Below are 72,089 nucleotides of genomic sequence, written 5' to 3'. Positions count from 1 at the left end.
CAGAAACTGAGGATGAGGGAGTATCATTGTCCTGCTCCTCTTCTTCTTCTGGTTCCATGGCACCTGGTTGCACCAGGATCTTCTCCTTAGAAGCACCAAAAGACATGTGTCCTATCTTCCAATAGATGACTGCATCACTCTTTCTCAACCATGGTCTCCCGAGTATGGATGGGTAACTTCTGCCTGTATCTTCGATGTCCACTACATAGAAATTGATGGTGTGGTCAACCCATTGACAGTGATGGGCAAATCCTCAATGACTCCCAGGGTGGTGAGTCATCGACCATCTGCTACCTTCATTCGAGTGGAGGAATGCCTTGTGCATTTCAAATTCAATTTCTTCATGATTCGGGGCACCATGATATGACATGCGGCTTCCCCATCAACACACACACTTTTGACATGGCAATTATCTATGATGACATCTACTGTATGTGGGTGCCGATCAATTTCTTCAAAGATAGAAGAGACCTCTCGTACCTTTCCCTTTTTCTTGCTCATCCTTGTTGAGAGAACTTACTGTAGCTCACGTCTCACCTTAGGGCTTAATGCTATTAGTTGAGGGAGCGTGATGCTCAAAGACCGATGAGCAAGGTCCTGAACAACCGAATAGAGTCCTCTTCGATGGGAAAATCAGAGGGCGACCACTTACTCCTGTGAGATCTTTTAATCTTCTCTGTTGGTGGGTCTGCCATCTCAGCATCTGAGGGCTGTGAGAAGGACACCTTTGTCTTGGGATGGCCTGGTCCACGGTTTAGAGAGGGGTCTGAGGTGGTACGACTTCTTTTCCCGAGGTCAAGGATCTCTACATCAGAATCCTCAGAGCCTAATTCACTTAGAAGATTCACCCTTGGAATATTGGGACATTCCGTGCAATAATGACCCTTCTGGTGGCACTCGTAGCACACAACATTGGCAAGTTCTCTTGGAGGGTGATTGGATTGATTTCTGATGCCCACCATCTCAAGCCAAAGATCATTCAGGGCCTTGGCTAGGTCATTGATTCCGGGTTCTTTTGCAAGAGGGGCCTCTTTAGCTGGAGGGGCCGAGCGAGTAGAAAGGAGGGGGGCTCGTGGGCAAGGCTAGGGAAATCTTTGAGGCGGAGGGTGAGAATATATACCTTGTTGAGGGTAAGCATCTAAGGGAGGACCATAAGTTTGAGGTGGAGGCAGTGGATACATCCTTGATGAGGGGTGGGGGTATGCCTCTAAGTTATACCCCCTAGGTTGTTGTTGTAAGAATTGAGGGGGTTGCGGAGGGACAATCATCTTCTTTGAAGCGGAGTCAAACTGAACTTTATCAAACCTTTGAGCAATCTCATGTGCTAGCACCATAGTTTCTGGATTCTCCCATTTAAGCTTGAGGCAGAATTCGTCACTTGCTCTTGCTACAAGGTAGCCCAACACATGTTGAGTCATTGCAGCTCGAAATCCGGCATTGTCCTCCTGCGTGGCAATTAAACGGTCCAGGAGCATGGCCACTCGATCCACATATTGATGCATCATCTCACCTTCTGACTGCTTCAAGTTTTTCACCTACAGGTACACATTCTTCGGCTCCTCTTCTTTGCTGAAATACTCAATCATCGCTGCTGTCAACCTTGGCTAGCTTTGGCGAACATCTTTGGCCTGCTTCTCATACCACACTTGAGCCAAACCCTCTAGAAATGTGGGAAGAACTAGCAGCCATCTGTCTTCAGTAAGAAAGTTGAGAGAAACACAATGGCGCTTGAAGGCCACAAGATACTCATTTGGATTTTCTTCAACCCATCCACAAAACACGGGAATGTTAGCCATGCTTGGAAAATGGAAAAGAGAGAGACGAAATGAGGCTTATCTATGGGCAAACAATGGAAAGAGGTAGCTTGAACTGAAAATCAGGTGAAGATACATCCACAAAGCACACATAGGCAGGGTAGGGTGTGACTGGTGTATTGTGAAATACTACACAGGAAGAATCTTCAGCATAGAATAGCACATAGACAATCTTAAAAGGACCAACCCTCATGATATCACATCCATCTTTACAAGCGAGTGTTAGAGACATGGTGCTGCATGAGGTTGTTCATCAAGGCAAACAAGAATGCCATGACAAATGTCAACAGTTGGAGAGCTTGCACATCACCTTCAGCTTCTTCCAGTTCTTGTAATCGCCATGCTATTTCTTCAAGGGGTGTGCGGTCTAGCATCTTTCTTTTGAGCAATGTCCTTGAGGACCTTTCTGATGATCTTCCGAAGTCGGTAAACTCATATCAAATATGCCCAACACTTAGTTTCATGATGACCACAACCTTTGCATTCCTTACAAATGATCACCCTCCTTCATCGCTTGTAGCTTTGTTGGCGTGGTGCTTCCACTCGTGTCATGCGTGATTGAAGTACAAGCTTCACGTGCCAAGAAATCAGCAACTATATTTTGAGCTCGAGGGATATGCTTAATTTTTACCTCTTCAAATTGTTGGCACAGTTCCAATGCTTGTTGATGTCATGGAACCAAGCCTTTGCTCCACACCTTCCACCTTCCACTAACTTGTTCACACACTAGTTGAGAATCTCCTTGCACCTCAAGTTGCTTGACGTGATGTTCTTGTGCCTTTTGTAGCCCAAAAATGAGTGTCGAGTACTCAGCTTGGTTGCAAGTACTTGCAGGTGCAGACTTGCTATAACAATACTCCTCACCACCCGGTGAAGTGAGCTTCACACCCACGCCAGCAGCCTTGGTCAAAGGTTTGTAAGCTCCATCAAATTGAAGGATCCAAGATGTCATCACACCAAGACTAAAATCCGAACATCCCAAGTTTCTCGGTAGTCCAAGATAGGTAGAAGGAGAGGGTGGGGAGAATTCAATACTTGAGCCAAATGTTCAGCACCAAATAAACTTGCAATCCTTTGTTGATAGTTTATCTTTAGACCAAAAAGAATTACAACTTGAAGCTCAAAATGAGGCACAAAAGGTTGATTAGGTACAAATGGATTCCTTGGTCGAAACATTACCAACCATAGCCGAGCCCTAGAAACCTTTGTAGTGAGATTGAGAATAAACCATTCAAGACGAGCTTATCCACAGGAATTAATAAGCAGATGCGCCAAATCTCCCCCCAAGCTTGGGGAGCATCCCACCCTTTGAAGAAGGACACCCTTTTAATTACCTCTGAAGTAGCAAGTAGCTTGATCACCGTACAATGAGTAGAATTGAAATCAAAGTTCTCCCAACATATCACTAGTTCTTCACCTTGAATCATCCACGATGTATCATCCCACCCGTCGTCTCCTTGAGCAATGCACTGTACAATCAGTTGTTGCAGATCAACATGAAGATCAAGAAAGAGATCTCACCCATTGGTAGCCATAAGGTGCGGAGGACCAAGCACCAAATCCTTAAACTCGTCGAGAAGTGACATAAATATCCACCCTCCTCGTGTGGCGTGCGTCCGTGAAGTGAACTTGGAAAAGTTCCAAATTGGTGATCTAGTAGGAGATGTGAATAGAGCACATGAAATGAAATACTTTTGCGTTTTATAGCAAGAGGAAACTCCCCATGGTTAGAGAGTTACAGTTCCCGAGATTTCAATATATAAGCAAAAATCATTACATTTTCATCACTTCCTACTTGCTAGCCCAATGATAAGTCTCCCTTTTGTGAAGGGGGAGGTCTTGGGTTCAAATCCCACTCTTTAATAAAAAGAGAGGAGAGGAGAGGAGAAGGAGAAGAGAAAGAGAAGAAGAAGAGAAGAGAGGGGGAGGCGGGATCTGTTACAGTTTTGTAGAAACCCAGAAAAACTATCTGCGACTAAAAGATGCAGGAGCCCAAAGAACTATCACGATCTGTCCGTAATGCATGTGGGTGTACACAGTGGATGCATGAATGCATGCGCAGGAGCTCAGATGTTGTAGTTCTGTAGATGCGACCGATACGAGCAAAAGATTTGCCAGCCAGAATACACGTAGGAACTGAGCGATCATAGAGCCACACCCAATCGCAGGAGTAACAGATTTTACACCACTAGCCATGGAGATCTCGAGCCCAGTAGCCACACCAATTCTGTTACCTAGAAAAGAAATTAGGACAAGAGGCTAGACACTAAGCATGGTGACGCTCAAGGGCCAGAGGAAAGGAGAACGTGAGAGCGAAACGTTATCATGGGAGGGGAAAAAAAGGATTAGAAGGGGAGGGAATGAAGAGGGAGACTATGGCACAAGGGGAAAGGGAGAGGGGGAAGAGAAGCATGTACATGATGGGAGGAGGAATGTAAAGATGGTGACATCAAGGAAAGAGGACCATGCTTTATTTGAAAGGAAGTGAAGGGGGAAATCAAAGTACTAGCTAGGTGGCTTTACAAGAATGAGCGTGTCTCATCAAGGAATATCCCCCTCCTTTTATAGCTAAGAGAGGGGGTCTCTCCCAATAAATGCATCCTCCCACATGCATGGTGTGTGTGGAAAAGTCTCCCATGTGGGCTAGGTGGTTACACACTCTCAATTGTGTGCGACAACCCTTTGCCTCATTTTTCCACATAAATCAAGCCCCATATCTCAAGTTTATGATACTCCCTTGGTCTCTTCCCAATTTTATAATACGTTCAAACCTCTAGAAGGACAAGTGGAGGGTTGGCACAAGGAATCTTGCCACCTGATCCTACTTTCCCCATTATTTAACTTGCACTCTTGGACCTTCTATACCTCCCCCACATGGGCCTATCCTACATGGTGGAAATAATCCAATATAATATCCATCTCCACATATTTTATATTACTTCTCCCTTGGACTTTGGGCCATATCTCACTAAATGCAGCCTAGGTGGAGGGGTGGCACATGGAGCAGCCATGCCACATTACATTTTATAATATTACTACCATGGACTATGTACATCACACCTTATGGGTCCTCTTACATGGAAGGGTGGCACATGGTCATGCCCTGCCACCTCAACCGTGGGCCCTATGCACACCATATTTTATTATACTATCTATTGCCACACATTCAAACACACACACATATTAATGCCTTTTTCTTTAGACAAATTTATCCATAACACTACACAGGAGATAGAAGCATCGACTTCATAGTCATCTATAGAATATGCTGATGAAGAAGAGCAAGAATTTCTAGTAACACCCCAAGCAGAGTCACAGTAGCTCAAAGGTCTACTAGGGAAAGTAGACCTCTAGCCAGATTGACATATATTCAAAAAGGCAAAGCAATTCAGGTGGAAACCACCAACTATGCTCTTATGACTACCATCATGGCTACAGAAGAGCCAATGTACTTCGAAGATGTAGTAGACAAGCCAAAATGGCAAACTGCTATGAATGAAGAAATGGATGCTTTGTATAAGAATAATACTTGGGAATTATGCGACCTTCCACCAGGATAGAGGCCATAGCAAACAAATAGGTATACAAAGTGAAGTTCAATCTAGATGGAAGTATTCAGAGATACAAAGCCAGATTAGTTGCAAAAGGATTTGCATAGCAATATGGTCAGTACTATGATGAGACTTATACTCCAGTAGCAAAGATGGACTCCATACGGTTCTTGATATCACTAGCGACACTCAGCAAATGGAATGTGTATCAGCTCGATGTCAAGAATGCATTTCTCAATGGTTATCTAGACGAGGAAGTCTACATGCAACAACCAGCAGGTTATGTTGAACCAGGAAAGGAGAATAAGGTTTGCCATCTCAAGAAAAGACTCTATGGCTTAAAGCAAGCACCCAGAAGTTGGTACAGCAGAATTGACATGTATTTTGCTGATCTGGGATACATGAAATCCAATGCAGATCATACTGTCTAATACAAAGTTCAAGGGGAAGATATTACTATTGCACTTTTGTACGTAGATGATCTGATTGTGATAGGAAGCAAGGATAGCTTCATCAAAAAATTGAAACAAGACTTATCTGCAGAGTTTGACATGAAAGATCTTGGACTTATGCACTATTGTCTTGGAATTGAGTTCTAGAGAGATTCAGATAGCACATTCATGAGTCAGCTCAAGTATGTTGATAGTTTCCTGAAGAAGTCTCATATGGCAGATTGCAAGATTGCAGCCACTCCCATGGAACAGAGTTTGAAACTTACTAAAGATTCGAAAAAGACTATAGTCAATGACAAATACTACAGGCAGCTCATTGAATCTCTTATATATCACTCGGCGAGATATTTGTTATGCAGTAAGCTCACTGGCATAGTTTATGGCAAATCCAAAACAGTCTCACTGGAATGCAGCCAAAAGAGTCTTGAGATACATCAAAGGTACATGACAGTTTGGGATAGTATACAGAGGAAGTCATCCACGGTTGCATGGGATAGTGTGACAGTGACTATGGCGGACATCATGAAACCAGGAGATTGACACAGGGATATGCATTTTTCCTTGTTCAAGGTGCTATATCATGGTTGTCAAACAAATAGCCAACTGTTTCTTTGTCTTCGACTAAAGCAGAATATAGAGCACTTAGTACAGGTGCATGTGAGGCTATATGGCTCAGAAGACTATTGTCAAAAACAGATTATTTTGATGAGTCAAAGCCAACAACAATATACCGTGATAATCAATCAGCTCAAGCATTGGCCAAGAATCCACTATATCACTCCAGAAAAAAACACATTGATGTTAGAGAGCACTTCATCAAAGAAAGAGTGTTACTTGGTGACATCACACTGCAGCATTGTGATAGCAAAGAGAATGTTGCAGACATCTTTACCAAACGACCCAGTAAAGAGCTATTTGAGAAACACCGACTAGCTCTTGGTTTAGCTCTTGGCTTGACACAGAGGAAGGACATTCCCATTAAAGGGGTGTGATGGAATGTAATGCTTGATCCTTCTTCGATTCCCCAGAATCATCATCTTGAGGGAAGGCCTACTTCATGATGTTGATCTTGAGGGAAGGTGTTGAGAGTTCATGCTCAACATCATGTGATCATGTGTGCATAGCACCATCATGTGATCATATGTGCATAGCACTAACCTTATAGAGTGCTATAAAGGAAAGGGTTAGATCCCCTAAGCCTAACCCTAAATGGGTTTGTATATATTCTATTTTTTTAACTAAATCTAGTGTATAGTTAGCCATTTATGGTGTGCTCTCTAGCTGTGCCCTCTCTCCTCATCTCCACTCTTCTCCTCTCCCCTGTTCATATTTTGTCAGGGTTAGGGTTTAGCATATCAAAACTTAACACCTTACAAATAGAAAAACCCAACAACCAGGGTTTAGGGTTCCAAGTGAAACCCAACATCCCATAAATATTCCAACTCATATATAGCAAAACAATCTAGGGTTTAGGGCTCCAAGTTAACTTTTTCCCCCTATTTTCCTTGAATCCATGTTCTCCAATGTCCCTAGAAAAGCATGGCATCACTTTGCATCCCCCAAAGAGCCCCAGAAGCATGAAATCTGACATTAGCTTCAAAAAGTAGGCCCTGGTTGCATGATGTCAGATTTCATGCTTCCAGGGCTCTGTTGGGGCTGAAAAGTTATCATATGATGTTTAAAGAACATTGGGGCACTTGGGTTCAATTAAATTCAAAAACAAATTTGTTCACTTCGAAAATCAAAAATAAAAGTAATCAATTTAAAACCCTAATTTTTCCTACCATAAATATGATTTTATAATCACAAATAAAGTTTTAGGATGTTGATGTAAAATGTTCATTCCAGGATATTTTGTGGATTGACAAAAACGCTAGTTGCAGGGGTAGAAGAAGAGGATCCTCTGGGGGAGGTATGGCTTCAATTTGACAATATATTGACAAAGTGGCCCAAAACATTTTGGTCTTTCATTGGCAGTTATCACTAGATGGAAAATTAAACATTATGAAGTTTAGGGTCCTTAGTGATGGTGAAAATGAAGCCTATCCATCACAATGCAGATCGTGTTGTTATGATAAAGTGCACTATCACTTTATTTTTATTCTCAGACACATGGTCCAGACCGCTCCATAACATCATAGCCATTGTAGGGCTAGTTGGGGTGACTGATCCCCAAGAGATTGATAATGAAATCATTCAACTCTATATGCAATTCAAAGAGGAAATAATAACACTTTAACTTACATGCAATTCAAAGAAAGGAAATAATAACAAAGAAAGAAAGCATTTGAAAATTGTAGTCTTTATTTCATCAGGGTAAGTTTAACAAAGATAAGCCCTTTGGGGCACATTTCACTCTAACCTACGCTTCTATATGCTGGGTTTTGCACCCTCTTTGACTCATCTAAGAAGTTAAATTGAGGTTGCAAAGATAAAGGCAAAATATTATTTTCTTTTTTCATGTTGCATTTGAGGAGATCGGATATCACAATAACAAAGACATATACAACAAATGTTGTAATGAGTGAAACACTTTATTTCAAAGTATTGCATGTACTAAAATTGGATATTGTAATGACAAAGACATAGATTGCAACAAGTGTTGAAGAAAAGGACACTTTATTATATTCGAGGCTGAGAAGCACCCAAGGTGCAATACATGCACCATCTCCAACAATCTCCCAAGGTGGAGTACAAAAAACAACCCTAAGTATTCTTGGGTCTCTTAAGACGTATGATAAACTAGATATCATTTTCACTGTTACCCTACTCCTATGGATAGCAGCCAGCTTAACATCATCGAAGAGATCTACCATGTAGGCATCAACTGCATGAGCAACCCAAGAAGGGAATCTACTAAAATTCGTCGCCAAGGGGCCTCCCCCACCCCTATTGCCCCCCCTCTTTGATACCATCTATTCATGGCACCTTGGTTGATGTACTGCAACACTGCACACACCACCTTTGCAAATCTCTCCTTTGGGATGAGGAGATCAATGGACTTCTGATACTTGTGCATCTCCCATAGTGCCATAGTGCCTGGTTTGAACATATAGCTCCTTTCAGGGGGAGGACTTCTCATTCCTGGACATTGTGGCTGTGGGGACACTATGGTGGCTGTGGCACTGGGACATTAGGGGAGAATTGGGGTCTCCAAAGGGTCCCCAATTAGTGTTTCCTAATTTCAAGGGATTAGTGATGTATTTGAGGTGTACCATTGGGAGTGCTCCTTTTTTTGGGGCAATGCCATGTTGAGGTGGAGGGTGGGCAGACCTACAAACAACCCCTATTGGCTACTCCTCTTACACCGGGGACCACTCAAACCACCCCCCCCTCAACCCATGCTTGACCCTTATCCCATATGCACCTCCCCTAAACAAACCTACAAGTAATTCAAGAGGCGGTGGGCCCTTCTGGGCAAATTTCTGCCCCCTCTCAGCTTGTTACAGGCCTACCCCTCTTCTTCTCTGGTCTAGCTCCATTCTCCCTCCATTTTTCAAACGTGGGAACTCATTTGGCATCTTCTCTGCCCCCTCCTGCTCTGGTCCACTGTGTTTCTCCCTCTCGAGCACCTCCTGTAGCAGCTACTCATTCTCTCTCCATTCCTAGCTATAGCACCTCCTACAACAGCAACTGCTCATCCCCCTCTACTCTTTCTTCCTCCATTCCTAGCTATAGTACCTCCTATAGTGGCTGCTCATCCCCCTCTACTCTTTCTCCCTCCATTCCTAGCTATAACACCTCCTGGAGCAGCTGCTCATTCCCCTCTACTCTTTCTCCCTCCATTCCTAGCTACAACACCTCTTGGAGCTTCTCTCAACCTTCAGTTGCACCCTATGTACCTTCTCTCTCTCTCTCTCTCCCTCTATCGGAGCTGCACTTTCTAGTCCACTATTGCTATTGTGACCTCTGTACAAGCAAGGTGAGGAGACCCTACATGTACTCCATGTCCATTGCATAATCGGACTCAGCAAGAAAATCTGCAAATATCTCTCTTCTGCTGGAACTCCAAAATCCCAACCGATGAGTGAGAAATGGGAGTCAACACTTATCCACTGCCATGTGGTATAAATCTAAGGTTTCAAAACCTTAGAATGAAAAATGCATAATAGAGAGACAAAATCAAATACACAGAGGTCTATAACTCTGAAAATCCTCCACCGAATCGTGCAAGAACTGACAGGTAGGGGTTTTTGGGTGTCCGAAACGCAATGGGACAGACGATTTTGGAAATCGTGCTCTCAATCACTGGGTCCAACACACGGACTGAAAAACGTTTTTGGAAACAGAGCTGTTTGTAAACTCCACCGGAGTGCGAATGATGAGCAACATAGAAGTTTTAGGACCTCCTAAGTCCACCGGAACTGACAGATTTGCAAATGGTTGCTCCAAACTTGAGTTCCAACACCCGGATAGAAAAACGCAAAAACTGACATAGTGAGTCAGAAATCCAATGAAATGATCCCAGATTCAAGAATGAAGGTGTTTCCAAGCTCTTGAAGTGAAGTGGACACCAAAAGCAAGCAATAGTTACCTCTACAAGTCAATACGGAGTCCCTATCATCGAACGGAACATGGAAAAGCTCAAAAAACGACTTTTTCTTTGAAAACACTTAACAGGCTCTCAAAACCACTTCGCAAAACCAAAATGACTTTTCCAAAGGTTCCTCCAAGGTCTCTACACACTCGAATGCAAGTAAAGTCACCCACAAAGCTTCCCACAGAGCTTGTCCTTCCTCCCACAGAGCTGCTAAGCTTCAAGCATTCACGTACGCTCAGCTAGATCACCCGGGCTCTGATATCAGTTGAGAGTGCTCTCAACTGAAGCAAGAATGGAAGAGGGAGAGAGAGAAACATAGAGCTACACAAGTTTTGGTGGGTGTAGAACCACCCTAATCTTCTTTTTCATTCATTTATATATGTGTTTGAGTATTGTACATAACCGGGGTAAAGGCACAGTGACCTTTAACCCCCACATATTTATCTGGCTTTCATGATGGACACATATGGATTACTTATTGAGTACTCATTTGGACATGGTCATATTGCATACTCATTTGGATGTGGCAAGGTTCAACATCTTTCAAATGAACACATATGGATTACTTCTTGAGTACTCGTTTGGACATGGCACATATGGATTATTTATTAAGTACTTGTTTGGACGTGGCACATAATATAGATTACTATTGAGTACTTGTTTGGAAGTGATCACCAATCCCGGATGCCCATTTTCTTGGTTACATCTCGACTATTTATTAAGTACTCGTTTAGACGTGGCACATATGGATTACTATTGAGTACTTGTTTGGACGTAATCACCATTCCTAGATGCCTATTTTATTGGTTACTTCTGGATGTTCTTTGTAATCCTGGATGCTCGTCTTTGTAGTTGTTTGGTACTTCCGGATGCGAAGAGGTTGTTATTTCATTCCCGCTATGATTATGTAAGTTGTGTCTAATCCACACCAGCTTGCCTCTTGTCATACGTGTGTGGCTTATGCTTGTTGTATTTCTAGTTGTTCGGTACTTTCAGATGAGGAGTTTGTTATTTTATTTCCACCTACAATTATGTAAGCTATGTCTAATCCACACCAGCTTGCCTCTTGTCATATGTGCTTGGATTATGCTCATTGTATTTTTGGTCGTTCGGTAGTTCCAGCTACCCAATTATTCACATTTTCTGTTGTTTGGTACTTTTGGTTGCCCAATTGTTCGGTACTTCTAGGATGCCCAGTTGTTTGGTACTTTTGGATGTTCGGATGCTTGTTGTGTTTTCGGATTATTGGTTCTTGATTTGCAGGATCATTATGGGCCTTCCTATTGTGTTTCTACGGCTTTCTTACACTACCCAAGAGACATTTCAGCCCTGGCTTTGTGGAAATCTCAAATCTCCCCTCCATACTCATCTTTGGAGTGATCGAAGAAATTTCCTCATACATTCATCCTTGGTACAATAGAAAAGGACACTTGAAGATTTGCTGTGTTCATATACACTACATAAAATCGGTCATTTTAGGTGGATGAATTGTGAAAAACATGAAGGCATGATTATATAGGTTTGAGGAGGTTTGACTAGATTGAACTTGGAGACAACAAGCTTCTTTGTGTATCTCTTGCTATGGCATGCTATTGCAGGGGAGTTGATTTTCTTGAGATCATAATTGAAGAGGTTTCATCCAATGCTCTAGGCACAATTGGTTTTGTTGCTCCTACCTCCACATTGACACTGATTGCGGTGTCACGATTTTGGATTGTCAGTTTATCAGTTCCCCAATCATGGAGGATTGATGCTTCACACAACCAAGGATGCCTTAGCAAGATTTGATAGGATTCCTTGGGGAGATCCAAGATTGTGAATTGAAGGGAAAAGCAGAACCATTGACAACAACTTCCATTCACTAGACCCCATCTTCTTGCAGATAGATGCTAAGGTAATGTAGGTAGATCCTCCACTCACACATGAAGAACCAATCAATCTAGAGGTGTCATTCTTGATGGTTGACCTCGAGTAGAATAATGAACCTAAAGAAGGTACCCATACCAATAAGGACTCAGATTTTCCTTGGAACCTTAAAACTCAAGCTAAGAATGCTCAATTTGAAGATCAAGTCTTTGACAATGACTTAGCCGTTCTACATGCCCTAATGGCAGTGGAGCTTCCCAAAGTTGAACCTCCAAAGTTGAATAACAGCAGAAGATCCCACAAGAAAGCTGAAGGAGGTTATCGCCGGCAAAGCCAAGGCTGATCACTTCAATGAATTTGAATAAGTCCAAACTAGGATCATCGAATTGTATCTTTCCAAGCCAGCTCCCTCAGAATCTGAGCCACCTCCTCTTGAATGGTCCCCTGACGTACTTGAAGGAGTATGCATAGCAAATGAAACCTTACATGGAAATACTTTGCCCATGGAAAAGTTACCCCATAGTTCCCAATGTAAGAAGTTTCTAAAGTATAAGCCACATGTGCGGATGAAGCTCGATCAAGAGACTTTCGAAAAATAAAGTCCCCAAGAGCCTCAAAATTGGTTAATGATACTATGCCACCTAATACCCATAGCACATGTCACGCTAGTTCAACACCATCAGAGGCTATCTTCGAGAAGTGCTAGAGTACTTCAAGAACTACACAAGTGGTAGTGTCCCCATAGCAATGCCAAGACCACTAAGAGAATCTGAAGTTCAAGAAACCGATAGCATTGGAGAGACTCTAATCTATGAGGGACTGGAAAAAAATCGAATAGTAAAACTCGCCCTTGAAGGGGAGGAAGAAAAATTGGTTTTCATTGGGAAATACCTTACATAGGAAGATGAATACAAGCTCAAAGCAATCCTAATGGAATACCAAGACTGCCTAGCATGGTCATACCAGGAAATGAAAGGAATTTCACCAGAAGTGGTAGTAGACATGATACCTATAAGGGAAGGTGCCCACCCTAAGGTATGTGGACCTTATCGAACAAATCCAAAATATGGCACCATGGTTTATGACCAACTAGAAAAACTCTTAGATGCCAGATTCATCTATGAGATAGAGCAAATTGATTGGGTTTCACCAATCGTCATCGTGCCGAAATGCAACAAGAATCTAAGAATATGCATTAACTGAAAGAATGTGAATGCCTCCATAATCAGGGATCACTATCCCCTACCCTTAATAGAAATAGTGTTTTGGAAAAGGTGGCAGGCTCCAAGATATATAACTTCTTGTATGGCTTCAGTGTCTATAACCAAGTGCAAATTGCTCTTGCAAACCAATCATACACAATATTTGCTATAGAATGGGGTATATTTGCCTATAGAGTCATGCCATTCGGCCTTTGTAATGAATTGGCCACATTCCAGAGAGTCATGTTCACAGCTTTCAAGTCATTTCTAAATAAGTTTCTATAGGTGTTCTTGGATGATTTGCACTCTAACAAAAAATACCACTTCAAATGTCTTGAAGCAGTTCTAATCAAATGCATGGAGTATGGCATCTCTCTAAATCCAAGAAAATGCCAGTACATGGTCACCCACAGAGTTGTTTTGGGACACATCATTTCTCAACATGGGATTGCAACAAACATGGACAAAATCAAAATCATCATGGAATTTCCTCCTCCTACAAATTCCAAAGGTGTACAGTCTTTATGGGACATGCCGGCTATATAAGATTTATCTTGCAGTATGCCATGATAGCTAGACCACTTTACAAATTATTAGTGGAATTCTTATGGACAGAAGAGTGCGACCGAGCATTTGAGATTTTAAATTGGCGTCTAATCACAACACCCATCCTTATATCTCCCAATCGGGATATTGATTCTCATGTTCATACTGATGGATCCAAGTATGCAATTGGGAGTGTGCTTTGTCAACCTACTGAACATAAGAAAAACTGCCCATTCTATCTATTGGCAAATGATTTTGTCTTCTACACTGACCATCAAGCATTGCTTTATCTTGTGAACTGTCTGTGTATAACAGGAAGAATAACCAGATGGATCCTATTTCTTCAAGAATTTAGCTTCAAAATAGTGGTTCGCAAAGGTGCCCAACACTACATTGCCGATCACATGTCTCGTGTCAAGTCGGGAGAAGAAGCCACTGGAATAGAAGATGACTTGCCAAATGCCACACTATTTTAGATAGATGCTATTCCAGATTGGTGTGTAGATATCACTCGGGGGGGTCACTCATCATATGTAACCTAATCACGTGAGTTCAACAGAAGGATTTTTTTAATTTCTAAAATTTACAAAAATAAATATACATAAGGGACTATTTAAAATAGTTTTGGAAAAAATTTACAGATTTGTATAGAAAATGGATTCATTTTATTAATGAAATTTTTTACAGATAAGGGACTTTAAATATAGGCCTTGAATGCACGTGATATAGAGGGTTTATACATAGTGACCCCTCGAGAGATATCATTGGTTACTTAATGGTAGGAAGAACACCCCTTGAGATGAAAGCAGTGGATGCCTTAAAACTAATTTTAAAAGCTGCACCCTATCAACTCATTGCCAAACAACTATACAAGATGGGCAAGGACCAGGTTTTACGAAGATATGTAATGCATCATGGGATCATGCCAATCCTAAGTGAAGTCCATAAGGCATTGTAGGAGGACAGTTCCCATTAGGGGAGAACTGGGGTCTCAAAAGGGCCTCATAAGGAATGGATTAAGCTAAGACCAAGTGAACCCACCATGATAACCCATGGGCTAAGGGTCCCCTAGCATTTACTCAACTATCATGAGTACCTTTATTTTGAAATTGATCAACCTTGGCCCTTAGATGGAGGTGGATGGTGGCTGAATCAAAGGCCTAGGATGCTCAAATTAGTGGGAGGCACCTTTGGTGGGCTCCAAACTAGCAAAGGTTGACAAAATAGAGGTGCAATAAAGGGGGAGAGGTCACCATTTTTTGTGGACCTTAGATGGTGGAGATCAAAGAATCAAATGAAGGGCCTAGATTAAGGCACAAATTTGAGTGCCTTTTTCTTGCATCTCCACCCTTGGATCTCCTTGAGATCAACGGCCCGGATTCTAGTGCCTTTTCCTTGCATCTCCACACTTAGATCTATTTCTAGATGGATGGCTTAAAATGATCCCCCTTCTCTTTTGATCTCATCCATTAGATCCTTGCTATTTTCAAGGGTTTAGATTTGATCCTTCTATCCTTTGATGGTATCCATTGGATCTACACCTTAATCTAATGACTTGGAGCATTCTACCAAAAATTTGAATATATCCCTTGGATTGTAGATGAGGTCGATGGATGGGAGTGAAGATCATGGGTCTAAACCAAGGGTGAGAGATCTCCCCACCCATAAATGCTCAACATGTCCTTTTGTACACCTCAATGTACCATTGCCCCACACAAAGGAGCACTCTCATTGGTACACCTCAAATCCCTATCTAATCCCTTGAAATTAGGAAAAAATAATTGGAGGCCCTTTTGAGACCCCAAATCTCCTCTAATGAAGGGGAGGCCACATCAAGAAAAGTCCTCCTCATAGGCTACTGCTGGCCAACACTTTGGGCAGATGCCAAAGGCTGTGATGTATGCCAATGGACTACTAAACCACAACAAAAAGACTTCAATCCCCTAACAACAATTGTTGCACAAAAACCATTTGAAAAATGTGGGATTGATTATGTGGGTCCCATCCATCCAGCAACAAAGGGGACATAGGCACGCTACATCATTGTGGCCATTGATTACTTTACCAAATGGGCTGAAGCTAAAGTAGTTAGAAAGGTAGATGCCAACAGAAGCACAACAAGATTCTTATACTTGCACCATGCTAGTCCATGAGCCACAAGGGGACGTAGTGCCAGATCAACAATATGACTATTGTACCCAAGTGGCCTACTTACCATTGGAACAACCCAAAAACAAGTACTACAAAATCATCAGAATGGCTACATGGGCACCAATTGTATCAGCAATATTGCCAGTCCTCATCACCATCTGTCATTCTCCATCATCAAGCAAGCCAAATGCTCCACATGTCAGAACTATTCACTAGCTTGGCCAAGGAGGAACATGCATGAGAATTGGAAAGACAGACTTCAACAGCAATCGAAGACTAATTCCAAGGAATCACCACAGAGGTCAGGGCACTTTGAACACAAATAGATGAGAAAGAGGTTGAAGAAGTGTGCATGAACCAAGCTCTCCAAGATGAAGAGAAGGCAGTGAGGGATGTGACCACCAACCTCCACTAAAGCAAAAGAGCCTTCGTGATTCGTATATCTCACTCGTTGCTGGTAGGCCAATTTTCCTTGATCTCCAGGAAGTAACTTTTTACAAACCTCTCAAAAGTTACTTATGACTTCAGGATTCTGTGATTGAGCATGCATTTGATATTGTGGATGTACTGCAAATGCAGCTCCATGCAAAGGGGTGTGCATTTGCTTCCATCTCTTATCAGCCAAATATACCACTTGTTGCTTCTCCTTAGGAGCAAAGTGCATAGATTCTTTAACTTGTCGTATTGCTTCTGACATCTTCCAATACACTTTACCCATAACAAAGGCATCAGCATCAACCATCCTCAATACTATTAGAAATGGTTCTACACCTTCTTTTATTCTTTCAACATTTTTTCAGAATAGAGATGATTGTACAAGATGTACACATTTAGAGCCTAGTATTGCGTAATGCATCTTTTTTTCTAACTTATTTTCCCATCGTCTATCAGCAACAGTCTCGACTAAAGCTTGACGCACTTCCAACAATCTAGCAAGAACTAGAAAAGAAGTGGCAAATCTAGTTTGACAAAATTGCATGAGTTGCTTCACAGAGTGCTCTCTGAATACTACATGCAAGTATTGATGACTCTTTATAAAACTCACTACGACGTTAGCATCTTGCAGTACTGGTTGCACAAATGGTAATTGTCCAATATCCTTCAACAATAAGTTGAGAGTATGAGCACCACATGGCACCCATGTCAGAGTGGGATACTTTGCCATGACCATCTCACCTGCGATCTTGTAATTCGATGCATTATCTCTTACTAATGCAGTAACATTCTCACTGCCACCAACTTTGCGGATTGCTCTTTCATATATTTTTACAATATATGCCGAAGTTTTTTCTTTTAGAGACGTATCAATACTCTCCAAAAACATAGTTCCCTTGGGAGTAATGCACATTAGATTTATCAAGGGTCTGGCCTGCTTGCTAGTCCATCCATCAAACGCAAGAGTGCACCCATATATAGGAATAAAGTCCAATATCTTTTTTTTCAAGCAATCCGCCACAGTTTGTTTGACTCTATCAAGATGATTGGTATACATTTTATTATAATCTGGCAAAATAAATCCTGGTCTAGGACATGATTTCAAGGCATTACGAAACATGTCATCTCTCATGACATTGAATGGTATACCATTTTTAACAAATGCTTCTGTCCATCTTAAGTGCTCTTCATGCACTTGTTGTCAAAGAAATCCATCCTCCATAGAAGATTTTCTCCCTTTTTTCTCTTCTTTACCCAATAGATCAAAACTCACCTGTGACCCGCTTGCTAGCATATCTACATCACCTTCATGTATGGATACAGTCCTCGCATTTATTGGTGCTTATCCTTCAATCGTCTCATCAACCTCAGTGCTCACATCTTGTTGATTTGCACAATTTCTTATTAGGGTCAGATTAACCACTTTCTTCACTTTCTCTAAATACGATTTGCATAACGGACCTCTCAGCCGCTCCCCCCCCCCTCAGCCGCCCTCCCCGCCCCCCCTCTCAGCCGCTCCTGCCCAACCCCCTCCCCGCCCCCAAGCCCCCCCCTCTTCACCCTCCCCCCCCTTCGCTACCCCCAGCTCTCCCCCTCCCTCTTCCCCACACCCCCCCTTCCCCGGGCTGGCGGCCACGGCCGCCAGCCCCCCCCCTCAGCCGCTCCCCGCTCCCCGCCCCCCCTCTCAGCCGCTCCCACCCAACCCCCTCCCCGCCCCCTCTCAGCCGCTCCCCCCCCCCCTCAGCCGCCCTCCCCGCCCCCCCTCTCAGCCGCTCCCACCCAACCCCCTCCCCGCCCCCGAGCTGGCGGCCGTGGCCGCCAGCCCCCCTCCCACCCCCTTCGCTCCTCCTACCCCTCTCACCCCTCCCACCCAACCCCCTCCCTGCTCCCGAGCTGGTGGCACGGCCGCCAGCCCCCCCTCCCACCCGCTTCCCTCCCAGCTCTCCCTCCCACCCGCCGTGCCAGCCTCCCCTCCCACCCGCTTCCCTCCCACCCACCTCCCTCTTGGCCCCGAGCTGGCGGCTGCCGCCAGCCCCTTTCCTCCCCTCCCTTCCCTCCATCCTCTTCTTCTCCTCCCTTGAACCTTTCTCTCTCTAGTTCCTCTCTCTTCAAATTTTAAAAAAGAAACTAGAAAAAAAAGTTTGCAAGTACCTGGAAAAAGTTTGTAAGTTTGCTCTTTCTTGCTTTCTTGCTCTTCCTTCCTTGCTCTCTTGATCGTCCTTGCTTTCTTGCTTTCTTGCTTCAGTGAATGAAATGGGGGGAGAATGAATGAAGAAGGAAGTCTATATATAAGAAAAATTAGGTTTTCCTCCTCCTCTCCTATTGGCTTTCCATTCCTCCCCTCTCTCCTATTGGCTTTTCATTTATCTCCTCTCCCATTGGCTCCCATTACTCCCCCTCTCCTATTGAACCCCCATCCCTCATCCATTAGCCCTCCTCCCATCCATCCATTTCTTCTTCCTCCCCATTGCCACCACTCCCATCCCACATTTCCACCACGTCCCATACTCCTCCCATTTCCCAAAATCCCATATTTCCCCATCTCACCCTCCTCTTTTTCATCCCCTATTAAATCCCTCACTCATTTCACTCCCTTATTAGCCTACTCCCCTATTACCTTACCCTCTCCCATTCCATTCTTCCCTCCCCACTCTCACTTCCACTTCCCATTACTCACTTGCCATTTAAAAACTATTAATATATTATTATACTATTTTTTATACTTATTATCATACACCCTTATTACTTCCCTATCCTATTCCACTCCTCCCTCCTCATTTTCACTTCCACTTCCCATTACTCACTTGCTATACACATTTGCAAACTATTAATATATTATTATATGATTTTTTATACTATTTGTAAACTTACATATGGGCAAAATCACAGGTGTCAAAGCGATCCTATTGTGGTCATACAACAACTGTTCTTTTATTCAAGGGCATATTTATCCTCATCAACAAGCCTATTTACTCAAGGTATGAAGTGCATAATTTGTGCACTAGGTGTTTACTTTGTGTCAAAATTGTTTGCCACACACACACACATATACATATACCGAGAATTTTCTAATATTATCGCATCTACATTTCTCCGATGGGCACAAAACTTTGTACACTCTTCAACCTAGGTCTTATTGACTTGCATACAAAGTGGTGCACCCATCTCATAAGTACTAGTTCGGATAACACACCTCCAAACGTATTTTATGACGATTGTGCATAACACTAGCAATAAAATGGTATATTATGTGAGACAGACTATGCAAAGCATATCCAATGGACACAAGACTTTACACGTTCCTCAACCTAGGCAGTATTGACTTTTGTGCAAAGTGGCATCCCCATCCGATAAGTACTTGTTTGAAAAACACCTACGATCGTGTTTTTTGACGATTGTGCATGACACTAAGGCAACAACGGTGTTTTATGCTTGATCGACAATGCAAAGCATATCCGATGGGCACAATACTTTGCACACACCTTCAACTAGGTAGAATCAACTTACATGCAAAGTGGCACGTCCATCCCATAAGTGCTTGATCCTATAACATACCTAGCAGCGTGTTTTTTGACGGATGTGCATGACACTAGAGTAAAAATAGTATTTAATGCTCGATCGACCATGCAAAGGATATCCGATGGCCACAAAACTTTTTGTACGCCTCAACCTAGGTGGTATTGAAATGTTCTCAATGAGGCACACCCATCCGATAAGTACTTGGTCAGATAACACACCTAATGGCGTGTTTTTTTGCGGATGTGCATATCATTAGGGAAAAAATGGTGTATAATGCGTGATCGACCGTGCAAATCATATCCGATGGTGACAATACTTTGCACGCACCTCAACGTAGTTAAAAAAAACTTGCGTGCAAAGTGGAGCCCCCATCTGATAAGTATTTATTTGAATAACACACCTATGGCCGTGTGTTTATATGGTTGTGCATGACACTAAGGCAAAAACAGTGTGTTATGCTTGATCGACAATGCAAAGCGTATCCGATGGGCACGATACTTTGCACACACCTTCAACTAGGTGGAATTCACTTACATGCAAAGTGGCACGCCCATCGCATAAGTGCTTGATCAGATAACACACCTAGCTGCGTGTTTTTTTACGGATGTGAATGGCACTAAGGCAAAAATGGAATTTAATGCTCGATCGACCATGCAAAGCATATCCGATGGGCACGATACTTTGCACATACCTTCAACTAGGTGGAATTGACTTACATGCAAAGTGACATTCCCATTGCATAAGTGCTTGATCGGATAACACACCTAGCAGCGTGTTTTTTTACGGATGTGCATGGCAATAAGGCAAAAATTGTATTTAATGCTCGATCGACCATGCAAAGCATATCCGATGGGCACAATACTTTGCACACACCTTTAAATAGGTGGAATTGACTTAAATTCAAAGTGCCACGCCCACCATCCCATAAGTGCTTGATTGGATAACATACCTATCAGCGTGTCTTTTTACGGATGTGCATGACACTAGAGCAAAAATAGTATTTAATGGTCGATCGACCATGCAAAGCATATTCGATGGGCACAATACTTTGCACACACCTTCAACTAGGTGGAATTGACTTACATGAAAAGTGGCACGCCCATCGCATAAGTGCTTGATCAGATAACACACGTAGAAGTGTGTTTTTTTACGGATGTGCATGGCACTAAGGCAAAAATGGTATTTAATGCTCGATCGACCATGAAAAGCATATCCGATTGGCACGATACTTTGCACACACCTTCAACTAGGTGGAATTGACTTACATGCAAAGTGGCATTCCCATCGCATAAGTGCTTGATCGGATAACACACCTAGCAGCGTGTTTTTTTACGAATGTGCATGGCACTAAGGCAAAAATGGTATTTAATGCTCGATCGACCATGCAAAGCATATTCGATGGGCATAATACTTTTCCTATACCTCAACTTAGGTCGTATTAAAATGTTGTCAAAGAGGCACACCCATCCGATAAGTACTTGGTCAGATAACATACCTAAGGGCATGTTTTTTTGCGGATGTGCATACCACTCTCGGGGGGGTCACTCATCATATGTAACCCTATCACGTGAGTTCAACAGAAGGTTTTTTTTAATTTCTAAAATTTACAGAAATAAATATACATAAGGGACTATTTAAAATAGTTTTGGAAAAAATTTACAGATTTGTATAGAAAAGGGGTACATTTTATTAATGAAATTTTTTACAGATAAGGGACTTTAAATATAGGCCTTGAACGCACGTGATATAGAGGGTTTATACATAGTGACCCCCCCGAGATACCACTAGGGAAAAAACGGTGTATAATGCGTGATCGACCATGCAAATCATATCCGATGGTGACAATACTTTGCACACACCTCAACCTAGTTGAAACAGACTTGCGTGCAAACTGGAGCCCCCATCCGATAAGTACTAGTTTGAATAACACATCTAGGACTGCGTTTTTTGACGAATGTGCATGACACTAAGACAAAAACGGTGTTTTATGCTTGTTCGACAAAGCAAAGCATATCCGATGGGCACAATACTTTGCACACACCTTCAACTAGGTAGAATCAACTTACATGCAAAGTGGCACGCCCATCCCATAAGTGCTTGATCGGATAACATACCTAGCAGCGTGTTTTTTGACGGATGTGCATGACACTAGAGTAAAAATAGTATTTAATGCTTGATTGACCATGCAAAGGATATCCGATGGGCACAATACTTTGCACACACTTTCAACTAGGTGGAATTGACTTACATGCAAACTGGCATTCCCATCGCATAAGTGCTTGATCGGATAACACACCTAGGAGCGTGTTTTTTTACGGATGTGCATGGCACTAAGGCAAAAATGGTATTTAATGCTTGATCAACCATGCAAATCATATCCGATGGGCATAATACTTTTCTCATACCTCAACCTAGGTGGTATTAAAATGTTGTCAAAGAGGCACACCCATCCGATAAGTACTTGGTCAGATAACATACCTAAGGGCGTGTTTTTTTGCGGATGTGCATACCACTAGGAAGAAAACGGTGTATAATGCGTGATCGACCATGCAAATCAGATCCAATGGTGACAATACTTTGCACACACTTCAACCTAGTGGAAAAGGACTTGCGTGCAAACTAGATCCCCCATCCGATAAGTACTAGTTTGAATAATACACCTAGGACCGTGTTTTTTCATGGTTGTGCATGACACCAAGGCAAAAACGGTGTTTTATGCTTGATCGACAATGCAAAGCATATCCGATGGGCACAATACTTTGAACACACCTTCAACTAGGTGGAATCGACTTACATGCAAAGTGGCAAACCCATCCCATAAGTTCTTGATCGGATAACATACCTAGCAGCGTGTTTTTTGATGGATGTGCATGACACTAGAGCAAAAATAGTATTTAATGCTCGATCGACCATGCAAAGCATATCCGATGGGCACAAAACTTTTCGTATGCCTCAACCTAGGTGGTATTGAAATGTTCGCAATGAGGCACACCCATCCGATAAGTAATTGGTTAGATAACACACCTACCAGCATGTTTTTTTACGGATGTGCATGGCACTAAGGCAAAAATGGTATTTAATGCTCGATCCACCATGCAAAGCATATCTGATGGGCACGATACTTTGCACACACCTTCAACTAGGTGGAATAGACTTATATGCAAAGCGGCACGCACATCCCATAAGTGCTTGATTGGATAACATACCTAGCAGCGTGTTTTTTGACGAATGTGCATGACACAAGAGCCAAAATAGTATTTAATGCTCGATCGACCATGCAAAGCATATCCGATGGGCACAAAACTTTTCGTACGCCTTAACCTAGGTGGTATTGAAATGTTCTCAATAAGGCACACCCATTCGATAAGTACTTGGTCAGATAACACACCTAATGGCGTGTTTTTTTGTGGATGTGCATATCATTAGGAAAACAATGGTGTATAATGCGTGATCGACCATGCAAATCATATCCGATGGTGAGAATACTTTGCATGCACCTCAATGTAGTTAAAACAAACTTGCGTGCAAAGTGGAGCCCCCATCTGATAAGTACTTATTTGAATAACACACCTATGGCCATGTTTTTATATGGTTGTGCATGACACTAAGGCAAAAACGGTGTGTTATGCTTGATCGACAATGCAAAGCATATCCGATGGGCACAATACTTAGCACACACCTTCAACTAGGTGGAATTGACTTACATGAAAAGTGGCACGCCCATCGCGTAAGTGCTTGTTTAGATAACACACCTAGCAGCGTGTTTTTTTGCGGATGTGCATGGCACTAAGGCAAAAATGGTATTTAATGCTCGATCAACCATGCAAAGCATATCCGATGGGCAGGATACTTTGCACACACCTTTAAATAGGTGGAGTTGACTTACATGCAAAGTGGCATTCCCATCGCATAAGTGCTTGATCGGATAACACACCTAGCAGCGTGTTTTTTTACGGATGTGCATGGCACTAAGGCGCAAATGGTATTTAATGCTCGATCGACCATGCAAAGCATATCCGATGGGCACGATACTTTGCACACACCTTAAACCAGGTGGAATTGACTTACATGCAAAGTGGCACACCCATCACATAAGTGCTTGACCGGATAACACACCTAGCAGCGTGTTTTTTTACGCATGTGCATGGCACTAAGGCAAAAATGGTATTTAATGCTCGATCGACCATGCAAAGCATATCCGATGGGCAGGATACTTTGCACACACCTTCAACTAGGTGGAATAGACTTACATGCAAAGTGGCAAGCCCATCCCATAAGTGCTTGATCGGATAACATACCTAGCAGCGTGTTTTTTGACCGGATGTGCATGACACTAGAGTAAAAAAAGTATTTAATGCTCGATCGACCATGCAAATGATATCCGATGGGCACAAAACTTTTCGTACGCCTCAACCTAGGTGGTATTGAAATGTTCTCAATGAGGCACACCCATCCGATAAGTACTTGGTCAGATAACACACCTAATGGCGTGTTTTTTTGCGGATGTGCATATCATTAGGGAAAAACTCGGGGGGGTCACTCATCATATGTAACCCTATCGCGTGATTTCAACAGAAGGATATTTTTTATTCCTAAAATTTACAGAAATAAATATACATAAGGGACTATTTAAAATAGTTTTGGAAAAAAATTACAGATTTGTATAGAAAAGGGGTACATTTTATTAATGAAAAAATTTACAGATAAGGGATTTTAAATATAGGCCTTGAACGCACGTGATATAGAGGGTTTATACATAGTGACCCTCCCCGAGGGGAAAAAAATGGTGTATAATGCGTGATCGACCATGCAAATCATATCCGATGGTGACAATACGTTGCATGCACCTCAACGTAGTTAAAACGAACTTGCGTGCAAAGTGGATCCCCCATCTGATAAGTAATTATTTGAATAACACACCTATGGCCGTGTTTTTATATGGTTGTGCATGACACTAAGGCAGAAACGGTGTGTTATGCTTGATCGACAATGCAAAGCATATCCGATGAACACAATACTTTGCGCACACCTTCAACTAGGTGTAATTGACTTACATGCAAAGTGGCACGCCCATGGCATAACTGCTTGATCAGATAACACACCTAGCAGCGTGTTTTTTTACGGATGTGCATGGCACTAAGGCAAAAATGGTATTTAATGCTCGATCAACCATGCAAAGCATATTGGATGGACACGATACTTTGCACACACCTTCAACTAGGTGTAATTGACTTACATGCAAAGTGGCATTCCCATCGCATAAGTTCTTGATCGGATAACACACCTAGCAGTGTGTGTTTTTACGGATGTGCATGGCACTTATAAGGCAAAAATGGTATTTAATGCTCGATCGGCCATGCAAAGCATATCTGATGGGCATAATACTTTTCTTACATCTCAACCTAGGTGGTATTAAAATGTTGTCAAAGAGGTACACCCATCCGATAAGTACTTGGTTAGATAACATACCTAAGGGCATGTTTTTTTGCGGATGTGCATACCACTAGGGAAAAAAAGGTGTATAATGCGTGATCGACCATGCAAATCATATCCGATGGTGACAATACTTTGCACACACCTCAACCTAGTTGCGTGCAAACTGGAGCCCCCATCCGATAAGTACTAGTTTGAATAACACATCTAGGACTGCGTTTTTTGACGAATGTGCATGACACTAAGACAAAAACGGTGTTTTATGCTTGATCGACAATGCAAAGCATATCCGATGGGCACAATACTTTGCACACACCTTCAACTAGGTAGAATCAACTTACATGCAAAGTGGCACGCCCATCCCATAAGTGCTTGATCGGATAACATACCTAGCAGCGTGTTTTTTGACGAATGTGCATGACACTCGGGGGGGTCACTCATCATATGTAACCCTATCACGTGAGTTCAACAGAAGGTTTTTTTTAATTTCTAAAATTTACAGAAATAAATATACATAAGGGACTATTTAAAATAGTTTTGGAAAAAATTTACAGATTTGTATAGAAAAGGGGTACATTTTATTAATGAAATTTTTTACAGATAAGGGACTTTAAATATAGGCCTTGAACGCACGTGATATAGAGGGTTTATACATAGTGACCCCCCCGAGGCATGACACTAGAGTAAAAATAGTATTTAATGCTCGATTGACCATGCAAAGGATATCCGATGGGCACAAAACTTTTTGTACGCCTCAACCTAGGTGGTATTGAAATGTTCTCAATGAGGCACACCCATCCGATAAGTACTTGGTCAGATAACACACCTAATGGCGTGTTTTTGTGCGAATGTGCATATCATTAGGGGAAAAATGGTGTATAATGCGTGATCGACCATGCAAATCATATCCGATGGTGACAATACTTTGCACGCACCTCAACGTAGTTAGAACGGACTTGCGTGCAAAGTGGAGCCCCCATCTGATAAGTACTTATTTGAATAACACACCTATGGCCGTGTTTTTATATGGTTGTGACAGTAAGGCGGAAACAGTGTGTTATGCTTGATCGACAATGCAAAGCATATTGGATGGGCACAATACTTTGCACACACCTTCAACTAGGTGAAATTGACTTACATGCAAAGTGGCATTCCCATCGCATAAGTACTTGATCGGATAACACACCTAGCAGCGTGTTTTTTTTACGGATGTGCATGACAGGAGCAAAAATAGTATTTAATGCTCGATGGACCATGCAAATCATATCCGATGGGCACAACACTTTTTGTACACCTCAACTAGGTGGAATTGACTTACATGCAAAGTGGCACCCGCATCCCATTAGTGCTTGATTGGATAACATACCTAGTAGGCTCATGTTTTTTTATGGATGTGCATGACACTAGAGCAAAAATAGTATTTAAAATACTTGATTGACCATGCAAAGGATAACTTGGCATGTCCATCTGATGAGTACTTGATCAGATAACTTCTCCCACTAATAAATTAAGTACTAATTAAAAATTATAATAAATGAGTAGATTATTAAAAAGAGACTAATATTTATGTAATTGTTGCCACTGCAGCTTGCTTGCGAAGGACTCTCACAAAGGAGATGGCTATAGATTTTGTTCCAGGGATGGATGTGATTTTATGTAGCAAAAGAGAAGTAGTTGCATTTGCTACAATCCATGATAGTGATCCCAATTCACTTTGCCACTTTCGAAGACTTGGCGAAGATAAGGTGGCAGTTACTGTATCAAAGATTCTTAGCGCACATGTTGAGCTAAAGTATAAATGTGGAGATATGGAAACACTTGGAGATGTTATGCCCTACAATACATCCAACAAATCATTTATAGCATGGGACAAAGATGAGACTTATGCAACAGACATTATCAAGAATACAAAGTGCACCACCTTGGATTTTACTATAGGGGACATTTTACAAATGAGATCATTTGCAAATAAGATTGTAGCAGAAGGTGAAGTATTGGGATTTGAACAAGTGGAGCAATGGTCATTTGCGTAGATGCGGATTCTAAAAGTCACTGATGATGGTATGGTTGATAACATAACATCCTTATGTGATCCCTACTATGAGGTAGGCAAGAATATGAGATGGAGCATGCAATTTTTAAACATGAGAAAGAGGCACGTGGTTTTCAATGATAAAGACAACGTATACTACAATATCAAAGGACCTAAAAAGTGTGCCCATGTGCCAGGCTCTATCACTTCAAATGTGGATGATTTCAATATATTCAATTATAGAAGTGACATCTTATCTGGAGTGGATGAGTTCATTGGTTCCAAGAAACAAAATGATTTTAGAAGCGAAGCCTTATCTGGGGTGGATGAATTCTTGCACAGTGAGAAGGGCAAAGGTTTCAATAGCGATGTCTTGTCAAGTGTGGATGAGTTCATGCATATTAACAAACCTGGTGTCAATCAAGGTTGTGGATTTGTGAAAGCCATGCAAGATGTCCCAATGAGTGATGTTCTCTCAGGAGTGGAAGAGTTTCAAGGTTCTCACAAGTCTCTCTTGCTTTCTTCAGAATGGCAATAAAAGGCTAAGTTCAAGACAAAAGGTAAAACCTCTCATAAATGGAAAAAGGATTTGCAATAAGGCATATCGCAATATTACTGGATTATCCCATGGTACATATTGGGATTTAGTCACCAAGGCAAAGGGCGGCAACAAATTTAGCATTCACGGTAATAGAGGAAGGTCCAAATAAAGAATCTCAACTGTCAGGGCAGCAGCAATTTTGCAAGACTTCATACATGAAAATGCTTTGCCTCAACCCCATATATCTACCAAACTCCCTAACGGTGATGCGATCACTGAAATGCACCTTCCAATGGGCTTGACAAAGCTCGAAGTATTTGACTCTATTGCAGAAAAGCAAAGGCAAAGAGGGGATGCCGTAGCTTCTTCTCATACTTTGTATACTCTTTGGAAGAAGAACTTTGAATATGTTAAAATCCCAAGGAGGCAAAAAATGTCAAAGTGCAATGTCTGTGATGATTTAAAGCGAGCGATTGAGAGTGCAACATGTCCAAATCAAAGGGAATTATACAAAAAAAACCAAAAATCTCATCATGACCTTATTCGACATTCCAGACAAAAATATGCATTTTGGAAGGAGCAAGCTATTTTGCATCCTGATGACTACATGTGCCTTATTGTAGATGGCATGGATCAGAATACAACACATTGCCTCGTTTTGTTGCCACTCCACCTAAATTACAAGGAAAGCACTTTCTAAAGACACATCTATGTGGAGTGTTAGTGCATGGAATTAAGTTCTTTGCAGATATATGGATTGATTCCTTGCATCTACATGATAGCAATCAAGTTGTAACATCTATTATGAAGGCAATTCGCAATGTACATGCAGAAAAAGGTCGCCTGCCACCGACTTTGAGAATACAAGCTGATAATTGCTGGTGAGAAAATAAGAATGTACTCATGTTTGCATTCTGCTCCATGCTAGTTGCTCATCGAATCTTCAATGAGGTCGAATGTGGATTTTTGTATGTTGGGCATACACATGAGGATATCGATCAGGTTTTTAGCACAGTCTCAAGGGAGCTTAAATGCAAGGATGTGGAGACAATAGATGACTTGGTAAGAAGATGTGGCAGGCAAGTTGGTGGTCGTAAGGAAAGTACAGTATGTGAGAGGCTCGAAAGAATGTATGATTGGAAGAGCTTCATTCTACCTTTCATACAAACGGGTGGTGATGCATTGACAGGTCATACCAATCCACACTACTTTCGTTTTTTTTTTAAAGATGAAAAACCCGTAATGCAATGGCAACAGTATTCTCATGATACAAAATGGGAACCTGAAGAACCTTACAGTCTCTTAACTTCAATTCCCAGCAAGGAAAGGTATCCAACATGGGCTCCTATACAAGAATTTAATGAGAGGTCTAATTGTGAAATAGATGGATTAAAAGCATTTATTACATACAAAGAGGAAATGCTCCGGAGATATCCTGATTCGAAGCCTACTTGGAGAGAACACACTACCACTGTAATTAACAAGACACGAAATTTAATAAAGGACCTTGAGAGAATGCGAGGCTCAAAGGATGTCAAGGAAGAATGCAATATGTTTTGGCCAAATGTTCATAACGATTTGCGCCCAGCTCCAGTCTTTGAAAATGAATTTGTATCATTACTCCCACGTCCATATTGTGGACCGAAGAAGAGAGATTGAAAATGAATTTGTATCATTACTCCCACGTCCATATTGTGGACCGAAGAAGAGAGAGTTTATGCCACAAGTAGATATAGAGGTCGATTGTTTTGTTGTGGTTCGGCCATCGGATGATGAATATGAGAATGTGAAGTTTTGGGTTGCAAAAGTAGTTGATGTGCAAAGAGATGACCAAGGGAGAGCTACAACATTTACAGCGGTATGGTATGAGCCAAAGGGCAGGAAGGAGAATATGGATAACAACACATTATATACTAATTGTATGATGAAGGAGTGGGTCCCAAATGATGAAGCGGTCTCTCAATTTTGGACGGAGACAATCATAGTGTCTTGGCATTCAAGGGCAAAGAAATCAAAGAAGCACATGGGATATGAGGTAGAAGGAAAAATAAAAATACCACAGCAAACTATTTTGCATATACACGAATTTTTAAGGATGCTCACCATGGAGGAAGTAGAAGGAGACAGCGCAAATGAAGAATGTCCATGATTAAAGCTTTGTATTGAAGTCCATTGAAGGATTTTATTTGGGTACTAGGCAAGGAGCCAATCCAAGACAATTATAATCAGAGTCATCACCTCGTATGTCAAATGAGAGTCAAAATATGCACTGGATGTCACCAAGGGTCAAGGCTTGCCAAGACAATAGGGAGTTAATGCAGATGGCACCTGGCAAGGGACTATCACATTGAGCAATAAGACAATGGGGAGTCAATGCACCCAAGGGGCAAGGCTTGGCAAGATAACTTGTGGGAGTTAATGCAGATGGCACCTGTATTTTGCACTGGATGTCACCCAAGGGTCAAGGCTTGGCAAGACAACAGGGAGTTAATGCAGATGGCACCTGGCAAGGGACTATTGCATTGAGCAATAAGACAATGGGGAGTCAATGCACCCAAGGGGCAAGGCTTGGCAAGACAAGCCTAGGTCAAATTATGCAGATGGCAACTGGCAAGGGACTGTCGTGACATTGAGCAATAAGACAATGGGGTGTCAAATTATGCAGATGGCACGAATTGAGGCTCTTTAAGAGCAACAATTTAAATTGTAAACATATGTTCAATCTATATCATTTTGGATATAAAGAATCTAGCTAAGAGCAACGTCTCTCAATGTAATCATATACATAAAGCTATAATTGCTATTATCCCTCTTTGGATCAATACAAAACTTTGGTCTTATGGCATCATGTCTTCTTTCTATTTATTAAAAGTTTTGTTAAATTTTGTGCATATTGCCGAGTGACAATGTTATTTTCATGAAATATTTAAGTCTCCTTTCATGGATTTATAAATTTATCACGTCAACGAAAAACGTCAAGGAAAAATATTAAAAATAATTAAATTAACAAATAACTTAGATATAGCTAGAATTTCTAATATAGGATTATTTCAAATTCTTGCATGTTGGTGCAAAAGTATAGATTGAAAAAACAATATTTTTATGTGAATATGATAGAGCCACAAAGTGAACTTTTGATTTGGGAAGGAAAAACGTCAAGGAAAAATATTAAAAATAATTAAATTAACAAATAACTTAGATATAGCTAGAATTTCTAATATAGGATTATTTCAAATTCTTGCATGTTGGTGCAAAAGTATAGATTGAAAAAACAATATTTTTATGTGAATATGACAGTGCCACAAAGTGAACTTTTGATTTGGGAAGAAACTTTTTAGAAATTAAAATTTTGATTTGGAAAGGATATTTTCATAAAGTCAAGTTTTCATTTGGGAAGGATTTTTGGGCTTCGTCCAAAAACAACACAAAAAGTACAAAATTAATGAAATAGGTGTTTGTTTAGCAATAAAATTCAAATTCATGTCTTTACATCAGAAAGACTAGAGAAAAAATCCTTCTTATAGTGCTTTATGTTGAGTACTTGATCCCATCACCATATCCAATGGACATCTCATCTCAGAAGAAAAGAGTAAGCTCATCTCAAAGGTGGACATGAAGGATATGGGAGAACTCCATGATTTCTTGGGATAGAAATATGGAGAGATGACACCGGCATCACATTTTTTTAGGGTAAGTGCACACTGCACTCAGAAAGTACTTGATAAATTTCATCTACAAGCTTGCATTGCAAGCCACTCCGTGACTCCTATGGAATGCAATATCAAGTTGTCACCACTTGACAATTCTCTAACTTTAGATCCTCTACAGTATAAATAGCTCATTGGTAGCTTGATCTACTTAACTATCAGTAAGCCACACATTTCTTATGTGGTTGTTGTGCTCAGGCAGTTCATGCAAAATCCCAAGAAGACTCACATCCTTGCAAGAAAGAGAGTACTCAAATACATTCATGGTACATGGGATCATGGACTACGCTATGCCAAGTCATCCAGCTTAAATTTCCATGAATACATAGATGCTGATTTGTGAAGGAAGTGAAAACGCTAGAAGATCCACCAACGGATACTCACCTCCTTGCAAAAAAGAGGGTACTCAAATACATTCATGGCACATGGAATCATGGACCACCTATGACAAGTCATCTGACTTACACATCCATGGATACAAAGATGTTGATTGAACCAGAAGTGTAAATGATAGAATATCAACTAGTGGATAGTGCTTCAATATTGGCTCTCTGCATCTTTGTCATGGTGAAGCAAGAAACAACCAATAGTGCAATTGTCTTCCACCAAAGTAGAGTATAAAGAATCCAACAATATAGCATTTGAAGAAATTTTGTCAAAAGGTTTCTTTCAGAGATTGAGATACTTTCTAGAGACCCTACCGTGCTCTATTCAGATAATATGGGAAGCATCCAATTGGCAAAGAACCAGCTGTTTCATGCCAAAACTAAACACATTGAAGTGCATTATCACTTCATCCGTGAGAAATTTCTTAGTGAAGAGAACGACTTGGTATGTTATCTGACCCAAGAACAAGTTGTAAGTATCTTCCCCAACCACTTTCCCTTAACAAATTTTTCCACTGTCAACATCAGCTTGGTTTTCACTAATTGCATCTTAAGAGGGAAATGTGAAGGTCAAGTTGTACAGCTTTGTAAAGATTATTTTTAGCTATGCTGATCTTTTTGCACTCTTGTGCATCTTTTCTTATCTTTATTTCTATTTCCATCATGAAACATTCAGAAAACCCAGAGGGGTAGGTCTCTAAGGAGTCGGCTGAGTGGAATCAAAGTCGTCTAGAGAGTAGAGCCCATGAGATCTCCTTCTAAGAGGAGTCCCATTGCATGGGCACCAGGAGTCCACTCTTTGGATGTGGGACATGATGACATGTCTAATTTAATGGGATTGGTCAAGTAGAAACACAAACAATAAAACAAACACAAATACAAAATTAGGTCAAAAGTGAAAAAAATAATTACATACATACATTTTACTTAAAATACAATTTACTACTTAAAACTCAAGCTCAAGTTACGAAAACTCTGATAAATTCCTATTGATAAAAAAATTTCATATTCATAAACAACATTGGTCTTCATAAAAGACATTATCATATATCCAAAAGTAGAAACAAAATTGGTATCGTAAAAGACATTTGTATTGTAAACAAAATTGGTCTCCATACCAAACACAGAGAGAAAGAAGGAAAGAAAGAGAAAGAGGGAAAAGAGGAGGGAAATAAGAGAGGAAAGCAAGAGGGAAATAAAGAGAGGAAAGAAAGACAGAAATACAGAGAGGAAATAAAGAGGGAAAGGGGGAAAGAAAGAGGAGGTTAAGAAGAGTAGAGAGAAAGAGAGAAAGAAGAGGAGGGAAATAAGAGAGGAAAGAAAGAGAGGAAAGAAAGAGGGGAAGAAAGAGAGGAAAGAGGGAAAGAGAGAAAGAGAGGAGGGAAATAAGAGATGATAGAAGAGAAAAGAAAAAGAGGAGAGAGAGAGAGAAAAAAAGAGAGAAAGACAGGAAAGTAAATAAAAGAGGAAAGAGAGGAAAGAAAATAAGAGAGGAGAGAGAGAGAAGGAAAGAAAGAGGGAAAGAGAGGAAAAGAAAATAACAGAGGAGAGAAAGATGGAGAAAGAGGGAAAGAGAGGAAAACAAAATAAGAGAGGAGAGAAGAGAGAGGAAAAGAGAGGAGGGAAAGAAGAGAGGAAAGAAGAGCATCGAAAGAGAGGAGCTTGGGGGTTCACCTCACAAAATTATAGTGTACCACGTGCATTCAAAAGGAGGGAGATTTTTAATTCAACCTTTTGGAAAAATTTAACAAGATTACAATAACAAGAGGAGTCTTTTAATTCAATTTTTGAAAAAATCCATTTATTTTATAAGTAAAGAGGGGGGGTTTTATTGGGTGGAAAATTTTAGTTGAGGGTTTTTAAATACCCCTTGAATGCATGTGATACGAGAGGTTCAATCTTAGTAGTGCACCCCCTAAGGAGAGGAGAGAAAGAAAGAAAGAGAGGAGGGAAAAGAGAAGAGAGAAAGAGAGACATAGAGGAGGAAAGAAAGAGAGGAGAGATAAGTGCCAGATTGAGATAACTACAATATCTAAACATAAGAATCTGACTGCATTACACAAATCTTGTTAGAGAGATGAGTGCCACGCAATACTATCTAAACATACAATCATATTATGCACCTAAACATTAAAACATATTATAAATACAAACATACAACTCAAGACTACAACACATGACTCTTAGAGAGAGGTGAGTGACGGACTCAGATTAAACCTATCTAGAAATGCACATATATTACATAGACGACATAGATTGCAACACATAACTCTCAGAAAGACATGAGTTCCAGACTGGAGTGGTTAGATATGGGAAGTTGGATGTGAGATAGGCCCTGTCATCTTCCGACACTTCTTTTTGCTGGTGCGATGGGATGATCAGCTACATGGGTGGGATGTCGGTTATGTCGTGCCTTGCAAATAATAGGGATGGCCTTTGTAGCAATGGCAACAAACCTACAATAACCCTGAGGTGAGGACTACCCATGAGGCATACATATACAATGAAAGCATCCGTCTTGAGTGCTATAAATCGGGCATGTGTAGACAGGCAGAAGACATTTTTCTCATCTTCGGACAAGTCTTGGCAAATTATGTGCAGGGTTTTGGTCCCGATGGAATGTTCCCATTTGATTGTTGGATGAGCAGATATGATCCTGATTTGGAGTTGCTTCCATTGGATAAGCACGCATGCATTGAGGTGATCTTCCACTTGTAGAGCAGCCACAAGCTCTTAGTACACCACCATTGTGCATTGAAGTGGGGCTTCATTGGTGTTGTCTTCCAATGCCTCATTGTTGTGTACTAGCAATTGGAGTTCAAGCTTAGAGATGATTATCTTTTGGGAGTGCATCTCATTCATTTTTTCTTTGTATTGATGGTAGATGGTTGTATATGCCTCCTTAAGCTTTCTCATTTGCAAGATGACCTTTGCCTATTGAGGAATGTCTTCAGTGGTATTGGACCATTGGTCCAAGACTTGTGCTTGTGAAGTGCTGGCCTCTTGAGTGGTAGCAAGTTAGTCCTTTAAGATTCTCCATTCCCTTGTAAGCTCGTCAATGCTGAAGGCATGCACTACCAAATATTAGTTCATTTCTTCAAGCTTGTCTTTGCAATCCTGGAGCTCTTCTTCTTTGTAAATTAGAGTGAGTCGAGCTTGTGCCACTACCTCCGTCTGTTGAGCATGTGCAGATGTCAAGAAGTTATAGTAGGTTTGTAGGATTGCCATTGCTTGTACTGCTGCTGTCAGCTATGTTTGACTTTGGTGGAGGTTGGAAGTCACATCCCTCGCTTCCTTCTCTTGAGCTTGGAGAGCTTGGTTCATGCGCACTTCTTCTACCTCCTTCTCATCTATCTGCGCTCGAACTACCTTGACCTCTATGGCGATTGCTTGGAATTGGTCTTCGATTTCTGTTGCAATTTTTCTTTCCAATTCTCTTGCATATTCTTCCTTGGCAAAGCTAGTGAATAGTTCTGACATTTGGATGATTTGGCTAGCTTGATGTTGGAGAATGATAGATGGTGATGAGGTCTCTGGCGATACTATTGATACAAGTGGTGCCCATGTAGCCAGCCCAATGATTCTGTAGTACTTGGGGGAGGTTGCTCCAATGGTATTGTAGTTCCTTGTGTACAATAGTCATACTGTTGATCTGGCACTAGCTCCCCTTGTGGCTCATTGACTGGCATGGCGTCAATGGGCAATTCTAGTACTAATGTAGCCTCAGGCTCTGGTGCCGATCTTTCCTCAGGTTCTAGTGCCGATCTTGCCTCGGGCTCTAGCTGCTGGTGGTGTTAGAGATATATTGGTTGCAGTTGTGCATCGAGCTGTAGCATCTCTTGGGGCAATTTCGTAATCCTGACCTCCAGAATAGGTATTTCTTTTAAGGCAGCTGCACCTATCAATGTGATAGTAGGAGAAGTTGGTGACGGCTCCCATAATGGTGAGAAGGGTATGTCCAACTCCTCAATTGGTTTTGGTGACTAGGGCAGAGTCATTTCTCTTTCTTGTAGTTCTTTTTTGATGATTATAGCCAATAAACGGGAAAGAGGAGAGAGGAGGGAGGAGGAGGAGGAGGAGGAGGAGCGAAGAGGAGGAGGGAGGAGGAGAGAGGAGGAGGAGGAGGAGGGAGGAGGGGGGAGGGGGTGGTGGAGATGGAGGGGGGAAGGGGGAGGGGGTGGTGGAGATGGAGGGGGGAAGGGGGGAGGGGAGGGAAAGAGAGAGAGAAAGAGAAAGAGAGAGAGAGAAAGAGTGAGAGGGAGGGGTGGTGGTGGAAGAGGGGGGAGGGGGTGGTGGAGATGGAGGGGGGAGGGGGTGGTGGAGATGGAGGGGGGGAGGGGGTGGTGGAGATGGAGGGGGGAGGGGGTGGTGGAGATGGAGCGGGGGAAAGGGGGAGGGGGTGGTGGTGGAGATCTCAGGGGGGTCACTATATATAAACCCTCTATATCACGTGCGTTCAAGGCCTATATTTAAAATCCCTTATCTGTAAATTTTTTCATTAATAAAATGTACCCCTTTTCTATACAAATTTGTAAATTTTTTCCAAAACTATTTTAAATAGTCCCTTATGTATATTTATTTCTGTAAATTTTAGAAATAAAAAATATCCTTCTGTTGAACTCACGTGATAGGGTTACATATGATGAGTGACCCCCCCGAGGTGGAGATAGAGGGGGGAAGGGGGGTGGAGATGGACAGGAAAAAAACTGACGGAAATTCAAAGGGAGGAAGAGGTGGCCACTTGAACACTCTCCAAGTCTTTCTCGATGTAACGGGATTGTTGAGGACCAATGGACAGTGGGTGCATGGCTAGGTTATCACTATGAGATGGGCTCGATGTCACTTACCATGTGAGGATGGGAGTAGGGTGGTGGTCAATGGAGAGGGAGGATTGTCTTGCGTAGGGCTTGGAATGAAGAAGAGGATGGAGGCAAAATGTGAAAGATGAAGAATGAGGGGGTGGAGTGGGTTTTTATAGGAAATGAGTTTAGGTTTAGGGTTAAACCCTAAACTCTTCCCGAGCCGTAACTTTTTATGCATAGCTCGGTTTGCTCTTCTGCAAAAAGGTGAAATGGTCGAAATTGCAAGCTCTACGCATTTGTTTCCACTACCTAGCCTGATTCTTTATCAAGTGGCTTCTTTTTAAGAAATAAAGAAAATTTATTAAGGTAGTAACCCAAGGTTGATTCTTGGGGTTGATATGTTTGGCTAGAAATGGGAAAAAAAATTTACTCTTCTTGCCCTTGAGTGTTATGTTCATGAAAGTTTGAAAGTAGTTTGTTTTTTACACATACCTGCATATGTTTACTCGTTACTTGAGACACTAGTGTCCCCGACAGCAACGCCAAATGTTGGCTCTTTCCTACGGTTTGATATGTTTGGCTAGAAATGGAAAAAAAATTTACTCTTCTTGCCCTTGAGTGTTATGTTCATGAAAGTTTGAAGTAGTTTGTTTTTTACACATACCTGCGTATGTTTACTCGTTACTTGAGACACTAGTGTCCCCGACAGCAATGCCAAATGTTGGCTCTTTCCTATGTTAGCTCGGTTTGCTCTTCTGCAAAAATGTGAAATGGTCGAAATTGCAAGCTCTACGCATTTGTTTCCACTACCTAGCCTGATTGTTTATCAAGTGGATTCTTTTTAAGAAATAAAGAAAATTTATTAAGGTAGTAACCCAAGGTTGATTCTTGGGGTTGATATGTTTGGCTAGAAATGGAAAAAAAATGTTGGCTCTTCTTGCCCTTGAGTGTTATGTTCATGAAAGTTTGAAGTAGTTTGTTTTTTACACATACCTGCATATGTTTACTCGTTACTTGAGACACTAGTGTCCCCGACAGCAACGCCAAATGTTGGCTCTTTCCTACGGGTTTTCTTAGTATGCAGGGTTTCGAGGCTTTTTGTCCCCGACAGATATATTGGGGTTGTCGTTTGTAGTATACGTGTAGCTTAGGACCTCGAGTCATGTTCTGGTGAGAGACGTAGGCTTAAGTGTGGTAAACAAACATATTGCATGCATGTGTAAAAGGAACGTATATCATCATGGTTGAGGTAATGAAGGCTTTCGCCTTCATTGGGGGTTGCAGGGTTTAGGAGGAGTTTAAGGGTTAGAAGGAGGTTCCAAGGTTCAGAAGGGGTTCCAGGGTTAGAAGGAGTTCGAAAGTTTAGAAGGAGGTTCTAGGGTTAGAAGGAGTTTTAAGGGTTAGAAGGAGGTTCCAGGGTTAGAAGAAGTTCTAGAGTTTAGAAGAGGTTCCAAGGTTTAGAGTAGACTATGTGGTGGAGAACTCCTCTCCCTTGTACATCATGGAGATTAACGGTTTAGGAACTAAGGGTTTAGGGGAAGCATAGGAGTGGGAGAGGAAGAAGGTATAAGAGCATGGGGGAAAGAGGAGAGAGGAGGGAGGAGGAGGAGGAGGAGGAGGAGGGAAGAGGAGGGAGGAGGAGAGAGGAGGAGGAGGAGGAGGAGGAGGAGGGAGGAGGAGGAGCAAGAGGGAGGAGGAGGAGGAGGAGCAAGAGGGAGGAGGAGGAGGAGGGAGGAGGAGAGGGAGAGGATGGGTTGCAAGGTTGGAGGAGAGGGGAGGAAGAGTTGCAAGGTTAGGACATGCTTTTGGACGTGGAGTGCAAGGAAGCATGGACACTTGAGACAATTTCTTGGAATACCAAAGTAGAACTCAACACAATGCCCCAAAGAGTGTGGGCTTCATTCCATTATGAGGTATCTATATAAGTTGGAGAGCTTCTCTCTCTGCGTGTAGGAATTGTAACACATTCTCTCTTTACATGTAGAAGTTGCATATAGAAGTTACATGTAGAAGTCATATGTAGAACTTGCATGTACAACTCGCATGTAGGAGTTGCATGTAGGAGTTGTATGTAGAAGTTGTATGTAGAACTTGCATGTAGAACTCGCATGTACAACTTGCATGTAGGAGTTGCATGTAGGAGTTATATGTAGAAGTCGTATGTAAAACTTGCACGTAGAACTCGTATGTACAACTTGCATGTAGGAGTTGCATGTAGAACTTGCATGTTGAACATGCAAGTTGGATTCCTAAGAGGGATTATTTCTAGCCTTATGCAAGTACAAGCCGAGCTTTGCTGCTACTCTACACACACATTCTGTTCTACCAAAGTCCATGTTGGCACAGAGACAACAAGCTTCTAAGTATTTGATCTCCCAATCATTACACACAAGTATCAAACCTTTGGCCTTCTCTCTCTTAGCTCTGAATTCTAACCACTAGCCCATAGAGCAGTTTGTTGCATGATACTCGTATTCACCGTAATTTATTCAAAAAACTAAGATGGGTATCATGTTTTAATGGCTCTTATGCTCATGGAACTCTAGCCAAATTCTTGTGATCTTCCACGGTCCTCATCCATGACAATCAACATTCTCCCCTTTGTCATGGCTTGGACCTGAGGGGCTTCATCTTGGATCTAGGGTAATTTTTAAGGGCAAATTTTCACCCAATGGCGAATTTCGAAGCTTCTCCAAGTTGGGGGGGCTAATATTCAAAACTTAAAATTTGAAAATTTGCCTGAAAATTAACATAATCTCCTCAAATGAGATCCAAATTGAGCCCTTCAAGTACTCAAATCGATCGGCATGAGTCATCTGGAGCCATTCTAGATTATTAGAATTCCCAAATTTGAGCTTATAAAAAACTTGTGTATAAACTTTAAGTATACTTAAACCCATTGAAGCCTTGAAAATGTTAGCATGGGCTAATATCTGTAACTCTACCCTAAGAAAGATTCGACCAATGAATCACACTTCCATAATTGTATAGGGGGAAGTTAGCCCAAGGATTTCGAGCTTATAAAAAACCTGCATATAAACTTTAAGTATACTCAAACCCATTGAAGCCTTGAAAATGTTATCACCCAAATTATGAATCACACTTCCATAACTCTATAGGGGGAAGTTAGCCCAAGGATCTACACTTCCATAACTCTATAGGGGAAAGTTAGCTTCTTAAAAATTACCCCTCCATCCTTCCACGAGGTATAGAGCAAACAAGTCATCATATATACAAGAGGAGGTCACCGATTGTTAATATGTAGAGGGACGTTCACACGTCCAACTCATCCAAGTGGAGATCCTATAACTTCAGAATCATGCCACGATTGGGAAAACACTTCTATATTTAGGGAGCTCCCACAACACTATGGCAAGGTGCACATCATGCAAATGTGATCTCCAAAAACTATGCCAAGCTGCACATCAATGCAAACTCCATCTCCTAATATAAACCATGCAGAGTTGCACATCATGCAAACTGCAGCTCCAAAATGGCTCCCCCTGCGAGCTTCCATCGTGCCCCCAACCTCGTCCTCCTCATAGCGATCCTCGTCGCAGTCCTGGTGGGCTTATCTCAGGTCGCTAGACTCCTCCAACATATCCCAGCGCGGCAATTCTCTTCCATCAACGAATACTTCAATTATACCAGCTACCTTCTCGATACCATTCACGTTCTTGAGAGATCCCAGTACGCCTTGAGCATGGGGCTTCAACGCAATCAGAATCAGAATGAGCTCATCTTGCAGCGTCTGGCTAACCTCGAAGCAAGTGTGCAAGGTATGGAGCAACTGGGATCGACGCTTCAAGGGAAGGTAAATGAGCTGGAAGTCGCAGCTCAGGTCTTCAAGCTGGAGCTCTCTCTGAGCGTCCAATTCCTACCTCTCAAAGACGTGGATATTCCGGTTGCAGACAGAGATGACCATATCTGGCATTATTTCATGTCTGTACTGAAAGGACGGGGGATGACCGAGGGGCCTCCCGAGATGTTCACATTTCCATCCGCTCTGTCACATGGTCGTTTGCTCTGCTTCAAGGGGAACAATACGTCCGACGGAACGAGGAACTTCTACGCATTTGCGTTCAAGGAGGGCCTTCCGATTGGCTCTGTCTTACTGCCAGGTATCACACTGATCTCTGATACGTATTGGGACTTCGGTAATCCTTGGCACGCCATGTACGATCTAATCCAATTCCTCTATTGGAGAATGGACAATCAATGTACTGGTGCTGCCTCGCGGCTACTGCCTTTCCACCAAGCCGAATATAGGAATGAGATTGGCAATTGGATTGGCAATGTGATGAGAGCCGCGGGATTGCCGCATACAGTGGAAATTATTAGCACTGGGGAGCAGCCCGTATGTTTTGAGCAAGCGATAGTTAGCCGCAGTGGGATAAATGGGATGCGAAGAGAAATGCGAACGAAGATGTATACAGAAGCTCGTTGTCAAGTTCGCCGGAGCTGTGACGTGTCGGCGATGAACAACCGCATAGATGGCGAGGTGAGGGTCACTCTGGTTTTTCGATCGGGGAGGAGGAGGTTTACAGACGAAGAGGCATGGCGAGAGGTCGTGAGGCAGCAATGCGAACTAGTGAATGGGTGCAGATGGTCGGTCATGTACGTTTCCAATCTCACATTCTGTCAACAGGTTTCGTCATTCTCCCTGCTCAATTCTACTGCAGTTCGTTTTCTCGATCGAGGACGGGCTAAGATTTCTTTGCCGATGCCGTCTTGCAATTGCACGATTGCGCTTCAGATCGTAGTTATCTTGTTTTCTCGATCGATGACGGATACAGCAAAAACTCGATTATTTTGTAGATGGATTGTTGCGAATCGTGATTTCCAGCACAGAGTCGTTGAATCGATCTGATCGCTCTTTTTCTCTTCCTCTTTCTCATTAGGTAGAAATCATGGGCTACACCGATATTCTTGTGTCTGCTCACGGAGCGCAGCTGACAAACATGATCTTCATGTCGCCGGGCGGCCGAGTCATGGAGATATTTCCCGCGGGCTGGTTGGAGCTCGCCGGCCACGGCCAATTTATCTATCGCAATCTGGCAGACTGGGTCGGCTTGCAGCACGAGGGCTACTGGAGAGACCCAAGCACGCCGCCCTGTCCAGATCCAAGCAAAGCAAGTGACTGCTTCCGCCACTACAAAGACCAACCGGTGGGAATCAATGCCACACACATTGGCAACTGGCTGGGCGCTGTCATCGCCGACGTCCAGAGCTCTGCTGCTGCTGCTCCTCCTCCAGCTCAGCCCGATAAAACTCAGGTTTGCGAGTGCCCAGTTGATTCGCCCCCTTAATCTCCCAACGAAAACCTCTGGAGTCTCGACACTTCCATCCTCCAGTAAATCATGGATCACGCCATGGCGCCCGAATGTAGTTGATCATGTCCACTGTTTTGAACATCCTGCATGACGTTCCATGGCGTGTTGATCCGGAGCGATGCTTTCCGTTAATTGCTGCGGCAATCAGCAATATTACTAGTTGATCCCGTCGATATTTAAATATTATCTTCTGGTGCAAGGCCAAGAAACTCTATGGCTATCCTGAGGTCGTGGATTTTCCCCTCTCTATGGGTTACTCCCAATGACGGGTTGCAAAAGTCCGTAGTTGCCTCAGACAAGTTTGAGGTCCGCAATCTAAGGTAACATTCAAGTTTGGGTGCCTTGAATTTTGCAGTTGTGCCATGAAGCTTTGCAGAGGGCATTAATTCAATCTAGCTAGAGTCTGCATTAATTCAATCTAGCTAGAAGACTCTTGATCTCACGTGCCACAGCATAGTCGAGAGCGCACTTTTATGCACACACACACACGCAGCTAGTGCAACACAAGCTGGCTCAGAACGCATATGTCGTATAGCCAACAAAAGCAAGCACTAGCAACAAGAGCAAGCCTTGAAAGGCAGGCACATAGACAGATCAGAGAGGGACCGAGAGAGGGGGAGGAGAGGAGAGGAAAACGAGGTGAATGATATTTAATCATTCATAAGCTTGCCCAATATTAAAAAAGCAAACAAAAAGGAATCCACAGGAAATGGGTGGAGGAAGACTCCACGAGATAAAGGGGAGAGAGAGAGAGAGAGGAGTGGGGGGGATGTTAGGGGCGGGAGGGAGAGAGAGAGGAGTGGGGGGGTGTTAGGGGCGGGAGGGAGAAAAGGCGGCCATGGTGTGTAGGAAGACTTGAGGAGATAAAGAAGGGGGGAGAGAAAGAGATGCTTGAAGGGCGCTTGTCTCACAGGTAATTAAGATAGACGATAGGAGAGAGGCACATGAGACAAAAGGGAAAGAAGAACGTGGAGCTCCCTTGGAGTGTTTAGAGAAAACAATTTCCTCAACAAATCACAAAACTTGGGGTTTCAAATGTTTTTCTAGCTAATATATAAGTAAAGTGGATTTTCGAAATTGAGAAAATATTCTTTAGAGATGAAAACTAGCATGGCATGACCAACTCTTCGTATACTATGTTAACATTTTGGTTCACGTGTATTGTTGTTGCTATACTAGTGCTTACTATCAATAGAACGAACTAATCATTCTTGACTAACTTTTTTTAAAACCCTTGAGGAATCGATTAATGATATTAAACAAAGTTGTTTTAAACCGACGTTTTATATCTAATTCCTAATTTGGAACAATAAGCAATTTTTTCCATGTTGTTAAAGGAGGTAAAAAAAGATGCTAGAAAAATTTGGAGACGAGGCACAACATCAGGTCCTCCTTGTAAATATCAGGGGTGGTACTTTTATTATTCGTGAAGGACAAAAGTTAGCACCTTTTAAAAATTATATCCCAACAAATACAACCACGTCAATGTTGGTGTTGTTTCTCAAATTGCATCCACCATGATCGCTTCTTTTCATTCCATAGTGCTTGCTTACCATTATGGACATGCATTGAAAAGTAAAGAGTTGGTTAGCTAACACAATATGTTTATAAGAAATATGAAATGAGAGTTTTAAAAAGCCTCTTCAAAGATATCTGATAAAATTGCAACAATTTACAGAGAAGCTTAGCATCGCCCTTGCCCAAGGATGATATACACATTAAATTGAGAAGGTTATTGAAAAAAAAAAAACCACACTTGATATATGGGGAGAGGTGGCACACTTCCTATCCGGTTAGAGTCCGGTTATTTATAATATGAGAGAGCATGCCTCTCTCTCGTAAGCTTTTGTTTTTAGTTCTTCTTTCATCTCTACTTCCAGCTTGATTCATTGTTTTGCTTTCAGCTCAACTCTCTGTTTTGCTTTATGTAATTGAGATATTAAAGGTTTACCTTTGATAAGTTGCTTGTGCTGTCCTTTTGTATCTAATGTTACTATTTAACTAAACATCTGCATGGCAAGGAGAACTGCATGTTATATCACCGTGATATAGCAATCATTAATCATAATGCTCAATTTATTTATTTTTAAATCCTGACCTTGGTATCAACAAAATCTCCTAGTTTTGCGCATTTTCCTTATGGGTGCAAGCAGGACATTGCCTTTTGATGAACCGATTGCTATATACACTGACGACTTGCCTAGTTCCATGGTCGTGCATTATTATTTATGCTAACTACTATATAACCATCCTTGTGCTATTTTGCATCTATATTTCATATTTAACAGTGCTTTATACTACGCTTTATACTACAAGACATGGGCCACTTTAGTAATGCGCTACAAAAGGGCAAAAGTTCCGAACTCTAAAATAGCAAATCCGTCGAGGCAATCTACTACAAAAGGGTAGAAGTACCGAAATATTGAACCACTAAATGTCCTATCCTACTGTTGCTCCTCCTCGCCCTCCTCGCCCTAGGTCTCTAGTTTGTGTGCACCCTCCTTGTCCTCCTCACCCTCAGTCTCTTTGCGTGTCCCCGTTCCCTTGCTCTCCTCTTCTACGTATTAGCTGCTTCTTTCTCAGATCCTGTCTCTCCGTCCAGATCTCCAGATGGGTCGAAAGTGCCTCCCTAAGAATGAAACAAGTTAGAAAAAATAAGAGTGTTGATTGTAAGAAAATGGTCAAATGATAACAAAGAGGAAAAGGGTATACTCACATGACGCACCACCACCCTTTCCCAATCGATGATATGTGGACTAGAGGTCTTCCAATCACAGATTCCTGTGGATCCAAATTCAATTAGTTAGATATGAATGACAAGACATTTGAACATATTAGAAATTCAGTAGACGATAAATATATTGACCAGCCATGCCTCATTTTGCTGAGTCTGCCACCACTCTCGAGGTGCAAAGGATGTTTGGCCTCCAAGTGTACCCTCGTTGCCCACCCCTGAGGCTCAAACACATTTGGATTCTCCCTGTAAAACTTCTTCGCTCTCTTCCCGCTCTCTTCCAATCCTTCGAGTCCACCCACCCTGGCTTGTGCTTACCCTCTTTGTTTTCTTTGTGTAAAAAAAACAACATCCCTTAGTTCATATCTACAAGACCTAAGGAGCTCCCCCATGCAAATAACCAAGGCATTTGTTTCAAACATAAACCCTTTAGGATTTAGAAATTGTCTCTTGAGGGCTTCTATGCAAGCTTTCTTTCTAGAAAGATTCAAAATAGAGAAGAATCCAAGTGATGTCTAGAAAAAGTTGAGAGAAGTGAAAAAGAAAAAGCTACTGTCAGTGGAGGATTATGCTCATCGCTTTCGTAATTTGAATGCGAGACTCGCTCCCACAAAAAGACTAATACCAAAGATAATGGCAGATTATTTCTACAAAGGACTTCAATCAGAGATGAGAAGTACGGTTGGCGGGACGACACTTCCTACGAGCAATAATGGATTCAATACTCTCATAGAGTCTTTCCAAGGTCGGAATATATCATTGGGGAAGTGGGTTCTCACCAACCTCCTCATGTATCTTGTGACCACCTTTCCGTCCTCGCCCCATATAATCTCCCCAACGCTGAAAGGTCCTAGGGAAAAACAAAGTCCAAAGGATTCGTGGTGGATAAAGAAGCAGAGATAGAGCGAGGTGTGGCATATGCGCTTAAGGAGTAATGAGTAAGGGAGCGAGTGGTCTCTGGGGTGCTATGGTGTGTGAGTGGAGAGAGAAAAGGACTTGATTGGTACTATGTCTCATGAGGAAGGGGAGACCTGTAGGGATGTGAGTGTACAGACTTGTCTACATCCCTCGAGCCACCATAGCAACCTCAACCCTTACTACTATTTCTAGACCTATGATGGGTACGCCCAAGTGATGACCCCTCGAAAGGGGCTATAGAGGACGGATGTCGAGTAGGTAAAGCCATCGATGTCCCTGATCGACCCTCGAGGGGTGTAGGAGAGGGAATATATGAGGTCCTTTGGGACAAGAGAGAGAAGAATCTCGCTGCCTCCGTGTCGCTTATGGATGCAATAAACTCGTCGAGACTCGTGACAAAGCCATGGGCTGCTAGCAAAGGAGTTCCCCGAGGGGTAATTGCATGGGTAGTCCCGAGAGGAATTGGCCCCTGGGCTCAGGGGGGTCACTATGTATAAACCCTCTATATCACGTGCGTTCAAGGCCTATATTATAAATCCCTTATCTGTAAATTTTTTCATTAATAAAATGTACCCCTTTTCTATACAAATCTGTAAATTTTTTCCAAAACTATTTTAAATAGTCCCTTATGTATATTTATTTCTGTAAATTTTAGAAATAAAAAATATCCTTCTGTTGAACTCACGTGATAGGGTTACATATGATGAGTGACCCCCCCGAGCCCCTGGGGAGTCCACCCAGGGGTAGTAGTCATAGGGGCAGGCCCCTCAGGAGTCAACAATTCCTCTAGGGAGTACAGATCATGACGTCTTCTCCTACTAGGAGACCCATGATCACAGGCTCTGTACTCTCCGAATGTGCAACGTGCTGGCATGTCTAATTTGGGGGGCTTGGACAAACACAGACACAAACAAGAAAACAAATACAAACACAAGAGCAGGTAAGAAGCGAAAATACAATTTACTTAAAAGACAATACTTACACTTTACTTAAAAGACAATTTACTACTTAAAACTCAAGTTCAATTTACTAAAACTATGAAAAGACAATTAACTTAAGACTTCATCGTATATTATCATATATCTCCATAAGTTACATTACCATATGTATCCAAAAGACTATTTATATACCGAATTTGGGTCGAAAAGAGTGTTAAGGTATAAAATTTATATCCAAAAGTGTTTTCATAAACAAAAATTCTCAGAAAAATAGTATTGTTAAACAAAATTTGTCTCCAAAACAGACATTCCTCTTTGAAGTTTCTTTCTTTCCCCTTTCTCTTATTTTCACATCCTCGTTCTCCCTTCTCTCTTTCTCTCTTATTTCCTCTCTTTTCCTCTTTCATCCTATCTTTCTCTTTCTCCCCTGTCTTTTCCTCACTGCTCTCTTTCCCCTCTCTCTTTTCCTCTTCCATCCTCTCTTCTCCCCTCTCTTATTTTCTCTTTTCTCCCCTCTCTTCTCCTCTCTTCTCTTATTTCCTCTCTTCTCCCCTCTCTTCTCTTTTCCACACTCTTCCATCCTCTCTTTTCCTCTTTCTCCCTTCTTTCTCCCCTCTCTCTTTCACTCTCTTTCCCCTCCCTTTTACTTCTTTTCCCTCCCTCTTGTCCCCTCTCTTTTCCTCTTCCATCCCCTCTTTCTCCCCTCTCTTTTCCTCTTCCATCCTCTCGTTTCCTTCACTCCTCTCATTCCCCTTTCTCTTATTTTCACAGCCTCATTCTCCCCCCTCTCTTTCTCTCTTATTTCCTCTATTTTATCTCTTTTCCCTCCCTCTTTTCCCCCTCTCTTTCCCCCTCTCTTTTCTTCTCTCTTTCCCTCTCTTCTCCCTTGACTTATTTCCTCTGTTCTCCCCTCTCTTCTCCTCTCTTCTCTTATTTCCTCTCTTTTCCCCTCATGTCTTTTCTCCCCTCTTTCTCCCCTCTTTTTTTTTCTTGTTTCTCCCCTCTGTTTCCAAATAACAAAGAGAGGGATACAACATAATCTCATCATCCATAGAGCATAACAAATATCTAAGAGAGGGCTTCCTCTCATATACTCAAAACTATAATTACATTCTCAAAATCGGAGTACTTTATAAACTTTAAAGATATTCTTCATTGTTTCTTCAATGAAGTACAACCCTCTCCTTTGTCATCTCTCTTCTTCTTCTTATCCTTCACCTTGTTTTTCTTTTGCATGCCTTAGCCCAAGGAGCTTCCTTGGGTGTGTGGCCTTCCTCTTGGATCAAGCTCTACACCTCCTCAAAAGAATCCTCCAAGATCTCTTGATCGGTCTTGTCCTGGGAGGAATGATCCTTGCACCTTGGCGTGTGCGTTTTGACATAGATGCACATGAGGGAGTGATGGTACATCTACCTCCCCATCCTTTATATGATAATATTGACTGTACATCTCCTCCAAGTATCCTACCATAGATTTTTGGCTAGGGTCCTTGATAGTAGGAGAGAGAGAGAGCAAAGAGAAGGGAGTGACTAGAAAGGAGCAAGGAGGAGTAGCAGAGTGGAAGGAGTAGGAGGGGAATGACGAGAAAGGAGTGGTGTGATAAGGGATATAGCAGGAGAGTGGTGTGAGACAAAGAAGAGAAGAGGGGAGGATTTAAAGAGGATGAAGAGGAGAAGGGAAAGGCAAAGAATCAAACATATAAAAGATGAGGGGGATAAAGCGGATAGGGTAACAGGATAAACCCTAACCCGGTTCCCCATGTTGCTGTCATTCTGGACATCCAAAATCTACTATCACATGTAGCAAAAAAAGACTGTGCATGATGCAGATTGGGTAAGTATAACATCAAAGTGCATGCACTTGGGTGGGGTCCAGACTGATCACCCATGGAGTAGCATTTTTTGAGGGAGGCACAAAATAACCTACAGGATCTCTGTAAACTTTGGAGAGATCCCTTCGATCGACTACTTAGCACGGAGGGCACTATCAAAGACATAATGGTTTGTGTATACGTCTTCTTGGACCGTGAGCAGATATTCCAAGAAGAGTATAATTATATATTAGAAGAAGTGGAAGATGAGGTTCCGAGTAACCCGTCTAGTGGTGAGGAGGATGGGTGTTGTGATTATGCACCACTTTAAAAGCTCAAAGGCTTGGTCACACTCTTCTGTCCAGAAGAAACTTTTGAGATTCTAGAATCCCAAATAGAGCTATTTTGTTTCTTTACTACCAATATAAGCTTTAAGGTTAGGTTCCAAATCCCAATCTTCATATGAAGTGGATTCTCAAATCCTATTTTCCTGTTCACTAGTTCTAAAGATCCATTTCTTAAAAATAAGACTTCCAAGGTTTGGATTCTGGAATTCTAACTTATTTTTCTCTTGGAATGGATGAGTCATCTTGAGAAGAAAAGTTTTTCTCCCTTTGGATGTTATGTACTTTCACGTGTAATTGTGTTTCAATAATTAAAACAATTGGCCCAAAGTTTACAAACAAGAATATCTCCTCATAACTAACTCTATACCTCAGACTAGCAAAATTTTCTCCTTATCTTTTCCAAATATACGAACTCTCATAAAAACTACCTTTGTGGAATCCCAAAACATTAATCACAAATTACCTAATGTTCTCTAAAAAACTATACTTTTAGAATGTAAACTAAACAAGACAAGTAAAAGACCTTGACCTTGTCTAAAAAGTTGTACAAAAATGTGTGCAAGCCTCTATAGTGCTCTCGAGCTCCAATTCCAACTCTTGCAATTGAGAAATGAGGCCCTCCACCTCCTTTCAAAGCACACTTTCTCTATTTTTAGAAAGAGTGCTTTAATTTCATTTAAGTATTTAAATTCCATAAACAAAGGTTACACAAACTCTTCCATGTCTTTAAAGCCTCATTTACAAGGTGCAATATTTCATTTGTCTTTGGGGATACAGTGGTAACATGGAGCTCATGAGCAGTCCTAGCAAGTCCTCCCTTTTTTGTCCATCTCCTTTGATCAGATGTTCAGTAGGTTCTCCGTCAAACTTGCAAAGAAAAGTGCCTTCGATCCTCCACAAATTTGCAGTGTGCTACAAGATGCATATGTTCCAATGCCTACCATTGAAGTAATTGAGGAGACATATGATTTTAGATCATATGCAACTAGACAAGGTGTCTATGATGCATCATTTGTGCAACTCAATGATCATAGGTTTCAACATCAATTTAAAATAGAGAAACAGGATGAAAATACTCTCATGTGGAGCAAAAAATATTCCAACTCCGAAACTTGGCTCCCACAAGAGGGACTCAAGTTCTTATTGTCCATTCTAGCACGTGCAATTATTCGAGCTAAACACATGCTACTCTCTTCCACAAGTGAGACAACAAGGTCCCAAAAAGATAATTGTTCAATGGATTTCCTTCAGTGCTTGAATGAAATTAAGGAGGCAGTGTGGGGTGCACATGCATATTTTCCAGCAAGTACACTACAATGGTGGCACAATTTTTTTGTACAACAAGAGAGACTCATTGAGAGTTCAAAAATAATGCAATTCAGCTCAATGTACCTTTTGTGTGGCATGAAACTAGAGTTTCTAACACAAGCACCATGGATTGTAGTGCAACAGTCCATGACATGCCAATTGGAGAAGAGTTATTAGCAATGGTCCATGGAGAAACAAGGGAAATGTATGTTGGCCCTAGAAAATCAACCAAACGTTGTTTACAAGAAAACGAAATGTGCGAGGGTAATGTAAATGAGCTAAATGAGGGCACAATGATAGTAGCTTGGCCAAAGTCACAAAGCTTATCTATGAGGGCAATGTTTTTACTGCTGTGGAAGTACATTGGTATAGAACTCATTCAATTGATGCACTAAAGGGAAAGTATGATCTAGAGATGATTAAACAAAGAAAAAAAGAAAAGTGAAACCCTTCGCCGTGTGGACATTCTTAATTTGCATGATGTAGAAATTCTTGTTATGGATTTGAGTTAAAAAGTTCTAGACATTTGCACCAAAAAACCATTCATATTGTAAAGCAAAAGGTGGAAGGACTCTCCTAGTTCAATGGAAGAGATTCTTATTCTTTGTAATTTGTCATGTTTTCCAATTTGAATAATATAACTCTTTTTGTAATTCAAAATTCTAGCATTTTTAGGTTCTAGAGTCAAACAAAAGTACTATTTTATGCATTCTTTTCTTAAAAAAGTAGTGGTTTTTAAAAAATATTTTACACAGAAGTATATTTTTTGTCCCAAAATTATGAATAAAGGTACACTTTTTGGTGTTTTTCCCCAAAATGGAGTTGAGTTGTCATTTGCATGATTTTGTTGTCGTTTTTTATAACTCGCTCTGTTAGGGGAGAAGAGAGAAATAAAGAGAGGATGGAAGAGGAAAAGAGAGGGGGAAAAGAGGGATGCAAAAGAAAGAAAAGAGAAGAAAAAGAGAGGGAAAAGAGGGGGGAGAAAGAGGATTTGAAAATAAGAGAAAGGGAAAGGAGAGGATTGAAGGAAAAGAGAGGATGGAAGAGAAAAAGAGAGGGGAGAAGAGAGGAGAAGAGTTCCTATGCCCATCAGTGCAACTATCACTTAAGGCGCTAATTGCAGGCCAATGCATCATGAAAAGAAGAATAGGAAAAGAGAGGAAGCACGTTCTTAAGAAAACTAATTAGTAAAAGGAGGAGTTTGGAGAAGCAACATTCCAAAGGGTATGGATTGAGGAGACAAAGAGAAGCCTACAAACAAGGAGACAATCTACTGGGATCCTCAAACTTGTGTCATTGGTAGACTGGTGTGTAGCATGCCACATCATCAATTGCACAATGGAGTTGCATTTGAACATGTGTTGTATTCTAGGGATGATGGGAAAATATCTCAAGACCTTCATTGGGATCATCTCCCCTAGCAAGTCCTATTTGTAGCATGGTGTTGCACACTCCAGGCAATTAACCAAATCGCCATACTCATGTGACGACACAAAATATAATCATTAGGGCAAGCGTGGATGTTGTCATAATCCATCCCAGATTTCATCAACATATTTTTTGCTTCGTCCTGGAATTGGGCATGGTGTTTGGGACATGCAACATCTTCTGGAGCAACCTATTACAATTTGCATATCCAAGAAATTTGTGAAGGAGATACTAATTAATTAAAACAATTAGGAACGAGATACTAATATCAAGGCTCCAAACCTCATCAAGGCTGAGATACTTATGTTTGACCATCCATACTTTGCTTGCAAATTCAAGATCGAGAGGCAAGATCATAGTTTTGATGTCCTCACACCATCATACAATAGTGTTGATGCCAAATCTTGCATCACAGTCTCATGCTCAGACATCTCACCCCCATCTCCCATGGTATCTCCAAAAAAAAATTCCATCATGTTCACCATAGCCTCGTTCTCCTCTAGAGGATCATCCTCAAGATCATCTTGATTGAACTATGGTGGTGGTGAACATGTTACCTCACTGCTCTTCTCATCTTGTATAATATAATGATGCAAGGTTAGTGTGTGCAACAAGGGCAAGCAATATAAATATGCATGAATCATTCAAATATCATTGGTTTACCGATGATGCACTAGCATGTCGACCAATATCCTCTTTTGGTGGTGTCTCTTCATGCATCTGCAAGTTGCACATGACAATATGGTGATGATGACAAACCCCTCGCCTACAATGCATGCAAGGACAAGGCAATCTCTCATGAAGCCACTCCAAACTCCCAGGAGGTTCCAATGAGCTGTCACTACTCATCCTCTCCACCTGCACACATCCACAACCATCCCCTCAAGTCAAGTCAAACACCCAAATCCCCCAAATTCCCTCAAACCCCGTAATCCCTTCTCTTTCACCAAAACCCCACGGCCTAAATCCCCCCTAAATCCCTTCAAACACCCACTCAACCCCCAAAATCTCCCAAGCCCCCCCAAAAACCCTAAACCCTAGAAAACCCTTGTTTCATCCATATGGGCATCACGACCATATTGATGCTCTGCTTTATATACCCACCATCATATTGACGCTCGTATCAATGATTTCTTGGAACCAAAATCCCGTGTTGTTCATCTTGCAACACCATTTGTTTTTTCGTGCATTCTCCTCCCTCGCTTTTGCTTTCAATGCGTGATCACCTACAACCCTTGCCTCCTCACTCCCACCTTTCCATCCTCTCCTACATTGTCCCTTTGCACCTACAAGACTTGCTGCAACTCCCTCTGCATCTCAAGGTAAGAATTCCTCTCGTCCCCTTGTATTTCAAGTTTGTTTGGTTTCTTTGTCTTTCTTTCTACCTCTTATCTTATTTCCCTTCCTCTACTTTCACTTTTACTTCTTTTCTCTAAAGTTTCTCTCCTCCTTTCCTTTCCTTTTCTTTCTCTGAAGGAAGAAACAATACACGAAAAGCAATCATTAAAGAGAAGAGTATGAAAGCTCTACCTATTGAAGATGGATCTGATCTCTCTGCACAGATTATTGGCCACATGTTGATGCTGTCCTCTCTTGTTATCTTATTTTGCAGGATGAAAATCTAGTACATGTTCCTCGGGGGGGTCACTCATCATATGTAACCCTATCACGTGAGTTCAACAGAAGGATATTTTTTATTTCTAAAATTTACAGAAATAAATATACATAAGGGACTATTTAAAATAGTTTTGGAAAAAATTTACAGATTTGTATAGAAAAGGGGTACATTTTATTAATGAAAAAATTTACAGATAAGGGATTTTAAATATAGGCCTTGAACGCACGTGATATAGAGGGTTTATACATAGTGACCCCCCTGAGACATGTTCATTCCTTGCTACTCGAACTAAAGCCATTCCTTGCTACTCAAACTAAAGCCTATAGGCTTGTTACAGTGATGAAATTTTGGCACGGATATATGAGGGTTTCTCCAAATAGAAAGGAAATCTATAAAAAGCAAATGGGATGCAAGGTGTTTGAGGAGACCACATCATACACATGCTTGATACAACACAGGTAAGTGGTGCCTAAACTAGCACAATGATTGTTTGTGATTTAGCTTTGGGATAATTCACTTATTTCATTTCTTAAACCAGGCTTGGACTAAATGTGTTTGCCCAAACCAGCCCAGTGGTTGGAACATCATGCAACTGTAGGCTGGTTCAGATTAATCACCAGTTATGTGATTATCTTGAACTAACATGGTTGAATAGACATTAGTTGTTGTCCAACTTGGTGAATTGGTTGAGCAAAGATTAACAACAATATATTTCACAACTATGGCATGTTCAAATTAATCACTAGTTATGCAATTGTCCTAAACTAGCATGCAGGTTGCACAAACATGTGTTGGTTTAGCTCAATCACTAGTTATGTGATTGTCCTGAACTAGCATGGTTGAACAGACATTACTTGTTGACCAACCTGGCGGCTTGGTTGATCAAAACTTAAGAACAATATATTTTACATCATAAAAGCAATATATTGTTATTTTTCTAAACCAACCCGGTGGTTGGAACATCATGCAACCGTGCCTGCTTCAGCTAAATCACCAACTATGTGATTGTCCTAAACCAGCGTGGTTGAACAAACATTTTTGGTGGACTAGCCAAATGGTTGAAATTATTTTATTTCTTAGTACTTAAATTCATTAAATTTAATTTCTTGCTATTCGGGTCGGATACCACTATTTCGAGACCAGGATGGCTTGGACTCAATGTGATTACCCTAAACCAACCCCATGCTGGTTCAAGACAAACAGTAGAGTTACTGACTAAAATTGTGATTGGAATTGTGAAATTCAGAAATGAAAAGTAATATATTGTTATTTTCTTATTGTGAAATTATTGTCTAATATGTGAAGTTAACACTATCAAGCTAAACCAGTCCAGCGGTTAAAATTGTGACAATGTCCTAAACCATCCCGGTGGTTGAAATTGTGATTGTCCTAAATGGGTCCTAAACCAGCCCCATGGTTGATTGTCCTAAACGTGTCCTAAACCAACTCGATGATTGAAACTATGACTGCCCTAAACCAACCCAGTAGTTAAAATTGTGACTGTCCTAAACCAGCACGGTGCTTGATTTTTTTTCCTTCATTATATACTTGAATTAGATTGTCTTTTGTCTTGTTTTAGTAGTGCAAAAAGGGGGCTCACTGTATTGCTATTCCATTTAAAAGAGGGCTCACTGTACTGCTATTGCATTTAAAAGAGGGCTCATTGTTCTATTGTTCCCGCATGTTGGATCAGCAGACGGAGTTGAATCTCAAGTTTATGGATCAGAATCCTCACATTTCAATTGGGCAGACAAAAGCTTTGAGCATTATAAGCCCTAGTACATCACGAAACTCAAATACAAGAATGTTTTTTGTTGTAAAACACACATAGAATTTTACCTGGCCTGACAAGCTATGAATGACTTGAGATCTGGTTGTGTTGGAGCACTGCTCCATGGGGATTGTCTCCTTGACAAATGCGCAAGTTGTAGGCCACTTGGATCCTCATTATGTGTTGCAAGGGAGAGCAAGTTTTGTAGCCTAAGGTCCTTGTGGGAGCCAATGATTTGTCCAAAGGGAGACTGTGAGTGGCATGGCATTGAATGCATTTGTGGCACATACATTGCTATCTAAAGCTGAAGCAAAAGACATTTCATGTCTATCCAAATTCCAAATGAAATGAGGGAGGACAACCATGTTGCTCTAAAATGGAGGATATTTGAAAATGTCAATGTTGACGGATCCAATAAAAAGAGATGGCTACTATCATATAAGAGCACTCAACCAAGGGATCTTATAAGTCACGTGGTTCAATCCATCCCAAAATATGTGCTTCACAATTGCACGGCTAGCTGGCAGGATAACTAGACGTGCCTTACCAATTTTCCCCAGAACGAATCCACACATCCACATATCCATTCATCTTGTATTAATAGAAGCAAACCACCGCATTGGTGGTGGTTAATATCCTAGTGTACAACCAACCACTTATCCTAGACTATTGCTGTGCTATCCTAGAATTCATTGCACACTACTATACTAAAACAGTCCCCTTTAGACTGGTTATCTTTAATTTTTAGATTTCAACCATCGAGCTGCTTAAAACATTTAAGTATTAACATGGAAGCAGGTCGACACAAAATCAGGTATTACGAGTACCATAGATCATGGATGATGGCAATTCGAGAGAGTCCATAAGTCTAAAAAATGCCCGCAAGATTTTTACTTTTTCAAAAATACGATGACATTTTTTGGCTCAAGGAAATTCCAAACTCCAAAATATCTTATCAACCTCTCTATAGTAAGCATCTCCTAGATCTTTAAGCCAGTTTGATGAACTATTGCAGGCCTCATTACACACTGAGACCACCAACTGCTTGCTTGCCTCCATCAACTTGTATGCCCATAGTAACTTCTCCTTTTGCTCAGGGTCCTCTTCATCCTGGTATTAGCGCTCTATACAACTTTGCACTGCCATCATGTCCTACCAAAAGAAACCTACATCATGAGCTTGACAAGTATCTTAAAGGAGAAGGAAAAGCAATCGCTAGGAAAATTAATATTCACTGTCCTTGCCAACTCCAAGTCATACACCCACTTGTGAAGCATGTCCTCCTTGTAGCTATTTTCTTCCCTCTTATCTGGGTCTGTTTCTGCAAGGAGGTCATCCCAATATGGTTCTCAGATAGAACATGAGCATTCCAAATTCTTTTGGGTATGACCTAGATGCGTAGTAGGTGGATCAGTGTACAGTGTTTGGGGCTAGATTCCATAATGGGCTCTTAATTGTGTCTACACTGCACTTAAATAAGGAGAGAGTTCATTAAGCCTGAACTTTTTATTCTTCTTTCATACAACGGACATGTCCACCTCATCATTTGACTGTTTAATCAAAATCTTTTGTCTCACATTAGTTGTCGAATCGAAATCTTTCATCTCACATTAATTGTTTAATCGAAATCTTTTGTCTCACATTATCATCCTTGGCATGTCAAATGACACTATCTAGTCACATACCTGAGAAAACATCACTTCAATCACTTTGGAAATATTATAATATTGCATTTATATACATATATTATTATATTTGTGTGTGTGTGTGTATATATATATATATATATATATATATTAACAACTACACTTACATTGAGAAATATCAAATCCCATAACTAATCCACAATTCCTAAACGAATGAATTGTATGCCATTCATCTTGTCTTGTAATAATAATAATAGAATCAAACCACCGCCTTGGTAGCAACATTCCTAGTGTGCAACCAACCATCATGTTGACGACCAACCACCGCATTGCTAGTAGTTAAGTTAATATCCTCGTAATAATAGAAGCAAACCAATGTGTTGGCATTATCCTAAAACAAATACATTGCCCAAGTAAACCCTGAATAAAACTAATAATTCAAGAGATTATACACAAATCACATAGACTACATCTCAAAGACTCCTTTCCTTCAGATTGCATCTCAAGGACTCCTTTCCTTTGGGGGCTGGTTCCACATTTCTTTGAGTAGGTCGCCTTTTTCAGCTCCGTGATTGCAAGCTTGGCCCTCCTTTCTCCTTTACTTGCTCCTTTCTCGAAGGGGACTAGTTCCTTACTTCAATGGCTTGGCCCCTCCCTTCATGTCACTCCTCTTTCCTTGGTTTGAACTTCCTAGTTGCAGGTTCAGCCCTTCTTGCTCCTTTCTTGAAGGGGGCTGGTCCCTCCCTTCACACTTCTTTTTCTTGCAGTTAGGATCGGGCTTGACGTTCTTCAATTTGAGCTCCTTGTCTTTTGCATTTTGTGCCCAAATGGCAGATTGAGTTGCATCATCTACTTTCCCATCATAGATTGCTATAGTAGGTATGCACATTTGATGTGTCCATGTCCTTCTGATCTTGCATACACGTAGGCTATCAGATCATGCAGTCATTTATGATGGGGGTATGGTAAACCATACATTTTGGACCCTTCTGCATAGCAAAATAGGCATCCAATTTATCTATTATGGCCTTCAATACCACAATCTTTCTCTTAGGGGGTGCACTAGTAAGAAATTATATGTATCACGTGTGCTCAAGGGGTATTTTAAAAACCCCTCAATTAATTTTCTTTCCCAAATAAACTGCCCCTCTTTACTTTATGAACTAAGTGAATTTTTTCTAAAGTTATATTAAGAAGCCCCTCTTGTTATTGTAATTTTGTTAATTTTTTATAAAAACTTGAATTAAAATACCTCTGCTTTTGAATGCACGTGGTACACAAACATTGTTTGAGGTGAACCCCCGAGGTCTTGCTTTGTACATGATGAAATTACATCTTGATTCCTTCCTCCCTCATCCTAAGGTTGCAGATATTCTCCTTCATCTGCTCCACTCTTTGCTCACTTTGCGTAACAACTTCATCTGAATCCCTAAAAATCTGTTGAAGCTGCTTAATTGCTCAAAAACATCAATGTAGACCATTTCTAAGACTTCCACTCTAGTTTGGAAATATCTCATGATGACGGACTGCTTTTCAAAATTCTCAAAGGCCACTGCAAGCTCGTACACAATGCTATTGTAATCTTGTTGCAGGGTCTTGTAGCTTACACTTCGAACTTTCAACAGTGTTTCGAAAAACTAACCCCCACCGTGGCTGCTGCAACTTGCTCCATCATGGCTGCTCTCTGCATGCTTCTTGGCTCAAAGAACTGCCTCGTCTTCTCCACTCTGGCTACTCTCTACCCCATCCTTCTTGGTACTTGAAGCTCTCTCGAAGATCCTACATCACCGCTTCCTTTTTAGCTCCTCCATTATCTTGTATTTTTGAATGTTCAATGCATTCTGCATGTTGTAGAGCCATTTGTAAAGACCCTCCTTTTTGGCTCTTTGATCTTCAAGCTCTTTTCACATCATTGCTACCTCCTTGTCCATGATGTCCCCGGTCACTTCTAACTTCTTCAAGCGTATCTCGGATCTCCTTGATGCGCTTATATGTACTTGTTATCTTCTATGTCTTTCCATGTCGACCATTTTTGCAGTGGCCTCATCTTGCTCGTGCCTACAAGGCCCTCACTTCTGCCTCTTCTACCTTGGCTTTTGCACTCTCCCTGAGAATTTTCTCAACTTGCCCTTCCTTTGTTGCATCGGTGACTCTCTTGTAGAAAAGTCACCTTTTGAGACATCTTCTAATACCTTTCAGGGTAGATGTCATCAGGTGCATTGAAAATCTAGCAGACTGAGATGACAATTAGGATTTTCCATCCATGGGCTATACATCTAGCATATGCTTTCTCCTCCACTTCTTCTCGAAGAAATGTGATTGCAAATTGCCTCCAGGAATGCCTAGCGCATTTTCAATCACACTTTCAATGATGGTAATCTTATACTCTTTTTATTAATTTTTTTAATTTTTTTGGTTAATCTTATAACCTTGAAAGACTGTTTGTCCCTCCTTCACATTTACCTTATGTACCAACCTAGCAAAGTTGCTAAGAGCATCTAAATTGGGTTTTTGAAGAGCGAGTGAAGGGCTCCCAAATGTCAGGATTTCAAGATCAAGGGAGGAGAGGCTCTCGCAGTGTGTTGCAGAGGGGGAGGAAAGATTGTGTGAGGAGCTCCCGAACTATGCAGGGTCCATTACGAGAGGGGATAGAAGTTGTAGAAAGAGTGCAAGGGAGATAGAAACGGTCAAGAGAGATAGAAGATGAAACAGTGAAGGAAATGGAATAGTGGAGGATTAAGTTTGTAGTCTAAGTGCAAGGGAGAAAGAAATGGCCGAGAGGGACAGAAGACGAAACAGCTAAGGGAATGGAACAGTAGAGGCTTATGTTTGTAGACCGACTGCAAGGAACTATCAAGGTGAGAGCCACCACAGTGGTTGGCCCGAATTTTGATTATTTCAAGGTGGTATTACTACCTTGCATGGTAATGAGTGATTAGAGTTGGTGGAGTCTAAGATTACTAGTCATGTCTATGGTTGCAGCTAAGATTCCATCTGGCTGACAGTTAATTACTAGCTGGCCACTACATAACTCACAATTACTCACCTGCTGCCAGTTACGACCATCGGGCTTGCATGCATGATTACTACGAGTGTAGTAAATCATCAAGATTGGGTGCTCAATAGAGTACTAGAGTGCATGGTAATTTATGATTAGAGGTGATTACGGTTCATGATTTACTTTTGTCATAATTACTACCCGGTGGTGGTTTTCGAGGGGTGCACTAATAAGAAACCCTATGTATCACTTGCATTCAAAGGGTATTAAAAAAAAACTCAACTAAAATTTCTCCCACAATAAAAACATCCCTCTACTTATGTACTAAGTGAATTTTTACAAAAATTGAATTAAAAAGCCCCTCCTGTTATTGTAATTCTGTTAAATTTTTTCAAAAAGTTGGATTAAAATACCCCTCCTTTTGAATGCACATGGTACACTAAAAATTTTTTAGGTGAACCCCCTAAGTGGTGGTTCCTCTCATCAGCCATCTGTGGTGGGTGGCTAAGATGCTACCAGGTTAGCAGTTAATTACCAGCCACCACAGTGGCCCACAATTACTCACTTGCCAGTTACCACCACTATGCTTGCATGCATAATTACTAAGAGTGCAATAGATCATCAGTTATCAAGCTTTCATGCATAGTACAGTATTAGAGTACATGGTAAGAGGTGATTAGGCTTCATGAATTACTTGTGCCGTAATTACTGCCCTTGGTGGTGCATCTCAGCCACGTTTGTTGTGGCTAAGATTTGACCAGGATGGTAGTTAATTACCAGCCACTGCAGCTTAGGGGTGCACTCCACCTAGAAACCCTATGTATCACGTGCATTCAAGGGGTATTCAAAAAGCCCCTCAACTAAAATTTTACCCCCAATGAAAACAACCCTCTTTACTTATTAACGAAGTGATTTTTTTCTAAAGTTCAATTTAAAAACCCCTCTTGTTATTATAAACTGTGAAAATTTTCCAAAAAGTTAAATTAAAATACCCATCCTTTTGAATGCACGTGGTACACTAAAATTTTTTATGGTGAATCCCCCGAGCAACACTGTAGTTTCCTGCTCATGTACAAGCCATTTTTTGACACAAATACTGAGTTTTTTTACACTAATTATTTTTTTATAAATGGGTGCAAAGGTCGGTATGTATGTCGCTATATTAGGATCCAAAAACATGCATCACTATATAAGCATCGATATATAATGACATTGGTAAAGGTCGGTATATATCGACATTGGTAAAGCGTTGGTATATACCGACCCTTAATAGAACTTTTTAAAAAAATTAGTAGGTCAAAATAGGGCTTGGTGTGGCCCCATTTTTCCCCACTAATGTTTATTTTTTGGCATTACAAAAGAATGTTTACAAGCACAGGCGAGATAAAACTCTCAAACCTTGTTTGTTACAAAATTTCCCTTGTGAAAAGGGGAATACAAAATTGGTTAAATGAGCCGATAGACAAAAGCATATACATGCCGAAGTATATACAACCTTGTTTGTTACAAAATTTCCCTTTCAAAAAGGATGATACAAAATCGCTCAAACGAGCCAACAGACAAAAGCATATACATGCCAAAGTATATACAAACTACTATTAATACTACTACTGTTGCTGCTCATCCAACTCATCAGAGTCATCATCGTCGCCCTAGCCCTGTGACCTCCGCCTGATCCAGCTTGGCCCTTGTTGAAGCCGTCTAAGCCAAATCCCCCGAGACCTGCCTCCTCATCATCACCCCTCGCCTCTGCTGATGGGACGTTCAATCTTGCACCCTAAGAGTGAAACCATTTCAAGGAGTAACCCACCCGAGCAACTTAGCCTAGAGGAGCCCAAGTTGGTGCACAAGGTGGCCTTGAATGCTATCGATGATGCTCTACATTCTTGGGTGCTATGTGGGGGTCAATGCTCTTCCAGTGGCCAAGGATCTAGCACAGAACAATCTGGGGTTGAGAGTTCTTGCAGCAGCAAGCTGACATCACCGACATTTCGAGCTCCCAACTAGAAATTCCCCTACGATTTGGTGGGCACGGCATTGTTCTATGAGGAAGCTTTGGCAATGATAGCAGGAGTAGTTCCTGAGCCAGCCATAGATCGACTGCTCTATGAGATCCACTAGGTGGGAGGAGTGGTACCTCCAAACTCTCAGAAGACCATCAAAGATGCTCAAGTTGGAAGTTTGCAGTTCTACTTAGACATGGTCTTGCTGCCCTCTGGTAACCAAACACATCGAAACCTTCTGCTAGACTCAAAACTATGATGTTTAATCTAGAATAGCACTCAATCAAGTCGTTCGTATGTGAGCCCGAATCTGTTATGGTGGTGACAAAGCGAAGAGGTGCGGAGACATGCATACTAATTGAAAGGTGCCAATTGGTGAAGCATGCTTTCCTAATGAAAGAGCCATTGATCCACCCTTCATGTTGTTACTAGGTTGTTTGACTCACGAGATGATTCATCAAGCTGCTATGAGCATTTATTTGAAGCTTTCTCTTTGAACTATATTCAGAACTCTATGCTATGTCTCCATCCTTTGATATTTTGCCATCAGCCACCATCATTACTTTCACTTATTAATAAAGCTTCTTAAGTAGTAAAGTCTACCAATGAATGGGAACAATCAACACACTCTTCAATGGACAAAAGGATTAGCACAAGTAGAAATGGGATCGAGGTAGCTCATCGCTACAACAACATATGTGAATCAACAAATTAGCAACCAACATAATAGGCCAGCAATATGTTTTATTTAGAATGGACTTCCTAGCAAGCAAGACTGTGGGAAGTAGGCTTGACCAGCAAGCCATCAAACCATCGATGGTTATAGCATGGCATGACGACAAAGTCACAAGCTAAAAGATGGTGTCACCTTCCTCATTTTCTGTGATCAGTACCACATTATTGGTGAGTGCTAGAGTTATGGTTGTCCTAGAAATCTACGATGGATGGGCTCCATTTTTGGCATTTTGAGAATCCCTTTTTTGGTCAAAATGGCTTCTTTTGCATGAAATCTATTTCCTCTGATGCACCGTGACTCGTGTCTCCCATACTTGCAAGTTCCAACTTCTTGAGGGTCGTGAGATTTTCCAATCCTTCGTCACTAATGTTACCACAACGTGAAAGATTCAACTATTCCAAATTCTCTAGCCTTGCAGCAATTGGAAAGTTAACAAAACTTGAAGGTCTTATTCTAGAAAAGAATTGACATTTAGTCAAATACAAATGCCAGACATAAGTATGTTGGTGTAACATTAGAGATCAATAGTTTCATTTTGTTTGAAACAAGAGGCATGCTTTCAACTGCAATCAGCATAAAGACAGAACATCTCCTAAGAAAGCAATCCACCACTCGGGATCCACGGTGGCTTTTCCACAAACATTCACTTCCTCAATGCTATACTGAGAGCTCCTATATGTGAGATACTAAGGATGGATCCAAAGGGGTCATCTGTGAGAAAACATGCATGCCTCAGGATAAATGGAGCGCTCTAAAGTGGATGGAGCCTCTGTGGAAATATGATGAAGAGAATGCTCATGACATGTACCTCAAGTCAATTAGGTTCCAAGATAGATTAGCTTGGACTCATAAATAGAACTTTAGTGAATGTGCATATCTTCTATTCAACAATACATGATAGGCCTCTTATATAGAGAGTGCCCTTTGAATAGTCAACACCTATGGGATCCTCTGATCCACATCTCTCCTTGTGGATATCCTCGATCCACATCTCTACATCATGTAGTCCACATCCTAGGGTGGCTACTTTAATTCTTTCCTATACCATACCTTAGCCTGTCCATCCATTTCATGAGAGATTCATGAGTTGAGTGTTCATTTAGATTTGAAAGCATTCTTTGAGAGATTTTTTGCTGAGAGGAAGAGGATATTTCCATTCATGCCTTAGAGATTTGATGAGAGTTTGATTCACAAACAATCCCTATGAGTCTTCTTGTGTGTCAGAGAAAAAGAGTTTCTACAACTCTATCTACAGCCAACCGAGGCAATGCTTCTTCTACCTTGACTCTAAGGCAAGCGACTGTAGCAAAGGCAACATAGCATAGCCTAATCAGCAACTCTTTCCAGCCATACGAGCTTCCCTCCTACTATATCAACACAGCAGAAGCCAACAGCTCTCTCCTCACAAGCTCCAAGCTTCTATGCCCTCAACACCTTTAGCAAGCTTCTACTCCTTCAATAGAAGCCTTCAATAGAAGCTGCTCGACCCAATGAGCAACCCACTCCAACTATGCATCCTACATTCTCTTCAAACCTCGTCTCCTATCGGCTCTCTATGTGTGACTAATTCCTCTCTCAAGGGATGGAAATTTGCTCTCAATCTAAAACTAAAACTAACCTAGGATAAAACATGTGCTCCTAAGGCAAGCCCACAACTAATCTAGGAGACTAGACCTATGCTCTGGTACCATGAGAAAACATGCGTGCCTCAGGATCGATGGAGCGCTCTAAGGTGGATGGAACCTATGTGGAAACATGATGAAGAGAATGCTCATGACATGTACCTCAAGTCAATTAGGTTCCAAGATAGATTAGCTTGGGCTCATAAGGAATCTTGAGTGAATGTGCATTTCTTCTATTCAAAAATACATGATAGGCCTCTTATATAGAGAGTGCCCTTTGAATAGTCAACACTTGTGGGATCCTCTAATCCACATCTCTCCTTGTGGATATCCTCGATCCACATCTCTACATCATGTAGTCCACATCCTAGGGTGGCTACTTTAATTCTTTCCTATACCATACCTTAGCCTCTAATATGTGCTCATGGCACCATATCTCAACAGTCTATTGTAAGGGAGCATTGAGCTCTGCTGAGGATGGATCCACCAACCCATTCCACTATGGCTGAGCCAAGGAAGGGTTGATCATGGAGCAAGAGTTGTGGGGTATTAGAGTGTGGATCCAAGGGTGTTTTCAGCTCCAAAAATCTTGCAACCAAAGAAGTTCATGGGGAGGAAGGGAAGCCATAGTTGCAAAGCCTGCCATGGTGGAAGAGGCAGTGATGGAGGATCCAACGCCAAGAAAGGACTTCATGAATCTGGTGGTGATGCTGCTACAGGAAGAAGTTTCCAAGTCTTTTACGCTAGGGCGTTGGGAAATTAAGTCCTTAATCCAAGGAAAAATGTTGCTAGAGAGAAAATTATTTCGAATGTTGAGGGTAGAGAGTAGAGGATTCAGAAAATTAAGTGATTCCTCCTCAAGCATTGTTAAAGATTAAGTTTCTATAACCAAATGCAATTATAGATGGAAGGCTTGGAGGCACTATACCAGAAAGTAAGTTGTATGATACATCGACCAAAGCATGCCATGTGAGCTTCCATTCAAGAGACTAGACACTCCAGGATTGCTCCTTGCAAAGAGTTTCTTAAAACAAATATATCACATTCCAATTTGTGGGTGGGTTTTCTAGATAGGGGCTGAGAATTACATGCTGAGACAATGGGAAAGGGTTGTTGGAAAGAGATCTTTTTGTTAGAAACACCTTTGTTGATATGAAGGCTGGTACTTTAATGTGCAACCATGTTGTAGGTTTTGGATAATTTTCTATGGATCCCTGTGTGTTGGGATCATTTTTCCTTCCTCGAGAGGATAGAATTCAATCCGATTTTGTGATTTTTAGTCTCACACCCATTGAATATGCTACAAACATTTGTAGGCATGAATGGAGTGGATTTTCTACAAAAGCACTAGAGGTGTTTGACAAACTTCTAGCTCAAAATGCAGTCTCTTGCAATGCTCTAATCACAGCAATTGGATATGTTGGAAGTAACGTGGAGTGCATGAGAGGCATGCTTTGAGATTGATTTCTGAGAAACGTCTTGAAAAATAATATTGAGAGAATGGAGATCATTAAGGGAGATCTTATGCATAAGCTTTTGTGATGAGAAATCTCTCCCTGCTGTAAAGTATTATTTGGGTCCAATATCCTCAACTCCACATAATTGCTTCTACCCCATTTGAGATATCAATCTAACCACTACACCTTTTCCACTTGAAGATCCACCCTTGATTTGCAAAAAATAGATTTTATGCCAAGAATCATTTGCAAGAATCAAGCCGATGCAAGTGAACCACACTACATGAGGGCCAAGCTCATTGAAAACTAAGCTATTTTACTAATTTTCCATACATGTCAAATTGCTACTACTAAAATGATTTGTTGGGGAGCTCTTGGGAGCCTACTAAGCTATGTGCATTGCATTCTTTGAGGGGGACCTGAGCGCTCTCAAACTATAATTTGATCTTCATCTACATTGGTCAAACTTTGGGACATCTCTAGAAAACATGAAAGGGAGATTCAATACTGAAATGACAAAGCAAGCAAAGTGGAGATATCTCCGTCCATTGGGACAGTCTAGCATCCCTAGCTAGGTTACGTAGTAGCAGACTATAAAGAATAAAGTTGAGTTTTTAATAACTTTGTAGCCTAGATTGACAGGTCCACTTCCTCCTTATAATTAAAAAAGCATTCATGGTAGAGGTCTTGTGCAAGTGTAAAGCCTTTCCATCCTCAATAATAGCTTCCAATAAATGTGCAAGGTTTAGCATGAATGCTTTAACTTGAAAAAAGTTTCTTGGAGAAAGGGGCTCCTTTCTAGGGATAAATCATAGCATTGAATGAACATATGCAAAAGGAACCAATTCCCAAGTCCCAAAGCTCAGTCCATCGTTTTTTTAATTTGTGGTAACCATCCTTCTAAATTCATATATTGGAGGTAAACATGAAAATAAAGTATTATATTCTGCCCCAAAATATTATTGGGTGGCAAACACCCAAATCTACTAGCTAACCACCATCACTAAACATGAAAAACTATCTACATAGACGCTCTTATAAGCCAATTCGAAATCTAGCCCCTTCCAAAATTTGATTGCCATCCTTCTTAACTTGAGCAAATCAAACCCTATGCCTAGGGCCCCTTAAGAAAACTACATTATTCCACAATGATGTGATCGCTACAACTCGGCATATCTACTACAACCTATAAAGTGGGTCACTAGACCTCTTCCACCTAAAAGAGGGAGATTTAGAGTAAAGTTGAGACCATTGTTGTGGACCCTTGGCATTCAATGTAGCTCTAGGATTTATTTTTATGGGGGGACATCATCCACAAAAGTAGCACGTGCAAGATAATTAGATATTGTAAGAGAGAGAAGGGTCCCCCTTAGGAGAGATGACCCCTCACAACAAAATTTGATTAAAACCTCATCAAAACTAATTTCCAGATAGCAACTAAACAATCAGCAACCTCAAATTTAGGATTTGAGACGAACCTTTGAAAAAAATGACATCTTTCCAGTTGGCATTCATGCCCTTGGGGCCAACAACACTAGAGTTAGTCAACTAAAAGGGGAGTAGTATAGCCCAAGATTGTTTTGGGCTTAACCTATTGATCCACTTTGAGCATAAACTCTCTACCTTAGTCTTGAGAGCTTCCAAGTACAAACCTCCAAATTCTTTTAGAGTGGCTAGAGTTGACTACTACAGAACATGCCATTCCTTACCCCATATGAAATCTCGAATGATCCATGCAACCTTTTGCAAGCACCTATTAGCAAAGGGAAACATTCACATGACATATATCATTGTCAAAGTCATTCAATTACATGCCTAGATATATTGGGACTCACAATTAGCTATCATTATCAAGTCATTTCATTGTGTGTGTGTGGGGGGGGGGGCTTGGGTGTGGGGTGGGGGGGTACGTGCGTGCGTGCATGCATGCATGTGTGTGTGTGTGTGTGTGTGTATGTGCACGCGTGCATATGCACACATGTAAAGGTAAATCCATGGACATTCCTAACACATCAGATCATCAAAGTGTAGCCACATTTTTGCTTGGGTTTCTTGCCACTGACTTGCCTATTGATTTGGAGCACCTGCCGGAGCTCTTGATTCTAAAGGCCATCTATGCTCCCACTCTCAATAGGAAAACTCAATTGTGAAGACCTTCCAATTCATCATCGTGCCTTCGCAATGTCCTCCAACAAAGTGCACTATGTACTTTACAAGAAGATTTCAAGAACCTCACTTTGTTTCCAAAAGTTTTGTTCTCGTGTGTGGCTTTTCTAACCTTCGGACGATCCTGTGCCCAAGTTCATTGCAAGGAAAGGCAATGCAAGAAATTTTCAAGGAAAATATTGAAGCATACAGGGAGGGCGGGCTTGGATAAGACATACAAGGAGGAGGTCTCCTTGAGAACATACTTGCATGCTTGAAGGAATCTACTCCTTTCGCCACATGTTAACCTTTGTTTTTAGCCACATGGAACCTTTGAAATTAGGAATGTGCAATAGTTTGGTGGAAGGCAATAAGGGATGTGCATTTGTTGGTGGAGATTACTAACAACATACTCCCCATTCATCCCTTCTAGAAGGTGGTCCAAAGAAGGGAGAGGATGTTGAGGAAGTCCATGTCAAAGGTGGAGCACAATCACACGTTTAAAGAATAAGCTATAGTAGAGAGCGGTTGATCAAAACAAATAATGAAGTTCCATGAACAATTCCAAGTAGCTTTTGAAGAGAGATTAGACCTTACATAATTTGTTTCATTATCATTCATAATAATGAAGAGAAGAAGATGAAGAATCATCAACACGCCAAAAGTAGCCTTAAGTCAAAAGCAAAGGATCCTTCCAAGATCTAAGGGTCAAAATGAATTATAGTTTGAAATAAACCTTGCATTGAGTAGGCTTCAACCACATGGTGAGTTCATGGTAGCATTTTTATGTGACAATGTTGCCCACTTGGAACTCATTGTATCTACATTTGTGTGTGTTTGTACTCAACCATTGGATCGGTTTAAAATAAAGGGTGTCACTATGGCTCATAGTGTTGCTTCAGTGAGGCTCTGGCAAATTATCCTCTCATTATCCTACACATCTGGTGCACAAGAGATAGTTTAGGCTTGATCTATATTTTCTTATTTTGAGGTGCCAGTTGGCATCGAGAGGTTAGTGCCTTGTGGTAAATATGTTTTAGTAAAGGGTGGTAGGCCACACATCTTTTCTTTTCTTTCACTTTACTTTTGACATGACCAAATTTTTTTTCTTGACAAGCTAGGTTTTTAATGATTTTTTTGTAAATATGTCTGAATCTTTCACATTGGGGTTGAAGGGCAGGATGCTGTCACTAACAAATATAATGCAAATTCTAGTTCAGGAAGTATAAAATTCGTGGAAGCAAATTTGACTGCTAGGCGAATTCGAATCTACTTCATAAAATCAACAACATGGAAAGTTGGAGTCTCACATAAACTAGCATTCCATTTGTATTTGATGGTAGGGTTCTTTGTATTCACAGGTGGGCTTTAGGAGGTTTTGGTATAAAGGTGGAAGCATTGGAGATGCAAATGTTATCAATTAGATACAGTGCATGCTAGATGGAGATACATTTTTTGGACCCAATGCTACTCTTCGTGTGGTGGGGTTGGTAAAATGCCTTTTCTTGGTGCCTCATGTATGCTCACTATGCCGCTTTGTCCTTCAATCGTAGAAAAAGCCATGTATAAAATGGGAGGTGAGGCTTAACATAGTCAATGTCTCACGGCCCTCACAATATTTGTGAATATGGTTGCCATCATCACCTCCATTGGGCCATACATACTCTCCAGATACAGGACTAGGGGTTCAAATGTTCATTTCATAAGTTATCCTTTGTTGATTTTCTTGGTGAATTGTGTCTTTGCAAATATCTTATGAATGATTCTTAACGCATACATGTTACATCATTTAAGAAGTCTACATTTTCACATTTGTTTGGTTTTGGGGACCTTTTCATCTAAAAATATTCTTAGAATCACAAACATTCTCCAAAGGGCATGCCTCCTAAGACTGCTCTCCAATTGGGCAACATCACATTGTCATCAAAAACAGTTGACTACTTTGAAAGCACTGAGCAGTGTCGATAGAGGAACAGTGGGCAGTGCAACAGAGGGACAATGCAATAGCACATTCCACTTTTGTGTCTCTTAGTCCCCATTTATAGCACCTTTGACTTTGAGAGTGTAGTATCAGTTACACATAATGTTATCATTGTTTGTTGCTCGACTACAAGATCTTATTTCAATATGGTATTAGAAAATCCATTGGTATACTGAGCTGATCTTGGCTCTCACAACAACACAAAGCAACTATAGACGCGCTTGGTAGACGCGCAAAATAGCAGGCGCGTTTATAGGCGTTGCTCTAGTAGAGAAATTACGGGCGCGTCTATAGGCGCGGCTAAACGCTCGTCTATTTGCGCGTAAATCACCGCATTTATTTGCGCGTTAGACCTGAGAAAATACGGGCCCATCTAACATCCTGTTTATTAGCGCGTCTATTTGCGCGTCTATTTGCGTGTTTACACTGAGACTCAGACGCGTAAATAGACGCGCTCTAGAGAATAAAGAAAGTGAGATTTTGGTGTACATCATTGCTTTCCAAACAGTGCCCATGATTACCAAAGCACATAATTTTTTGCAAGCCCACATATACAAGAATTAAGGGAAATGAGGAGAATGAGACAATATGTAAAATAGTTTTGCCAATATCAATTGTGGGGCTATGGTTCAATCTCATCCTCAATGAGATCAACCCTTGCCAAACTATCTACTTCAAAATCCAAACAAGTGTTTAGATCTACAAATACATTCAACCCACTACTACTTGTGCCACTCATGTGCTCATCGAAATCAAGATCTCCAATGGTAGGCTCATCCTCACGGGTAATGCCGGCCTCAATATCTATATCTCCTATCTCATGATCATCCTCCTCTCTTGTATCACGGTCATCATCACGTCCATGGCCATGATCATCCTCCATACGCTCCATATTAGTAAATGTACTATACATCACTTTGGAATGTGGCATAATAGGTATGACATGCCACCACCTATTATTATCCACCATTGGTTGATAGACAACCTAATTCAAACACAAATACAATCATGTTACTTTTCTTGCATCAAATATTTAAAAGCGAGTATTTTTATGTGTGTGCACAGTACCTGTTCACACTGTTGCGGTAGTACTAGTGTGTCCTTCCTACTTTGCCAAAACTTTGTGGAGTCAATAGTTACAAAGCCACTTGCATGTCGTTTGATTGTTGCATTAGGGCCTCTTTCCACCACGTCCTTAAACCACTTTACATCCAAAACATACACAAAGAAGCGTCGAAAGTCAAGCATAATGATATCTTGGATTATGCCACAATAATCATCCATGGCTCCATTGGCTCCCTCAAAGCTAGCAATGACGCCGCAATCTTGTGTGTTTCTCTTATCCTCAATCCGTTGTGTTCGAAAATGCTTGCCCTCACACCATATAGCATTGAACATAGTGCACTACACCAAGAAAAAATCAATTAAATAAGCAATCTAAATTATAAAAACCTCCTAACTTATGCATAACATTCTATATACCGACCTTGCTCATGCATCCCCTAGCATACTCCCATTCTTCCATTGTGATATGCATCCCCTCGTCTTTCTCTGCTTTCTCCATTTCATCAAGTAGCCAATCCACATGAATATCCTTTGGAAGTGCTCTTAGACGCTGAGGGTATGGCACAGAGATCCGTGGTGTGTACGAAAGAGGGCCCTTTCTTCTTGTCTTCTTGCCTTTGCATCCTCGTATCTTGCCACCCATCTTTTCATCACATCACTATTAAGCACGCAAAAGAGGTTGATACTATTACGCAACTCCGTGTCTATTACTTTGTTGCGTCCTTTTCCTTGAGGCACAATAGAGGTCATCCTTAGGTCTTCATCATCTCTCCATAGTCGTGGGAGAGAGCTATCCACATCAACAAGAAACTCAGAAATATATACAAGTGACTCTTGTACCAACCAACCCTCGGCCATGCTACCTTCGGGTCTTGCATTTTGTCTCACGAAGCCCTTCAATGTCTTCATGAAGCGCTCGAGGAAGAACAACCATCGTGCATGTATAGTACCGCATATAGCAATCTCATCCACCAAATGTACTATGAGATGTAGTTGGCTTGTGAGAATAGAACGTGGAAATGTCTCCTCCACTAAACAAACCGCCTCCACTGACATAACTCGAGCATTCTCAAGCGTGGTGGGATCTATTTCCTTTGAGCTCACATACCTCACAAGCTCGCCCATCTTGTAAATACAATCTTTCACGTCCTTTGATGCACTACGTGAAATGCTAGTAGGTAGTATGAACTGAACCCGCGAGGAGGTGGTTGATTAGTTGCTTATAGCTATTCACTCACAAATTTGAAAGGAAAA

The 72,089-nt window shown here is 41.3% G+C and overlaps 1 protein-coding gene and 1 non-coding gene across 2 annotated transcripts; both read left to right on the top strand.

The window, feature by feature from the left end:
- Window positions 1–40,470: 40,470 nt before the first annotated feature.
- LOC147896610 (uncharacterized) lies at window positions 40,471–42,286 on the top strand. Its single transcript, XM_087381918.1, has 2 exons — window positions 40,471–41,625; window positions 41,879–42,286. The coding sequence occupies exons 1-2, from the start codon at window positions 40,471–40,473 to the stop codon at window positions 42,284–42,286; spliced, it is 1,563 nt and encodes a 520-aa protein (XP_087238044.1).
- Window positions 42,287–43,946: 1,660 nt separating this feature from the next.
- On the top strand, window positions 43,947–44,047 carry LOC147896609 (U6 spliceosomal RNA). Its single transcript, XR_015541835.1, has one exon. It is a non-coding gene; the product is annotated as a U6 spliceosomal RNA (small nuclear RNA).
- The last annotated feature ends 28,042 nt before the right edge of the window (window positions 44,048–72,089 follow it).

The sequence above is a fragment of the Dipteris shenzhenensis genome, chromosome 11 (genome assembly GCF_047967505.1).
Source record: "Dipteris shenzhenensis isolate YYH24624 ecotype China chromosome 11, Dip_SZ_1.0, whole genome shotgun sequence".
NCBI lineage: Eukaryota > Viridiplantae > Streptophyta > Polypodiopsida > Gleicheniales > Dipteridaceae > Dipteris > Dipteris shenzhenensis.
This window is presented reverse-complemented; position numbering and strand designations above follow the sequence as displayed.

Bases quoted from the DNA above. Each gene is read 5' to 3' on its own strand.
- LOC147896610 (XM_087381918.1), top strand. From the start codon at position 40,471: ATGGCTCCCCCTGCGAGCTTCCATCGTGCCCCCAACCTCGTCCTCCTC. The intron at 41,626-41,878 runs GTTTCGTCATTC...CTTTCTCATTAG, and splicing joins ATCTCACATTCTGTCAACAG to GTAGAAATCATGGGCTACAC.